Raw genomic sequence first — 72,089 nt, 5'->3', positions numbered from 1 at the left:
TTCACTAGAATTCCCTCAGCTCATCAAAGCCACATCAGACTAGTATTCAAGTAACAAGCTGTAAGTATAGTAGTCTCTTTGACTTTTCTAAAACTCAAAATATCATTGGTGTGGATCAGCACTCCTTGTAATCAGTTACTATTTTGCTTTGGCCCTTTTTTTGCTCTGAATCAGTTCTTCTGACCAAGATCTCTTGATACTGCCCTGCAGGTTGTGCACTTTACATGTCCATAGACATTTGGGATTGAGAATACTGTTGCAAGTTTAAATTTGACCTTTACTTTCTTATTAGTATTTTTTAAATGATATCTGTATGTAGAGTTAGATCTTAACACCAATTATTAGTTTCAAATGATAAGGTAAATCAAGACTTGTGGCTAGCATTTTACTTTAATTTCCTCTTTAGACAGTAATTAGATACTTTTTAAAAATATATATCAACTTGACAGTTGAAACGGGAACACAGTAGGGAAGATGTTGACACACAGAGGTTTTTGCATATGCACTAACCTGGTGGAACATTTTCAGCATATTTGGGCTTGTTTTTAGTGTGTTCTCAGAAACTGTTTAATAAACCTATGATTTGAATTGGACTGGCCTAAAGAGAATACTTGTTTGAAGCATTCCTCTCTGTGGAAATGTCTTTTAAGAATCTCCCTTCCAGGGGTGCCTTAATGGCTCAGTGACTTAAGCCTGTGCCTTTGACTCAGATCATTATCTCAGGGTCCTAGGATCAAGTCCCACATTGAGCTCTCTGCTCAGCAGGGAGTCTGCTTCGCCCTCTGTCTGCCTCTCTGCCTACTTGTGATCTCTCTCTCTCTGTCAAATAAATAAATAAATAAATAAATAAATAAATAAATAAATAAATAAATATCTCCCTTCCATAGATCCATCTAGCTGCATTACAGAAGTCCTTAAAGAAGGGCATACATGTCAATTCTGACATAAAGGCATGAAAAGACGTGGAGTCAGACAGAGATTGGCACGCTAAGCAAGAACAGGAAAACAGGCTGAGACTCTGGACAAAATATGATTATTGTGACATAATTAATCCAATTAATTCCCTCAGCCAAATTTCACTGAACATATGATATGCAGAGGTACTATGGAAGAGGGAGATGAATGATTAGTACATGAAAGTTTCAATCTTGGGATACCTGGTTAAGTGTCTGCTCTCAGCTCAGATCATGATCCCAGGGTCCTGGGATGGAGTCTTCATCAGGATCCTTGCTCAGTGGGGACTCTGCTTCTCCCTCTGTCTGCCCCCTCCCCTGCTTGTGTTCTCTCTCTCTCTCTCTGACAAATAAATAAATAAAATCTTTAAAAAAATAAAGTTTCAATCAGAGTCAGTGTCATATTGTTGTTAAGCACACCAACTCTAGAGTCAGGTCACTCAATTTCAAACCCATGTAAGGTTATACCTATGTATAACATTGGAAACTTTACTTAAACTATCCGTGTTTCAGTTTTCTTGACTATAAAGTGGAAATCACAAAAGTAATTATCTCATGAGGTTGTTGTGAGGGATAGGTTACATAATCCATGTAAAGTACTAAGCTCAATGTCTGCTTAGTAGCTTTCAATAAAGATAGCTACTTTTATTATTATTATTAGTAGTATATTACTATTATTATAGCATTAACAATAATTAGGAAACAACATAGTAGAGAAATTAAGAGCATGAGTGCTAGAGCCAGAATGGTTTTGAATTTTAGATCTACCATTTACCACTATGTGATACTGGAAAAGTAAAATACCTCTTTGTATTTGTTTCCATCTTATCTAGTCATCACAAGAACTAGATGGATTGATGCATTGAAAGTGCTTTATAGAATGTTTTGCCCATGAAATGCCCTTGCTAATTGTTAGCTATTATTATTATAGGGTTCTATGAGGGGCTATTCCAAGAACAAAGGAGCTGACAGGTGCCATTTCCATCATAGTAAACTTGCTATACCATACCCTGTCCCCTCCAACTGAACCTGCCTCAGTCACCATGTTGTGGGTTCCTTCCCCCAGAAGACAGGGTCAAATCTTGGCAAAATGTATCTCCCAACCTCATATGGAGGACACACACACACATTATCAAAATTGTACGGTTCCAACTCTCACATGATTCCTGATGCAGTCCAGCCAGTCTTAGACCCCATAGTGGCTATGCATTCCCTGTAGGAGTGGGCCTGTTCTCAAAGCTTATGGTACCACACTCCTACCCATTCAGGCTTTGCAGAGAAGACCAGGATGAAACAGTCTTGGTCACAGCTGTGTGTCCCCTGTAAAAGAGGACTGGTGCCACTTTATTAAAAGTGCATTCCCCAATCACTGCTTTCAAGAGCAAGAAACATCAATGACTTTCCTAAGACACAGAAAGAAACACAGAGAGTTAGTCAAAATGAAGAGACAGAGTAATATGTCTCAAATGAAAGGACAAGAATATACCACAACAAAGGACCTAGGAAAAACAAAAATATATAATATGCCTGATAAAGAGTTTAAAGTAATCATCATAAACATACTCACTGGACTTGAGAAAACAGTAGAGGACATGAGTGAGACTCAACACAGAAATAATAAAGAAAAAATCAGAGATGAACAGAGTAATTGAAATTAGAAATACACTTGATGGAATAAATAGAAGGGTAGAGGAAGCAAAGAGACAAATTAATGTTCTGGAATGGAAAGTAATAAAGCTGAACAAGTAAGAAGAAAAGAATTATGCAAAATGAGAATATACTTAGGGAATTCAGTGACTTCATTAAGCATAATCACATTTACATTATAGGAATGCCAGAAGAAGATAAAAAAGAAAAGGGGAAGAAAATTTATTTGAAGAAATAATAGCAGAAAACTTCTCTAATCTGGGGAGAAAACAGATCCAGTAGGCACAGAGTGCCTCAAAAACCAACACAAGGAGGTCCATACCCAGATATATAGTAATTAAAATGGCAAAAAGTTCTGATGAAAAATTTAAAAAACAGTAAGAGAAAAGAAGACAGTTCCATACAAAAGAAACACCATAATGCTTTCAGATTTTTTAGCAAAAAACGTGCAGTCCAGAAGGCAGTGAAATGATACATTCAAAGTGCTGAAAAGGAAAAATCTGCAGCCAAAAATACTATATCCAGCAAGGCTATCATTCAGAATAGAAGAAGAGATAAATTTTGTCAGACAAATAAAAACTCAAAATGGTCATGACTACTAAACCAGCCCAAAAAGAAATGTTAAAGGAAACTCTTTGGGTGGAAAAGAAACACCATAAGAGTATGAAAAGTAAAACAAAAAACAAGCAAGCAAACAAAAAACAACCCAAAAAACCCACAACAAAGCAGTAAAAATAAATATATCTGTAAAAATCAGTCAAGGGACTCACAGAATAAAATGATGCAAAATATGACAGCATATCCCTAAAACATGGGAAGGAGAAGAGTAAAGAATGGGTTCAAACTTAAGAAATCATCAACTTCATATAGACTGCTATATGCAGAAGGTGTTTCATACAAACCTAATGGTAACCACAAATCAAAAACCAAAATAGATATGCAAAGAATAAAGAGAAAGGAATCAAGTATTACCACCAAAAAAAGCCCAAAAAGTCATGAAAGAGATCAAGAGAAAAAGGGATCAGAGGAAAACAACAAAATAAGGAATAAAATAGAAATAAATACACATTTATCAATAATAAACATGAATATAAATGGACAAAATACTCCTATCAAAATATGTAGGTTGATAAAGCAGATAAAAACACAAAACCCATCTAATGTTTCCTATAGGAGACTCATTTCAGACATAAAACCCTGCAGATAGATAGCCATGTATCATATGAAAGGATGTTAAAAGAAAACTGGGATAGTAAAACTTAAATCAGAAAAAATAGAATTTAAAACAAAGAATGTAACAAGAAACCAAGAAGGATGTTATATAATATAATAATAAGGGGGGCAATCCAATAAGAAGATATAACAATTGTAAATATTTATTTATCCATCATGGGAACACTCACATAAAACAGTTAACAAACATGAAGTAACTAATTGATAATAGTGCAATAACAGTAGGAGATTCTAACACTCCATTTACATCAATGGACAGATCATCCAAAGAGAAAATCATCAAGAAAACAATGGTTTTGAATGATACCCTAAACCAGATGGATTTAAGAGATATATTCAGAACATTCCTTCCTAAAACAACAGAATACACATTCTCCTCAAATTCTTATGGAACATTCTCCAGAATACATCACACATTAGGCCACAAAACAATTCTAAACAAATTTAAAAAGATCAAAGTTATACCATGCATCTTTTTTTTTTCTTTTTAAAGATTTTATTTATTTATCTGACAGGCAGAGATCACAAGTAGGCAAAGAGGCAGGAGGGGGGGGGAGGATGGTTGGAAACAGGCTCTCCCCTGAGCAAAGAGTCTGATGCAGGGCTTGATCCCAGGACCCTGGGATCATGACCTGAGCCAAAGGCAGAGGCTTTAACCCACTGAGCCACCCAGGTGGCCCCCATGCATTTTTTCTACCCGCAATATTATGAAACTAGAAATCAACCACAAGCAAAAATATAGAAAGAACACAAATACATGGAGATTAAATAACATGGTACCAAACAATGAATCGATAATCCAAGAAATCAAAGGAGAAATTAAAAAAAAATTACATGGCAAGAAATTAAAATGAAAATACAACAGTTCAAACCTTTGGGATGTAGCAAAAGCAGTTCTAACAGGAAAGTTCATAGCAATACAGGCTTACCTGAAGGAAAAAGGACAATTTCAAATAAAAATCCTAACTTTATAATTAAAGGAGCTAGAACAAGAAAGTAAAAGCCAAAACCACCAGAAGGAAAAATAATAATAAAGATTAGAGCAGAAATAAATGATATACAGAAACTAAAACAAACAAAACAGATCAATGAAACCAGGAGCTAGTTCTTTGAAAAGATCAGCACAATTGATAAACCTCTAGCTAATCTCATAAAGAGAGAGAGAGAGGACTTGAATAAGCAATATCAAAAGTGAAAAAGGAGAAATAACAACCAACACTGTATAAATACAAATTGTATGAGAATATTATGAAAAATCATATGCCAGAAAATTGGACAACCCAGAAGGAATGGATAAATTCCTAGAAATATGTAACCCACCAAAATTGAAACAGGAAGAATTACAAAATTTGAACAGGCTGGAAAACCAGACAAAGACACCATAAAAAAAAAAAAAAAAGAAACAAAGGTCAATGTCTCTGATAAACATAGATGCAAAAATTCTCAACAAAACACTAGCAAATTGAATCCAACAATATATTAAAATAATCGTGCACCACTACCAAGTAGGGCTTTTTCCCCAGGATGCAAGGGACTAGACATACTAGCCACAGATATTAGATAGCAAAATAATAAATTTAATAAATAAATAAATGCCTCTGAATCAGTAAGGAAGAAATAATATTTTCATTATTTATGCATGGCATGATACTGTATATAAAATAATCCTAAAGATGCCACCAAAAAACTACCAGAACTGATAAATCAATTCAGTAAAGTCACAAAATACAAAATCAATGTACAAAAGTCTGTTGAATTTCTATACACCAATAATGAAACATCTAAAAGAAAGATTAAAATAATTCAATTTACAATTACACTAAAACAATTAAATATCCAGAAATAAACTTAACCAAACAAGTGAAAGACCTGTACTCTGGACATGAGAAGTCACTGACGAATGAAATTCAGGGTGATCTAAAGAAATGGAAAGAAAAACATGGGTCAGAAAAACAATTACTATTAAAATGTCTATACTACCCAAAGTATTCTACAGATTAAATGCAATTCCTTTTAATATGCCAGCAGCATTTTTCACAGTACTAGAACAAATAATCTTAAAATTTATATGGAACCACAAGAGATCCTCAAGAGCCAAAGAGATCCTGAAAAACCCTGATATGAGGAAGTGGTGATGCAACTTGGGGGCTTAAGTGGGTAGAAGAAGAATCAATGAAACAAGATGGAATTGGGAGGGAGACAAACCATAAGTGACTCTTAATCTCACAAAACAAACTGAGGGTTGCTGGGGGGAGGGGGGTTGGGAGAAGGGGGTGGGATTATGGACATTGGGGAGGGTATGTGCTTTGGTGAATGCTGTGAAGTGTGTACCTGGTGATTCACAGACCTGTGCCCCTGGGGATAAAATATATGTTTATAAAAAATAAAAAATTAAAAAAATAAACATAAATATTTAAAAAAAAAAGAAAGACAAAACTGGAAGTACCACAATTCCTGACTTCAGGTTATATTATAAACTGTAATAATCAAAACAGACTGATAACTGTTACAAACATAGACACATAGATCAATAAAACAGAATAGAAAACCCAGGAATAAACCCATGATTATATGACCAATTAATCTTTAACAAAGTAGGAAATAAAATGAAAGGGGAAGAAGAGAATCTGTTCATCAGGTGGTACAGGGAAAACTGGACAGCTACAATGCAGAAAAACAAAAATGGCTCACTTTCTTACACCACACACAAAAATAAACTCAATATGAATTAAAGACTTAAATGTGAGGCCTGAAACAATAAAAATCCTAGAAGTAAGCACAGACAGTAATTTTTCTGACACCAGCTGTAGCAACATTTTTTTATACGTCTCCTGAGGCAAAATAAATAAAAGCAAACATTAACTATTGGGACTACATCAAAGTAAAAAGCTTCCGCATAGCATAGAAAACAGTCAATAAAACTAAAAAGCAACCTACGGAAAGGGAGAAATTATTTGCAAATGGTATATCTGATAAAGGGTTAGTATGCACAATATATAATGGACTGATACTACTCAACATCAAATAATCCAAATAACCCAATTAAAAATGGGGAATAGAGATGAACAGACATTTTTTCAAAGAAGATATCCAGACGACCAACAGACACATCAAAAGTTGTTCATCACTCATGATCAGAAAAATAAAAAATCAAAATTACAATGAGATATCTCATGCCTGTCAGAACGGCTAAAATCAGAAACAAGAAACAGTGACTTCTGGTGACAACATGGAGAAAGTTGAACCCTTGTCCACTCTTGGTGGGAATGCAAACTGGTATAGCCACTGTGGAAAACAGTTTGGAGGTTTCTTACAAAGTTAAAAATGCAACTACCCTGTGATCCAGCATTTACACTACTGAATATTTACCCAAAAAAGTCAAAAACATAATTCAAAGTGATACATGCACCCCATGTTTAATGCAGCATTATTATAGTAACTAAATTATGGATGTGGCTCAAATGTCCACTGATGGATGGATGCATAAAAAATTGTGAATACACACACACACACACACACATACATACATATATAATTATTCAGCCATAAAAAATAATGCAATCTTGCCATTTGTAGTGACATGAATGGTGCTAGACAATATAATGCAATACAATGCTAAGAAAAATAAGTCAGCCAGAGAAAGACAGATACCCTATGATTTCACTCAGATGTAGAATTTAAGAAAGAAATTAAACACGAAGGGGGGAAAAGGGAGAGAGGGAGGGATACAGAGAAAGAGAGAGAAAGAAACCAAGAAACAAATTCTTAGCTATAGTGAACAAACTGAAACTATCAGAAAGGTGGTGGAAGAAGGGATAGGTGAAATAAGTGATGGGATTTGGAGAACATTTAACATGGTGAGCACTGAGTAATGTGAAGAATTGTTGAATCACTATATTGTACACCTGAAACTATTATAACACTATTAACTGTACTGGAATTAAAATTTAAAACTTAATAAAAATGTTAATTAAACAAACATTTATTAACAGTAATGTCTAAGACATTATACTGGAAGCATTGGTACATTTCTTATCATAAAGGAGTTTACAGTCTATTAGTTTAGCTACTATGAATGAGATTTTAGGAGTCAGACAGACACAGATGTTAGGGACTTGGGAAATATTTATCTGAGAAATTTCCCTGTTTCATGATATATTATGGATCTTTTTAAGAAAGGCATATCACTATGTTCCCTTGACAGAAATACTGGGTGTTTCCCTGTCATCTGTGTTTTTTGTTTTGTTTTGTTTTGTTTTACATTGTAGCACCAGTTATTGGACTGAGGCTTGGGAATCACTGGTTTCTCCAACTCCACTCCTTATTTATAATATTCCTGTTAAGTGCTCTCTTGCCTATATTTGAAAACTTCTAGTGACAGAATCTCATCCTTTGTGAGAAAACTGGGTTTCTTTTTAACACAAAATATTTTAAAAAGTTGTTCCATATGCTGATCTGCAATGTAGTTCCTCTTAATTTCTATTCACTGGTCACAATTCATCATTATAGAAAAATGATGCATAATTGAAATTGAAATAATTGTCCTTTAGAACTTATAACCTATTACTTTTCTGATTTGGCTATGCATACGTAGCTTCTCCTACTGTTACTTGTTTTGCATTTATTTCAGATCCTTCTTGTTCTTGGTCTATTTCCACTGATTAAGCTCTAATTTGCCTAGTATCCCTTTTAAAACTTGACTTCCATAATTCACTGTGACACTTTGACCAGTGAAAATTCCAGTATGGCTGTACTTGGAGACTAGACTTATATTAATACAAACCATTTGTAGCAGATTTTTTGTTTTGTTTTGTTTTGTTTTGTTTTGTAGGAGTCACATCACCCTGTTAGCTTCCAGGCCTTTTTATTTTTTTTTAAACAAATGCTGTTTATAAACCAAGGTGACACTCATCATTCTTTCTCATATGATATTTAAGCACTAAGAGAAGGACTTCAAATTTATTTCTATTATGTTTCATTTTATTCATTTTTTGTCTAGTTTCCAATCTATAGTAATAAACTTTTGGTATTGTAATTCAGTCTTTCAATATATTTCCTTGTTTTTTATACTCCTTTAACCTGAAATATTGATAACAGTTTCCTAAATTAGATAAGGAGAAGTATCATATGAGACTAAGAGAAGGAGTGAAATATAGTTAAATTATGTATCTGGATACTGACATTGATATTTATTATCTCCATTGCCTTTGGGAATTTATTTAACTGTATAATCTCAGGTTATTTATATGTAAAATGAAGACAATAATAAATGTACTTTTTGGTGTTATTATGTGCATGACATGTAATAATGTTTATAAATAATTTAACATGATACCTGAAAAAATCATTCATTAATTCAGACATTCTTCTAAACCTAAGAGATGTTATACTATTAAACATGGCAGATAAAGACATTTCATAGAAAACTTATAGCAGTCAAGTGACATCATGAGTGTCAGTGTCATTAGTGCCTTGAGAGCATGAAGGAGAGGAGGGGAAGAAGTTGTCAGAGAGATAGACAGGGACTAAATCATTCAGGGCATTTTATGCTATGGTAAGATTTTGGATTTTAAGTGAAATGGGAAGACATTAGATGGTTTATATTTTTGTTTAAAGATCACTGTGATTGGGGCACCTTAAGTGTCTGCCTTCAGGTCAGGTCATGATCTCATGGTCCTGAGATCAAGCCCCACATCAGGCTCTCTGCTCAGTGGGGAGCCTGCTTCTTTATCCCTTTGCTTGCCACTCCACCTGCTTATGCTTTCTTTCTGTGTCAAGTAAGTAAATAAAATCTTAAAAAAAAAAATCACTGTGATTGTTGTGTGGAGAATGATGTAGATATAGCAAGAGTGGAAATAGAAAGGCCAGTTAGGATGGAAGTTCAGCAAAAAGTCAAAAGGCCATGATTGCTAGTGCAATAGTGGTAGCAATGTAAATTAAGGGAGTTTGTAAATTTAGATTATGTTTTGGAATTAGGTTTGACTGAATTCACTAATGGATTAGTATCAGAGAATTAAAAAAACATGAATGGATGGTTCTTTTCAAGTGTTCAATTAATTTAGGGAAGCATTATTATCTATATCTTCATGCAAATAACCAAAATATATGATATATGGCACCAAAACTTTTTATTTTTTTATTTTATTTATTTTATTGTTTTGTTTTCGTTTTTGGGTTTTTTTGAGACTTTTTAAACATATTGATAACCATCCTTAATCAACAGTTGTTAAGATGAAGCATTTTATTCTCCTTTGAGGGGCTTTAATTATTACAAACTAATGCAGTTCCCTAGTAACACTCTCTGGTATCATAGAGCACTGTGAGTCTTCTAGACCAGAGTCTATAAATGCAGATCTGAGGGCCACTGTGGGTCCAAGATAAGGTTATCAGCAGTCTACGGTAGTAAGAAATTTTTTTAATTAATAAGGAATTTATATATAGAGATAATTAAATTCTTACATCTTGAATATAGGTTGACACATTCTATTCTAAGAACTTTATATGTTAATTCCTATGTTCCTCATAACAAAGATATTGCCTTCTCTTAGAGATGGAGAACCCAAAGGAATTGACAGGTTAGGTAACTTACCCAATACACACAAAATATATAATGTGGTTCTAACTTTGCTATGTGTCCTTTCTTAGAGCAGTTTACTTATTCTGTGTTTAAGTGTTTTGTACTATATTTTTAAATGTACTTTACTTTTTGAAATGGTTATAGTAGTACATGATAAATATATGCTAACATTCTAAAGGTATTTGAAATCCAAAAATCTGGAAACAACTCCTTTAAAAATGTATTCCAGTCTAGAACCTCCCTGAGATTTGAGGCTGAGGTCTTAAGTGCTCCTTAGCATTAAGAAGCTTTAAAATTTTGATTTGCAAATGTCTTCTCCCATTCAGTAGGTGCCTTTTCATTTTGTTGACAATTTTCTTCATTATGCAGAAGTTTTTAGTTTAATGTGTTACCATTTGTCTATTTCTTTTCCGTTGCTCTTGTGCTTGGAGTCAGATCAAAAACAAAACAAAATGAAACAAGACAAAAATAAAAAACAAAAACAAAGACAAAAAAATACATCGCAAAGACTGATATCAAAGACTTTATCATCTGTTTTCTTCTAGATGTTTTATGGTTTCAGGTCTTACATTCAAGTCGTTAATCCATTTTGTGTATGTTGTATGATAGTAGTCCAATTTCATTCTTTTGCTTGTAGCTGCCCAGTTTTCCCAACATCATTTATTGAAGAAACTGTCCTTTCCACATTGTATGTTATTGTCTTCTTTATCGTTAAATAATTGACCATATATACATGGGCACTTTTCTGGACTCTCTATTCTATTGTATTGATCTATGTGTCTCTTTTTATGCCAGAACCATACTGAGTTGATTATTATAGCTTTGTAGTATAATTTGAAATCCAGGAGTGTGATACATCCTAATGTATTCTCCATTTTTTTCAATATTATTTTGGTTATTCAGGGTTTTTTGTAGTTCCATATAATTTTTATAATTATTTGCTTTAGTTTTATGAAAAAAAATTCCATTGGTATTGTGGTAGAAATTGTAGTGAATCTGTATATCAATTTGTGTAGTATGCACATTTTAAAATATTAATTCTTCCAATCCAAGACCATGAAATATCTTTCCATTTGTTTATGTCATCTTTAATTTCTTTTATCACTGTCCTATAGTGTTCAGTGACAAGTCTTTCAACATCTTGGTTAAATTTAACCCTAGGTATTTTATTCTTTTTGATGTGATTATAAATTGGATTGTATTCATAATTTCTCTTTCTGATAGTTATTTATTAGTGTATAAAAGCACAACAAACTTTAATAAATTAATTTTGCATCCTACAACTGATAGAATTCAATTAAAAAAACTGAATTGATTTCTTAGTTCTAACAGTTGTTTGGGGTGAGTCTTTAGGGTTATCTGTATTTAGTGTCATGTCATCTGCAAATAGTGACAGTTTTACAACTTCCTTTCCAATTTGGGTGCATTTAATCTCTTTCTTGCCTAATTACAGTGGCTAATGCTTCCAAAATATATAAAGAACTCATAAAACTCAATAACATGAAAAAAAATTTAAAAATGAACGTAAGATCTAAATGGCATTTTTTTTTCTAAGAAGATATGGCCAGCAGGCATATGAAAAGATGCTCAACATCATTAATCATGAGAGAAATGCAAATCAAAATCACAGTGAGCTATCACTTTACACCTATCAGAATGGCTATTATCAAAAAGACATGAAATAACAAGTGTGGTGAGGATATGGAGAAAAGGAAGCCCTAGTGCACTGTTGGTAGGATTGTAAATTGGTGCAGCCTCCATGAAAAATGGTATGGAGGTTTCTCAGAAAATTAAAAATAGAAATACAATATGATCCAACAGTTTTAATACTGGGTATCTATCTGAAGAAATTGAAAACACTAATTCAAAAAAATATATTCACTGAAAGATTATTTATTATAGCCAAGATATAGAAGCAACCTAAGCATCCACTGATGGATAATAAGTACACACACACACACACACACACACACACACACACAGAGGAATAGTACTAAGCCATAAAAACACAAGATTTTGCAAATTAACCACTTATGACATGGATGGATCTTGAGAGTATTATGCAAAGTTAGATAATGAAATGTTGCATATTTCATTTATATGTGAAATATAAAAAGAAAACAAAAGAAACAAAAATAACAAAACAACATTTAGATTCATAGATAAAGTAAATAAATTGGTGACTTCCAGAAGGGAAGGGGTTTGAGAGGCAAAATAGGTAAATGGAATGAAGAAGTACAAACTTTCAGTTATAAAATAGATAAGTCACAGGGATATAATGTACAGCATAAGAGGTACAGTCAATATTTCTAAGGTGATAGATGATAACTAAATTTATTATGTTTACAAATTCACAAAATATGCAAATGTCAAATCACTATGTTGCATACCTGAAACTAATTTATACATTAATAAAATCTTTTTAAAACACACAGCTGCTTCTTTGAGTTTTCTCATGGTTTACTCATGGAATTAGAGACATATTAATATTCTTTTTTGAATGACACATTTTCATGTAAATTTCTATTTCAATTTTTGTTTTAATTTCAAGTGAACTGACACTTAACTTTGAGCTTAGTTTTATCATTTGTAACTTGAGCCAGTTGCCACAGTGGTCATTCAAAAGATTTGGGGAGTGAGTGAACATGGAAAGGGCCTTTCCCAGTTACCACAGCACTGGATTAGCAACAGCAACAGAGTGAAGCATTCTTATGCCAATCTTCTGGTTGGCAGCATGGTTAATGATGAAGCTTTAGAATGAAAGTTTGGTTCAGAGCTGATGGCCAAGAAAGAATTCTTTTTATTTATTTTCTATTTATTTTTATTTTTATTTTTTTGTTTCTTTTCAGTGTTCCAGAATTCATTGTTTATGCACCACACCCAATGCTCCATGCAATACACGCCCTACACAATACCCACAACCAGACTCAACCAATCTCCCAACTCCAGCCCCTCCAAAACCCTAAGCTATTTCCTCAGAGTCCACAGTCTCTCATGGTTCATCTCCCCCTCCAATTTCCCCCAACTCCCTTCTCCTCTCTATCTTCCCATGTATCCATGTTATTCCTTATGCTCCATAAATAAGCAAAACCATATGATAATTGACTCTCTCTGCTTGACTCATTTCACTCAGCATTATCTTTTCCAGTCCCATCCATGTTGATACAAAAATTGGGTATTCATCCTTTCTGGTGGAGGCATAGTACTCCATATTATATATGGACCACATCTTTTTTACCCATTCTTCTGTTGAAGGGCATCTTGTTTTTTTCCACAGTTTGGTGACTGTGGCCATTGCTGCTCTGAACATTGGGGTACAGATGGCCCGTCATTTCACTACATCTGTATCTTTGGGGTAAATACCCAGTAGTGCAATTGCAGGGTCATAAGGAAGCACTATTTTTAGTTTCTTAAGGAACCTCCATGCTGTTTTCCAAAGTGGCTGCACCAACTTGCATTAACACCAACAGTTTAAGAGGGTTCCCCTTTCTCCACATCCTCTCCAACACACGTTGTTTACTGTATTGTTAATTTTGGTCATTCTAACTGGTGTAAGGTGGTATCTCAATGTGGTTTTGATTTGAATATCCCTGACGACTAGTGATGATGAACATTTTTTCATGTGTCTGATAGCCATTTGCATGTTTTCATTGGAGAAGTGTCTGTTCAAGTCTTCTGCCCATTTTTTGACATGATTATCTGTTTTGTGTGTGTTGACTTTGAGGAGTTCTTTATAGATTTTGTATATCAACCTTTTGTCTGTACTGTCATTTGCAAATATCTTCTGCCATTCTGGGGGTTGCCTCTTTGTTTTGTTGACTGTTTCCCTTGCTATGCAGAAGCTTTTGATCTTGATGAAGTCCTAAAAATTCATTTTCACTTTTGTTTCCTTTACCTTTGGAAACATATCTTAAAAGAAGTTGCTGTGGCCAATGTTAAGAGGTTATTGCCTATGTTCTCCTCTAGGATTTTAGGATTTTGAAGGATTCCTGCCTCACGTGGAGGTCTTTTTTTTTTTTTAAGATTTTATTTATTTATTTGACAGAGAGAAATCACAAGTAGACGGAGACGCAGGCAGAGAGAGAGAGAGAGGGAAGAAGGCTCCCTGTTGAGCAGAGAGCCTGATGCGGGACTCAGTCCAGGACCCTGAGATCATGACCTGAGCCGAAGGCAGTGGCTTAACCCACTGAGCCACCCAGGCTCCCACGTGGAGGTCTTTTAACCATTTCAAGTTTATCTATGTGTATGGTGTAAGAGAATGGTCAATTATCATTCTTCTACACATATCTGTCCAATTTTCCCAGCACCATTTATTGAAGAGACTGTCTTTTTTCCACTGTATATTTTTTTCCTGCTTTGTCAAAGATTAGTTGACCATAAAGTTGTGGGTCCATATCTGGGCTCTCTACTCTGTTCCACTGGTCTATGTGTCTATTCCTGTGCCAGTACCATGCCATCTTGGTGATCACAGCTTTGTAGTAAAGCTTGAAGTCCGGCAACGTGATGCCCCCAGTTTTATTTTTCGTTTTCAACATTTCCTTAGCAATTCAGGGTCTCTTCTGATTCCATACAAATTTTAGAATTGTTCGCTCCAGCTCTTTGAAAAATGCTGGTGGAATTTTGATCAGATTGGCATTGAAAGTATAGATTGCTCTAGGCAGTATGAACATTTTAACAATGTTTTTTCTTTCAATTCATGAGCATGGAATTGTCTTCCATCTTTTTGTGTCTTCTTCAATTTCTTTCATGAGTTTTCTGTAGTTCCTCGAGTACAGATCCTTTACCTCTCTGGTTATGTTTATTCCCACGTATCTTATGGTTCTTTTTGCTATAGTAAATGGAATTGATTCTTTAATTTTCCTTTCTGTATTTTCATTGTTAGTGTCTAAGAAAGCAACTGATTTCTGTTCATTGAATTTGTATCCTGTCACATTACTGAACCATCTTATTGCACCAGATAGGTCTTAAGAAGGAATTCTTAAGAATTCTTAGGATGTCTCTGGTGCAAAAAGGTGATTTATTAAAGTGTTGGACAGGACCCATGGGCAGGAAGAGATGTTGCCCTGGGGATATGAAAGGTGGCAGGGTTGAGGAGGTAAAGAAAAAGGAGGTTTCAATAGAACTTTCATATGCTAAAGGTGATCTTCAAGATATAGAAGGCATTGAGGCCTTGCCATTGTCATGGTCATTTTTCCCTCTAGGAAGGTATTAACACTAAGATAGGTGGGAGATTCCTAAAGAATGTCACATATGTCCCACCCAGGAGTGGGGGTGGAAGAAGCCTGATTTTGCTTTGTCCTCAGGGAGTATTCTGTTCCCTCACCAGTTAAGATTACAATATTTCCCTACCTGCAACCCTGCAAATGTAGTAGAGCTGTAGAGATATCTGGTTTTCTTTTAATCATGAAGTCTTCCTTAGTATAAGATATGGTTTATGAAGTTTGGTGCATTCTAGGCACCCACCTTATTTCAATGCATGGTAGAATCGAGGGTATGATGGAATGGAAGTGTGCATCTGTCTTTTATATTATGGTAATATATTGCTATCTTCCCTTCCTAATGGAGTAGCTGCTGCTGTATGTACCACAGGATAATGGCTATTTTATACAGCAATTTCCATCTTCAGTGTGCATTACAAATACTAACAGACTGATTCTCAGGAGAGAAGTGTTACATATACCTGGAGCAAATATGCAACCCTTGTATTTTCCAGTGAATTAGGTAGGTTCATGAAATACAATTAATGGATCATCAGTATTAGTTGTAGCTATAGTAAACGAAATGATCTCCTAGTACTTGAGTTAACAAATGATGATTACTGGTTCAGATAACACTGTATTATCAGAGCCCTGAAAGAGAGACATTTGCAAATCAATCTTCTGCTTCCTGGTCTCAGAGGATTTTCTTTAATAATGGTTGACATTTCTTCACAGCCTCTAAATGGGTGCAGCTGGCATGGTGCAAGATTCTCAAGCGTGGTGGATTGTTAGACTTTATTCCATCTGTCAATGATTCCTGTGAGGATGTATTTTACTATGGAAATATTTTTTGATAAAACCTGCAGTGAAATTTTGCTCTTACCCTTACATCATGTCCAGGTCTCACCATCCATCCCCTGTCTCACTGTCCACTCCACCTTCCACTTCCATCACACCCTCTCAGCCCAAACACACACACTCATACCACACCAAGAGTTTCAGGATCTGAAAGAAGTGCCATGTGCTAAGGTGAGTGCTGTGAATTGTGTAAAACCAATGAATCACAGACCTGTACCCTTGGAACAAACAATACATTATATGTTAATAATAAAAATTTAAAAAGAAATAAAGTGCCAAGTAGAATAGTCTTTCACCTTATCCTGAATATCTTCATGGGTATTTTCTAAATGCCCCCATTGCTATAAAGAACAATTCTTAATTGCAGTGTCTTTTTCACCTTATTGCTCTGAGGTAGGAAGGGGCTATTGTTCTGGAATCTAAGAGAAGGTTAAAAAAAGTTCAAAGTGAGAATAAATCTCAAAAACATCATTACATAAAATCTAAATTCACCCAACTGCTTTGTTGATGCTGACGACAAGCCAAAAATTTATTTAGATTATTGTACTTGAAGCACTTCATCTGACTCACTTTTCTGATTAGCAAATATTTCATTTCCTAGTAATGTGTCATACTATATGGGAAAAGAATCCTAAAAATGACTTCCTTTTGACCTTAAATCTCTTTATCTCTTTAAGAAAATTTCATAGTTTAAGTAACTTAATTCAGAATATAGTATGTAGTATGTAATGTTCAGTTGTATGTATAGTAACGCCATCTAAAATGTGCTTTTATTTTTTATTATTGTTTCCCATTTATAAATCCTCCCTTTGTTCTTGAAAGCAATAAGATTAACTTACAGAAATTTTTAAAAAATGATGCAAAATATAATCTTTCATAATATAAAATAAAACAAAATAAGAACAAAACTTTCTGAATTATAGATATTATTTTTGCTTATAAACAATATGAAAGTTAATTAAAAACAGAATTTATAAGAATTTCATATAACATACTAAAATAGCCTTTCCTATAGAAGAATGGATGAGAGTATAAGACCAATAGAGCAATGACTTTATAGAAGCTGGAGAAAAAGAAAAAAAACACATTCAACACCCCACAAAACAAGCCCTAATTTTTTTGTTTGTCAATACTTTCAAGACTTATTCTCTAAATCATCTTTGATTTAGCAATAAGTTCAAAATAAGTAGTTTCAGATTTGGCATCCAGATGTGGACAACTACTTTGTAAGTAGACTTGGCTTTCAGGTCCCAATTTGGATTAAAGCACATTATCTGGTATGTGACTTTTTGGGTGAGAGCACAATGCTGATATAATAAAGATAAAACAGTTGGGTAAGCTGAAAACACAGAAAGAAATGTTGGAACCCTGATGAAGGGGAGCTTGTCTGAAATTCTTTCATTTCCTTTCATCACAAATACAAACCAACTGGTACTATATCATGTGGTGTTTCCAAATATTATTTATAAGCCAAATATTTGATCAGCTTTCTTTACATCTACAGAGAGATATCCTAGAGAAAGCAAGCCTGGAGACAACAATAGAATAATTGTCGTGCCCAACAAACTAAAATTTTTACATCCAAATTCATAGAGATTGAATTCTGCAGATTTCAGAAAGACTTCAAGAGAATTGACACTACTGTGTGAGAGCTCATTACAATGTTTACAATTGGACTAGATAAATAGTTTTAGGAAAGACAAAAGACATTTTTTTTTTTTTTGTCTATGAACTAATCTTGCTTCAATTTGTTGATTTTGTAGCTATATAAAAGCAACAAGTGCAGCAATACCTCTGTGCATGTGCTACCATTTTATAATATGAAGTTTGCTTATGCATATATCTGAGTAATATTGTAGCTTAAGAAGAGTGGGGGTTTGCAGACAGGGGCTTTGCAAGCAAATTTAAGTACCTGTGGGAGATAAGATGCCATTTATTAATTTAATCTAATCTTAAGCAGTCACTCAAAACTTCACTAATGTGGAACCCACTCATTCAGAGTTTCTAATTCCAGCACATAATATATTCAGATGATTCAATTAGATATATTGTTTTGCAATGAACCAATGGAATGTTATATCAAAAACTAATGAGGTACTGTATGGTGACTTATATAACATAATAAAATAATAACAATAATAATAATAATAAATTTTAAAAATAATTTTTTGGTCTATTTGCCTATAAAGGTTGTGTCAAAGGTGAAAATTCCTGATGTATTACAGCAGAACCTCTACTTGACTAATTTTGTGTTTATCTTCCTGTACGTTTTTCAAAGCATTAGGTCTATATAGCTTTATGTAAAGTCCATGTAATACGCATTTCTAACCAATTTCACTAACTGCAAGTTATTTATTGACTATGTTTGGTGATTCCATAACTGTCAGGTTCTAACAAAATGCAAAAAGAAGCACAGTACTGATAAGACAAATGTAAAAACACATAAAACTAATGAAGTGGTACATTCTGTGGTACAGAGCTACTATTTTTAAAAAGCAAAAGAGATGCAAAAAAGAATGAAGTAAATATTGGACTGGATATTCTCAAATCTTTTCATGAAGGTGCTGGGGCATAAAATCAATCTTCAAGAGTAAGTTTGGCTTAGATAAGCAGAACTGAGCAGGGAAAACATTCCGGTTAATGGAAATCACATAAGAAAGTACATGGAAGGTAAAATACATACAGGTAGGTAATAATTTGTTAGAGAAGGATCACATTATTTGGGACCTAGAAATCATGTCAGAAATTTTGTATTTGGAAGGCAGCTATGCTCACCACTATACCACCAACGCCTGCTGAAATTTTGTATTTGAATTAGAAGGTAAAAGGAGACTACTATAGGATTTTTCTTTTTACTATGAAGTATGTCATTCATGAAAAGAGAGTATATACAAAGCATTGTGTGGTTTCAAAAAGATAATATTAAAAGAACAAAGAAAAAACGAATCTAAAAGACAGACTCTTAAATACTGAGAACAAATTGATGATTGCCATAGGGGAGTAAGGTATTGAGGTTGGCCAACAGACACATGAAAAAAATGCTCCACATCACTTGGCATCAGGGAAATACAAATCAAAACCACAATAAGATACCACCTCACAATGGTCAGAATGGCTAAAATGAACAACTCAGGAAACAAGTGTTGGTGAGGATGCAGAGAAAGGAGAACACTCTTACATTGTTGGTGGGAATGCAGACTGGTGTAGCCACTCTGGAAAACTGTATGAAGTTCCTTCAAAAAGTTAAAACTAGACCTACCCTATGACCAAGCATTTATACTAATAATTATTTATCCAAAGTGTAAAAACATAGTGATTTAAAGGGACACATGCACCTCAGTGTTTATAGCAACAATGTTCACAACAGCCAAAATATGGAAAGAGCCAAGATATCCATCAAGGGTGGTATATGTATACAATGGAATATTACTCAGATATCAAAAAGAAATTAATCTTGCCATTTACAACAACATGGATGGAACTAAAGCATATTATGCTAAGTAGAATAAGTCCATCAGAGAAAGACAAATACCATATGATTTCACTCATATGTGGAATTCAAGAAACAAAACAGATAAACATAGCAGAAGGAAAGGAAAAATAAAACAAGATGAAAATTGACAAGGAGGAAAGCCACAAGAGACAATGAAATCTAGGAAACTAACTGAGGGTAGCTGGAGGGGAACAGGTTAGGAAGATAGGGTAACTGGGTGATGGGTATTAAAAAAGGCATTTGATATAATGAGCACTGGGTGTTATTTGCAACTGATGAACCATTAAATTCTGCCTCTGAGACTATTAAAAAAAAAACCCCAAGCACCTCAATTTTCCTACACTCAATTGAAGAAACAAGAATATTAGTATTTTAGTACCCCCTTGTATTTACTTCCAATCACGTAATACGACCTCCACTGCAGAGGTAACTACAATCTTAAGTTTTGTGTTATATACTGATTCTGTTGGTTTTCTTTAATATTTTAGTACATATGTATGCAATTTTAAACACTATATTGTTCACTTTTGCTTGGCTTTAGAATTGATATGAATATTATGATGCTATATATAACTTTCTGTCTCTTTTTTTCTTTTCCTGTATCCATGGTTAATTAACGGACTGGCAGACTGGCATATAGCAGTCTGAGTATAAGAGTATTAAGAGTATTTCTTTTTCCTGTCAACTTCTTATGGACTATTAGGTTTTATTCAGTTTTTGCTGTCATGAACATTGCTGTTATGAGCTTTCTTGTATGAGCTTTTTTGGTAGTACATCTTGACAGAAAAGCTTAGAATTATTGGGTCATAAAATATTCATATGTTCAGTTTTTCTAGATATTGTCAAACTTTTTATTCATCAGAAATTTATTTTTCCCATAGCAGAGTATGGCTTCATGTTCTTTGAAGCATCTTCATATTCTTGTCAACACTTGATATTGCCAGATTGTTTAATTTTGGCAACTTAGTGAATATAAATTTTATTTAATAATTATTAATTATAGGACACAGATTATTAATGATGTTAAGGATATTTTATATATTAATAGGCTAATTATATTCTATTCTCTCTGAAATGTCTAGTTATATTTTCTTTGTATTTTTCAAGTAGGTTATATGTGATGTGTTATATAAATTATAGGTAATCCAAATATTTTCATAGATTATTACTTGTGTTTTAACTCTAATGTGTCTTAGATGAGCAAGTTTGTTTTTGTTTTAACTAATTTAACTTATCAATCTACTCCTTTATTGTTGCACATTCTGAGTAAGAAGTCCTTTTTTATCCCAAGGTTGTAAAGATAGTCTCCTACTTTCCTTCAGTATGATGCTTTCTGAAATGGAAATGGGCAACTCCAAGTAACAGTGAGTTTAGAGTCACTAGAGATATATAAGGATAGGAATATTAAGGAAGAGATTTATGGACTAGGTGAATATTTGGATTAGATTACCCCTAAAACATTTGTCTATCCCAAGAGGTTTTGATGTGGAAATATAGGTGAAAATAAATCCTGAAGCAATTTTGAATTTAAAGAACATACCCTCCCTGGGACAACTGGGTGGCTCAGTTAGTTAAGTAGCCAACTCTTGGTTTTGGCCCAGGTCATGATCTCAGAGTCCTGGGATTGAGCCCCAAGTTAGGCTCCATGCTTAGTCAGGAGTCTGCTTGAGGATTCTCTCCTCCTTTCCCTTTGTCCCTTTCCCTGCTCATGCTCTCACTATTTTACTCCCTCTCTTAAATAAACAAATGAATCTTTAAAAAAAAGGACATTCCCCCCATATATGCTTAACTGTTTTATATTATCAGATCCTTTACATACCTTACCATGATCTCAAAAGTTATCCTTTTTCAAGAAGAAAGTATGATGGATAATTTTATGTGTCAACTTGATTTGATCAAATTGTGCCCCATTATTTGGTTACACATTCTGAGTAGGTCTGCAAGAAAGTTTCTGGGTGAGATTAACATTTAAATCATAAGACTGAATAAAGCATTTTCCTTCCTCAATGTGAGTAAGCCTCATCTAACCAACTGAAGTCCTAGACAAAACAAAGAGGCAGAATAAAGGAAAATTTGTTCTATCTGCCTAATGGGTTTTGAGATGAGACATTGTTCTTCTCCTGACTTTAAACCTAGACTGGAGCTTACACTATTTGCTTTCTTGGTTTTCAGTCCTTTGGATTCAGATGGGAACTAAACCCTCAGCTCTCCTGGATCTCCAGATTGCTGACTATACGTGTTAGTACATCTCAGCATGTATAATTACATGAGCCAATTCTTTATAATAAATCTCCTTATATTTAATATACAGTTACATATATAAATATTTTATATATTTATGCATAAGAGATTGATAAGTTCAATTATATGAAAACACAAAAAAACATTTATCTAAGACACATTAGAGTTAAAACACAATTAATAATTTGAAAATGTTTGCATATATGTATGTGTATATGTATATCTATATATTCTATTTGTTCTATTTTCCTAGAGAACTCTAATGCAGAAATTCTATAAATACCTTAGAGTTGTAGATGCTGTTATCAGGTAGAATGAGCAATCCTATATACTGGTGTTGCAGTATCTATACCATTCAGGGATACTGTGTAGAAGGAACAGAAAACCTAGATTTTAATCCTGGTTTTACTATTCACTTTCTTTATTAACTTTCATTTATTTCTTTTTTATATATAAAATAGGGATAGTAATATCATAACTGGTTTTATGCAGATAAAATAGTTTAGCATAATGTCTAGTAAATTATAGGGCTCAGAAAGAAATGGTTGAATCATTTTTCCCCCATCACCTATGTGGCCCATCCTCCCATCATTTTCCCCAATGGTAACCACCAGTTCTCTATATTTAAGAGTCTAGGGATTTTTTTTTTGTTGTTTTGTTTTTGTTTTTGTTTTTTTCTTATTTGTCTCTTTGTTTCTTTGTCTGTTACTTTTCTTTCTCAAATTCCACATACAGGTGAAATGTTGTGGTATTTATCTTTCTCTGACTGGTTTATTTCACTTACCATTATATTCCCTAGATCCATCTATGCTCTTTCATATGGAAATATTTCATTCTTTTTCGTGGCTAAGTGATATTCATATATATATATATACATATATATACATATATATATATATATACCACTTCATCTTTATCTATTCATCTTTTGATGGACACTTGCTTCACTTCCATAACTTGACTATTGTAAATAATACTTCAATAAATATGGGGGTGTATGTATTTTCTCAAATTAGTGTAAATACACAGAAATGAAATTACTGGACCATATGGTAATTCTGTTTCCAATTTTTGGAAGAACTTCCATACTCTTTTCTATAGTGGTTGTCCAGTTTGCACTTCTTCCAACAAAGCAGAAGCATTCCTTTTACTCCACATTCCCACCAATACTTGTCTCTTGTGTTTTTGATCTTCGCCATTCTGACATGCATGAAGTGGTATCTCAATGTGGTTTGATTTGCATTTCTCTAATAATTAGTGATACTGAGAATCTTTTCATGTGTCTGTTGGCTACCTCTACGCTTTCTTTGGAGAGATGACTATTTATGTCTTCTGCCCATTTTGTTATTTATTTATTTATTTATTTATTTATTTATGTTATTGAGTTGTGTAAGTTCTTTATATTCATTTTTCCCCAAAAGGAACATTTTTAACTTGATGTATATTTCAGAATTCATGGTTCTAAAAGATATATAAGATATATCTTATAAGATATACAAAACATTCTGGGACACCTGAGTGTCTCATCAGGTTAAGCCTCTGCCTTTGGCTCAGGTCATGATTTCAGGGTCCTGGGATTGAGCCCTGAATTGCGCTCTCTGCTCAGCAGGGAGCCTGCTTCCCCCTCTCTCTCTGCAAGCCTCTCTGCCTACTTGTGATCTCTCTATCTGTGTCAAATAGATAAATTAAAGACAAACAAACAAAAAGCACGTCATCCAATAAAAATAGAATACATATATTCCTCATGTACACACAGAAGAATCCTCTGGTTAAATCACATGAAAAGAGAGATGACAAATATTACAAATTTAAGATGACTGAAATCATACCAAGCATATATTCCAACCACAGTGGTAAAAAAGCAAAGACGAACAATAAAATGAGGTGGAAAACCTACAATGTAAATATTAAATATTTAATATGTAAATATTAAGTAATTCGCTACTGTACAAGCAATGGGACAAATACAAAATCAAATGGCAAATCCAGTATGTCTCAAAATATAAAAGAAAACACAATATTCCAAAACCTATCGAATGCAACAAAAGCAGATGTTACAGTGAAATTTATGCTATAAATGTTTGTATTAGGAAGTGAAGTTCAAATAAACAGCTTAATATTACACCACAAGGAACTAGAAAATGAAGAAGATATAGCGTAAATTTAATAAAGTAGAAAAATAAGACATAAAAATTAGAAACAAATAAAATGGAGACTAAAATAAATGACAACAGGGGCGCTTGGGTGGCTCAGTGGGTTAAGCTGCTGCCTTCAGCTCAGGTCATGATCTCAGAGTCCTGGGATCATGTCCCGCATTGGGCTCTCTGCTCAGCAGAGAGCCTGCCTCCCTCTCTCTCTCTCTGCCTACCTCTCCATCTACTTGTGATTTCTCTCTGTCAAATAAATAAATAAAATCTTTAAAAAAATAAATAAAATAAAATAAAATAAATGACAACATAACATTGAAGGTAATGACCATTTAAAAAAAATGGCAGTGCTAAAAAACAACATTAAGAAAGAAGAGAGAAGACTCAATAAGCAAATCAAGAAAGAGAAAACAATACAGCAAATAATCACAAAAAAACATAACATGATGACATTACTATAAACAATTATATACTTACAAAATAGATAACTTAGGAAAAAATAGACAATTTTAGAAATGCACAGGTTATCAACATTGAATCATGAAACTTGAATTCAGAAAGTAAGAAATCTTCTTAGACCAAAAACAAGAATGAAAATTGAGTTAGGAATAAAAAAATCTCCCAATCTTTGTTGTGTCCCACAGATTTTGAACCGTTGTATTTTCATTATCATTTGTTTCCAAGATTTTATTCACTTCCTCTTTATTTCCCAGTTGACCCATTCATTCTTTAGAAGGATGCTGTTTAGTCTCCATGTATTTGGCTTCTTTCCAAACTTCCTTTTGTGGTTGAGTTCTAGCTTTAGAGCATTGTGGTCTGAAAATATGCAGGGAATGATCCCAATCTTTTGATACCAGTTGAGTCCTGATTTAGGACCGAGGATGTGATTTATTCTGGAGAATGTTCCATGTGCACTAGAGAAGAATGTGTATTCTGTTGCTTTAGGATGAAATGTTCTGAATATATCTGTGATGTCCATCTGGTCCAGTGTGTCATTTAAGGCCTTTATTCCTTGCTGATCTTTTGCTTGGATGATCTGTCCGTTTCAGTGAGGGGAGTGTTAAAGTCCCCTACTATTATTGTATTATTGTTGATGTATTTCTTTTATTTTGTTATTAATTGGTTTATATAGTTGGCCACTCCCACGTTGGGGGCATAGATATTTAAAATTGTTAAATCTCATTATTGGACAGACCCTTTGAGTATGATATAGTGTCCTTCCTCATCTCTTATTATAGTCTTTGGCTTAAAATCTAATTGAGCTGATATAAGGATTGCCACTCCTGCTTTCTTCTGATGTCCATTAGCATGGTAAATTCTTTTCTACCCCCTCACTTTAAATCTGGAGGTCTCATGGATTAAAATGAGTTTCTTGGAGGCAACATATAGATGGGTTTTCTTTTTTTATCCATTCTGATACCCTGTGTCTTTTGACAGGGGCATTTAGCCCATTAACATTCAGGGTAACTATTGAGAGATATGAATTTAGGGCCATTGTTTGCCTGTAAGGTGACTGTTACTGTATATGGTCTCTGTTCCTTTCTGATCTACCACTTGTAGGCTCTCTCTTTGCTTAGAGGACCCCTTTCAATATTTCCTGTAGAGCTGGTTTGGTGTTTGCAAATTCTTTCAGTTTTTGTTTGTCCTGGAAGCTTTTAATCTCTCCTTCTATTTTCAATGATAGCCTAGCTGGATATAGCATTCTTGGCTGCATGTTTTTCTCGTTTAGTGCTCTGAAAATATCATGCCAGCTCTTTCTGGCCTGCCAGGTCTCCGTGGATAAGTCAGCTGCCAATCAAATAATTTTACCATTGTATGATACAGACTTCTTTTCCCGGGCTGCTTTCATGATTTTCTCTTTGTCACTGAGACTTGTAAATTTTACTATTAGGTGACGGGGTGTGGGCCTATTCTTATTGATTTTGAGGAACATTCTCTGAACCTCCTGAATTTTGATGCTCGTTCCCTTTGCCATATTGGGGAAATTCTCCCCAATAATTCTCTCCAGTATACCTTCTGCTCCCCTCTCTCCTCCTTCTTCTTCTGGAATCCCAATTATTCTAATGTTGTTTTGTCTTATGGTGTCACTTATCTCTCGATTTCTCCCCTCGTGGTCCAGTAGCTGTTTGTCCCTCTTTTGCTCAGCTTTTTTATTCTCTGTCATTTGGTCTTCTATATCACTAATTCTTTCTTCTGCCTCATTTATCCTAGCAGTGAGAGCCTCCATTTTTTATTGCACCTCATTAATAGCTTTTTTGATTTCAACTTGGTTAGATTTTAGTTCTTTGATTTCTCCAGAAAGGGCTTTTATATCTCTGAAGAGGTTTTCTCTAATATCTTCCATGCCTTTTTCGAGCCCGTCTAGAACCTTGAGAATTGTCATTCTGAACTCTAGATCTGACATATTACCAATGTCTGTATTCATTAGGTCCCTATCCTTCGGTACTGCCTCTTGTTCCTTTTTTGTGTGTTGAATTTTTCCGTCTTGTCATTTTGTCCAGATAAGAGTATATGAAGCAGCAAGTAAAATACTACAAGGATGTCAACAACCCCAGGAAAATATGCTTTAACCAAATTAGAAGAGATCCCAAATCGTGAGGGGGGAGAAAGGGGATAAAAAGAGGTTCAAAAAGGAAGAAAGAAAAAAAAAAAGAAAAAAGAAAAAAAAAGAAAAGTATTAAAAAAGAAAACAAATAAAGAAAAATATAAAAACGAAAAAAATCTATATTAGATAAAGTAGTTAAAAAACGTTAAAAAATAAAAAGGTAAAAGTTAAAAAAAAAAATTTTACCAGAAGGCGAGAATTTAAAAAAAAAAAAATGAAAAAGAAAAAAAATTAAATTAACTGCAAGACTAAAAAAAATCACAGGGAAAAAGCCATGAGTTCCGTGCTTTGCTTTCTCCTCCTCTGGAATTCTGCTGTTCTCCTTGGTATTGGAACCGCACTCCTTGGTAGGTGAACTTGGTCTCGGCTGGATTTCTTGTTGATCTTCTGGGGGAGGGGCCTGGTGTAGTGATTCTCAAGTGCCTTTGCTCCAGGCGGAATTGTACTGCCCTTACCAGGGGCCGGGGTGAGTAATCGCTCTGGTTTGCTTTCAGGAGCTTTTGTTCCCTGAGCGCTTTCCGTAGAGTTCCAGAGGATGGGAATACAAATGGCAGCCTCCTGGTTTCCGGCCCGGAGGAGCCGAGAGCCCAGGGCCACACTCCTCAGTGCACCCTCAGAGAACAGCGCCCAGTTACTCCCGTCTGCCTGACCTCCGGCCGCGCTCCGAGCTCACTGAGCCTGAGACTGGTTCAAAGTAACACCGAGCTGTGAGCTTACTATCTGCTCTGTCTCTGTAGCCGGCTTTCCCGTTCTAATACCCGCAAGCTCTGCGACACTCAGACACCCCCGATCCTTCTGTGACCCTGCGGGACCTGAGGCCATGCTGACCCCGCGTGGGCTTCGCCCCGGTTTAGCCTCTGGAGCAATGTCCCTCAGCGGAACAGACTTTTAAAAGTCCTGATTTTGTGCGCCGTTGCTCCCCCGCTTGCAGGGAGCCGGCCCCTCCCCCCGGGGTCTATCTTCCCATCGCTTTGTATTCACTTCTCCTCCAGTCCTACCTTTCAGAAAGTGGTTGTTTTTCTGTTTCCAGAATTGCTGTTCTTCTTCTCTTTGATCTGCCGATGGATTTTCAGGTGTTTTCAATCTTTAGATAAGCTATCTAGCTGAAGCAGTCTCAGCCTGCTACTTCTCCGCCATCTTGACTCCTCCTCCCAGCCATTTGTATATCTTGATTGGAGAAGTGTCTGTTCATATCTTCTGCCCATGTTTTTGATATGTTTGCCTGTTTCGTGTGTGTTGAGTTTGAATCGCTAAGGAAATGTTGAAAAACAAAAATAAAACTGGGGGCATCACATTACCTGATTTCAGGCTTTATTACAAAGCTGTGATGACCACGACAGCATGGTACTGGCATAAAAACAGACACATAGACCAGTGGAACAGAGTAGAGAGCCCAGATATGGACCCTCAACTCTATGGTCAATTAATCTTCGACAAAACAGGAAAAAATATACAGTGGAAAAAGACAGTTGCTCAAGGATTTTTTAATTCAGAATCCCATTGCTCAGCAGACTATCCTTTTAAGAGTCAGTGGGCACAGGTACACTTTGTTTAGGCAGAGTAAATTAAGTCCATTTCTAAGCTCCTGAACCAGTGAAATGTTCCCAGTAGATTGCCACAGAGTCCTTTAGCTATAGCCTGTGTAATTGTGATACATCAAAAAAATTCTCTACTGGAACACCGGGACTCACTTCAAAATACATGCAGGCACAGGTGCTGATGTGAGACTTGAAGGACTGGATGGAGTTTAAGTGAAATTGTTTAAGTGAAAGGAAAATGTTTCTCTAAAAGTTGGAGTCATCCAAAGTTGGGAGAGTTTCAAAGGAAGCTCAAAGAGTGAAGAATAAAGAATAACAGAGTTAATTAGTAGGGCTATTACCACTAGAAGCTTCAGGCAGGCAGAAACCCCAGTTAAACAGACTCACATACATAACTCACCAGCTCTTACCAGCTACATAGGCAAACTGCCAGACTTTGCAAAAGAGATGGTTGGCTTCCTAAGTCACACCTCTTAAAACTCAGTAATAGAGGAAAATGAGGAGGCACAGTGGCAGCTGAGATAGCTAAACTACTAAAGCAATGGCCCCCAGGAGAGTCAGTTAGGCAGAGCAGGAAGCAAACAGCAGTTAAATCGTTCTACAGTGGGGGGTTTGTGCCACACAATGTAATGCACTTATAATTGTACATATTTTTATAAATTTTCAATTAAGCAATTGGATTCTTTTCTTCCTAATTCGGTATTCAAGTGCTAGTTTCTCCTCTGGAAATTCTTCTGCCATATGACCGTCTGTAGAGGGCATGACTATAAGATTCACCTGCAGGTAGACAAGGCTGTTGTAAACAGGCTTATGATTCTAGGCATGCCGTTGTAGGAGATTACCCTGAGATTCATTTACAGCTTTACTCAGATTTATTTTTCTTGCGAAGGTGTGGTCTGCTTCCTGCCCTCAGGGCCTTCTTGTGACTGGACTGTAGGACAGGCTCCTTTGAACAGGCCTGCACTTGCTTTCCTGTCACTAATAGCAGGACTGAATCCCCTCATTCTCTAAAAGTCTTCTAGAAGGAGAAATGTTTGGTCCTCTCTCCTCCTCCCCTCAACACACACTATCCTTCCTTCTTTATCCAAGCTTCCTATACAGAATCTTTTTCTCATTACTCTTTTTCAACCTCTAGTCCCACATCCTTAATGAAGCCTTCAGCTCATATAGATGTCTCCCTCTCTTGAGCAGCTATTGCACTTAGGAAAGTAATGTGCCATAGTGAAGGGAAAAAAAAAGTTTAGAGTCAACAAGCTTATACTTGAACACCTGAATTTACCACCCAGAATTTACCACCCAGGTAACTTTGGAAAAGCCATTTCTTTGCTCTAAGGCTCAGTTCCCTCATCTGTAAAGTGAACATAACCATAATCCCTACTTCATAAAGATTTAAAAGTATTAAATAACAAAAATAATAACAATCAACACTTATATTTGACTTAAAATATGCCAAAATCTTTTATAAGTCTGTTGCATGTATTAATTCACTTGCTTCTGAGGCACAGAGAGATTAAGTTCACATAGCTGATGAGTGGAGAGAAGAATTAAATCTAGGGAGTCCATGAACTTAACCTCTACATTGTAATGATATGCTATATGTACAGTATTTAATAAGGAGTCTAGCAAATAATGTGTGATCAAGAGGGATGAACTTTTGTTGACCATAAGAAAAAGTATAATACACACCACAAAAGAATATAGAACTTGGAGCAGGGGGAGAAATCCCAGATATGTCACTTACTACCGGTGTGACTACATCAGAATTACTCTACTGCTCTGAACTTCAGTTTACTCATCAGTAAGTTGGAAATAATGATAGCATAACAATCTTATGATTGTTATGAGGAATCAATGGCACAGTAAATACTCCTCAAATGCTAGTTGACTTCCTCATTGTTTGCATCCATCATTTAACACTTACCTACACTGTCTCATATTGCTGGTTTTTTCATCTGTGGATCCGGTCTCACCCAGTTTATGATAAGATAAAGCTCATCATAAGGTCTAAGACTATACCCTAAACTTCTTGATAGCCCTTTAGCATAATGCTGTGCCAATACAAAGTTCTCAATCAGATTTTTAACTTCCATTGAGTGTGCCTGATCAGTCACTATGGTGGGTGTTCAAATGTATTATCTCCTTCAAGTCTCCTAACTGTTCTTTGTTTGTTGTTGGATTTTATGCTTCCTGGCATATAATTCTACTAAGAAATAGAACATGTCCTGTTCTTTGGGACTAATTTCAATGGCTGAGGAAAATTTTAGAACTTCCCAAGTCCTTTTGTTGGTTGGTAGAAATGAAACTTCCCTGATCCTCCTTTCTGAATATTCTTGACTTGGTGATATTTTCCAAACAATTGTCAGTGTTTGTGAAGGTGGGAACCAGGTTCTTCCTCGAGACTCAGCTGTATGAATCACCTTGAGATTCTTTTTCCTGGGACCTTTACCTTCGGTTTTTTTCCTCATTCTTTTGTTTTATTCATCATATTCAAACCTCAGAGGACATGGAAGGCAGGGCTGTGTAACGATACTGACTCTTAGCATATATGGGGCCAAAGAGGACAAATCACAAATTACATGTAAAGAAATTAACCCTAGAGCTTTATTTGAATCGGCTGAAGAATCATAGTGCAGACATGTTGAACCACGTATTTGTGTACTCATTATTTTCATAATTGTGGCTTCATAATTGCTTTCGATAAAAAGTAGGGAGATGAAAATTCAACACTGAAACATAAATAACCAACAAACTCTGACCATATGGGAAATGCACTGTACTCAGGATTTACTTTCCCAGACAAAAGAGTGACAATAAGTGGCTTTGCTGCTACTGAATTCAAAGAAACTGAATTCAGCTTTTTCTGTAGTTCAGATTTCCAACAAATATTTTATAGTCTAAATGCAGCAGAGATTTTTGCTGAACAAATGGTTGTGTATTATGAATGGGGTATAAATTAATGATATTCTGTTTTTTCTGAACCTAAAAGTAACTTCTCACCATGTCTCCCTCTGCACTGCAGTTGGATTTCCATGTATGAAATGTGCTGCTTTGAAACAATGCCATGAAAACCAGCATCTATTTGAGTGGTGTGCAATCACAAATGTGTGGAGGAGTGCAGTAATGCAATATGGGGCTTTAATTGAGTTTAGGTTAAGACCACAATTTAGGAATATGAACTTCTATTAGTTACATTAAGGCTAATCTATTGGATGTAGCAGTTAGAGGTTGGAGAGATTAGAAGCCACATTGAATAGGACCTGCTTGAAGAGCTACATACAGTTGCTGTTTTTTATTCCCTTGGCTCTGAATAAAGATATTAAGTACCCATCTCCAGAACATCTGACAACTCAATAATCTAAAAGGACCATTTCCAATTACTGAAACAGCCACCATTATTGGGTACCTGTGACTCAAAAGACTCTGTTATACATTTTGCTTGTCTTGTTGCATTTAATCCTTAAAGCAGTCTTGCAAGTAGACATCATGACCTTTCCTTTATAGATTTGGCAACTGACAGGGAGGTTAAGTCACTTATTTATGCTCACGTCAAATTGTACAGGAAGGATTAGACCAGTTCTGTGTGAATGCAAAATCTATGTATGCCCTTTCCAATGTCAAGTGCTGCCTCTCGGCTACGTAAGAGGTTGAGAAGGGAAGTGACAACTTTCAGCAGTATTACTGACCTATTGACTAAAAGAAGATTACGCACCATCTCAAGAATCCCTTCCTCTAGGATTTGGTGGTGAAAGGACAACATAATGATTACCAACAGGAGCTTAGCACTGGAAAGACCCAGAAAAACCCCACTTCTAACACTGCTAGTTGTGGGATCCTGGTTTTCTCACTTGTAAAATGAGGGTAATAATGTCAGTAAATACTTCATAAAACTATAGGGTGAACTAAAAGAGATCATACATGTAAATTATCTGGCATAGTGTTTGGCATATACTAAGTGTTCAATGAATCTTCATTATCATTGTAACAGTATTATTTAATATTTTCATGTACAGAGAAATTCTCTATCCTCCATTTAGAGGTAAGCCTGACTTGGCATTCTAGCAAAAATGCAACTACCCCCTAGCACCCACAAGCTTTGGTCCAACTATAAGACACAAGGTGGGGGAGGAGTCAAGATGGCAGAGAAGTAGCAGGCTGAGACTACTTCAGCTAGCCGGAGATCAGCTAGATAGCTTATCTAAAGATTGAAAACACCTGAAAATCATAGGCAGATCGAAGAGAAGAACAGTAATTCTAGAAACATAAAAACAACCACTTTCTGAAAGGTAGGACCGGCAAAGAAGTGAATCCAAAGTGACGGGAAGATAGACACCGGGGGGAGGGGCCGGCTCCCGGTAAGAGGCAGAGCAACAGAGCACAAAATCAAGACTTTTAAAAGTCTGTTCCACTGAGGGACATCGCTCCAGAGGCTAAACTGGGGTGAAGCCCACGCAGGGTCAGCGTGGCCTCAGGTGCCACAGGTTCACAGAAGGATCGGGGGTGTCTGAGTGTCGCAGAGCTTGCGGGTATTGGAACAGGAAAGCCGGCTACAGAGACAGAGCAGACAGTAAGCTCACAGCTCGGTGTTACTTTGAACCGGTCGCAGGCTCGGTGAGCTCGGAGCGCGGCCGGAGGTCAGGCAGACGGGAGTAACTGGGCGCTGTTCTCTGAGGGCGCACTGAGGAGTTGGGCCCTGGAGTCTCCGCTCCTCCAGGCCGGAGACCAGGAGGCTGCCATTTCTATTCCCATCCTCCGGAACTCTACGGAAAGCGCTCAGAGAACAAAATCTCCTGAAAGCAAACCAGAGCAGATTACTCACCCCGATCCCTGGTAAGGGCGGTGCAATTCTGCCTGGGGCAAAGACACTTGAGAATCACTACACCAGGCCCCTCCACCAGAAGATCAACAAGAAATCCAGCCGAGACCAAGTTCACCTACCAAGGAGTGCGGTTTCAACACCAAGGAGAGCAGCAGAATTCCAGAGGAGGAGTAAGCAAAGCACGGAACTCAAGGCTTTCTCCCTGTGATTTTTTTTTAGTCTTGCAGTTAATTTAATTTTATTCTTTTTCATTTTTTTTTTTTTTCGCCTTCTGGTAATTTTTTTTTTAACTTTTACCTTTTTCTTTTTCTTTTTTTTTTAATTTTTTTTATTTGACAGAGAGAAATCACAGTAGATGGAGAGGGAGGCAGAGAGAGAGAGGGGGAAGCAGGCTCCCTGCTGAGAAGAGAGCCCAATGCGGGACTCTATCCCAGGACCCTGAGATCATAACCTGAGCTGAAGGCAGCGGCTTAACCCACTGAGCCACCCAGGCGCCCCCCACCTTTTTCTTTTTTAACGTTTTTTAACTAGTTTATCTAATATAGATATTTTTTCTTTTTTATATTTTTCTTTATTTGTTTTCTTTTTTTTTTAATTCTATTTTTTCCTTTTTTCTTTTTTTTCTTTCTTCCTTTTTGAACCTCATTTTATCCCCTTCCTCCCCCCTCACAATTTGGAATCTCTTCTAATTTGGTTAAAGCATATTTTCCTGGGGTTGTTGCCACCCTTTAGTATTTTCCTTGCTCTTTCATATACTCTTATCTGGACAAAATGACAAGACGGAAAAATTCAACACACAAAAAAAAAAAGAACAAGAGGCAGTACCGAAGGCTAGGGACCTAATCAATACAGACATTGGTAATATGTCAGATCTAGAGTTCAGAATGACAATTCTCAAGGTTCTAGACGGGCTCGAAAAAGGCATGGAAGATATTAGAGAAAACCCTTCAGAGATATAAAAGCCCTTTCTGGAGAAATCAAAGAACTAAAATCTAACCAAGTTGAAATCAAAAAAGCTATTAATGAGGTGCAATAAAAAAATGGAGGCTCTCACTGCTAGGATAAATGAGGCAGAAGAAAGAATTAGTGATATAGAAGACCAAATGACAGAGAATAAAAAAGCTGAGCAAAAGAGGGACAAACAGCTACTGGACCACGAGGGGAGAATTCGAGAGATAAGTGACACCATAAGACGAAACAACATTAGAATAATTGGGATTCCAGAAGAAGAAGGAGGAGAGAGGGGAGCAGAAGGTATACTGGAGAGAATTATTGGGGAGAATTTCCCCAATATGGCAAAGGGAACGAGCATCAAAATTCAGGAGGTTCAGAGAATGCTCCAAAATCAATAAGAATAGGCCCACACCCCGTCACCTAATAGTAAAATTTACAAGTCTCAGTGACAAAGAGAAAATCATGAAAGCAGCCCGGGAAAAGAAGTCTGTATCATACAATGGTAAAATTATTTGATTGGCAGCTGACTTATCCACGGAGACCTGGCAGGCCAGAAAGAGCTGGCATGATATTTTCAGAGCACTAAACGAGAAAAACATGCAGCCAAGAATGCTATATCCAGCTAGGCTATCATTGAAAATAGAAGGAGAGATTAAAAGCTTCCAGGAAAAAAAAAAAAAACAAAAAATTGAAAGAATTTGCAAACACCAAACCAGCTCTACAGGAAATATTGAAAGGGGTCCTCTAAGCAAAGAGAGAGCCTACAAGTTGTAGATCAGAAAGGAACAGAGACCATATACAGTAACAGTCACCTTACAGGCAATACAATGGCCCTAAATTCATATCTCTCAATAGTTACCCTGAATGTTAATGGGCTAAATGCCCCTGTCAAAAGACACAGGGTATCAGAATGGATAAAAAAACAAAACCCATCTATATGTTGCCTCCAAGAAACTCATTTTAAGCCCGAAGACACCTCCAGACTTAAAGTGAGGGGGTGGAAAAGAATTTACCATGCTAATGGACATCAGAAGAAAGCCGGAGTGGCAATCCTTATATCAGCTCAATTAGATTTTAAGCCAAAGACTATAATAAGAGATGAGGAAGGACACTAGATCATACTCAAAGGGTCTGTCCAACAAGAAGATTTAACAATTTTAAATATCTATGCCCCCAACGTGGGAGCAGCCAACTATATAAACCAATTAATAACAAAATCAAAGAAACACATCAAAAATAATACAATAATAGTAGGGGACTTTAACACTCCCCTCACTGAAATGGACAGATCATCCAAGCAAAAGATCAGCAAGGAAATAAAGGCCTTAAATGACACAATGGACCAGATGGACATCACAGATATATTCAGAACATTTCATCCCAAAGCAACAGAATACACATTCTTCTCTAGTGCACATGGAACATTCTCCAGAATAGATCACATCCTCGGTTCTAAATCAGGACTCAACCGGTATCAAAAGATTGAGATCATTCCCTGCATATTTTCAGACCACAATGCTCTAAAGCTAGAACTCAACCACAAAAGGAAGTTTGAAAAGAAGCCAAATATATGGAGACTAAACAGCATCCTTCTAAAGAACGAATGGGTCAACCGGGAAATTAAAGAAGAATTGAAAAAAATCTTGGAAACAAATGATAATGAAAATACAATGGTTCAAAATCTGTGGGATACAACAAAGCCAGTCCTGAGAGGAAAATATATAGCGTTACAAGCCTTTCTCAAGAAGCAAGAAAGCTCTCAGGTACACAACCTAAACCTACACCTAAAGGAGCTGGAGAAAGAACAAGAAAGAAACCCTAAACCTAGCAGGAGAAGAGAAATGCTAAGGATCAGAGGAGAAATCAATGAAATAGAAACGAAAAAAACAATAGAACAAATCAACAAAAGTAGGAGCTGGTTCTTTGAAAGAATTAATAAAATTGATAAGCCCCTGGCCAGAATTATCAAAAAGAAAAGAGAAAGGACCCAAATAAATAAAATCATGAATGAAAGAGGAGAGATCATAACTAACACCAAAGAAATACAAACTATTATATGAACATACAATGAGCAACTCTACGCCAATAAATTTGACAATCCGTAAGAAATGGATGCATTCCTAGAAACATATAAACAACCACAACTGAACCAGGAAGAAATAGAAAGCCTGAACAGACCCAGAACCAGTAAGGAGATTGAAACAGTCATTAAAAATCTCCAAACAAACAAAAGCCCAGGGCCAGACGGCTTCCCAGGGGAATTCTACCAAACATTTAAAGAAGAACTAATTCCTATTCTCCTGAAACTGTTCCAAAAAATAGAAATGGAAGGAAAACTTCCAAACTCATTTTATGAGGCCAGCATCACCTTGATCCCAAAACCAGACAAGGATCCCATCAAGAAAGAGAGCTATAGACCAATATCCTTGATGAACACAGATGCGAAAATTCTCACCGAAATACTAGCCAATAGGATTCAACAGTACATTAAAAGGATTATTCACCACAACCAAGTGGAATTTATTCCAGGGCTGCAAGGTTGGTTCAACATTCGCAAATCAGTCAATGTGATACAACACATCAATAAAAGAAAGAACAAGAACCATATGATCCTCTCAATAGATGCTGAAAAAGCATTTGACAAATACAGCATCCCTTCCTGATCAAAACCCTTCATAGTGTAGGGATAGAGGGCACACACCTCAATATAATCAAAGCCATCTATGAAAAACCCACTGCAAATATCATTCTCAATGGAGAAAAACTGAAAGCTTTTCCGCTAAGGTCAGGAACACGGCAGGGATGTCCATTATTACCACTGCTATTCAACATAGTATTAGAGGTCCTAGCCTCAGCAATAAGACAACAAAAGGAAATTAAAGGCATCCAAATCGGCAAAGAAGAAGTCAAATGATCACTCTTCGCAGATGATATGATACTATATGTGGAAAACCCAAAAGACTCCACTCCAAAACTGCTAGAACTTATACAGGAATTCAGTAAAGTGTCAGGATATAAAATCAATGCACAGAAATTAGTTGCATTTCTCTACACCAACAACAAGACAGAAGAAAGAGAAATTAAGGAGTCATTCCCATTTAAAATTGCACCCAAAACCATAAGATAACTAGGTATAAACCTAACCAAACAGGCACAGAATCTAACTCAGAAACTTATAAAGTACTCAAAGTACTCATGAAAGAAATTGAGGAAGACACAAAGAAATGGAAAAATGTTCCATGCTCCTGGATTGGAAGAATAAATATTGTGAAAATGTCTATGCTACCTAAAGCAATCTACTCATTTATGCAATTCCTATCAAAGTACCATCCATCTTTTTCAAAGAAATGGAACAAATAATCCTAAAATTTATATGGAACCAGAGAAGACATGGAATAGCCAAAGGGATATTGAAAAAGAAAGCCAACGTTGGTGGCATCACAATTCCGGACTTCAAGCTCTATTACAAAGCTGTCATCATCACGACAGCATGGTACTGGCACAAAAACAGACACATAGATCAATGGAACAAAATAGAGAGCCCAGAAATAGACCCTCAACTCTATGGTCAACTAATCTTCATCAAAGCAGGAAGAAATGTCCAATGGAAAAAACCCAGCCTCTTCAATAAATGGTGCTGGGAAAACTGGACAGCCACATGCAGAAAAATGAAATTGGACCATTTCTTTACACCACACACAAAAATAGACTCAAAATGGATGAAGGCCCTCAATGTGTGAAAGGAATCCATCAGAATCATTGAGGAGAACACAGGCAGCAACCTCTTCGACCTCAGCCACAGCAACACCTTCCTAGGTACAACACCAAAGACAAGGGAAGTAAGGGCAAAAATGAACTATTGGGATTTCATCAAGATCAAAAGCTTTTGCACAGCAAAGGAAACAGTTAACAAAGTCAAAAGACATCTGAAAGAATGGGAGAAGATATTTGCAAACGACATATCAGATAAAGGACTAGTGTCCAGAATCTTAAAGAACTTAGCAAACTCAACACCCAAAGAACAAATAATCCAATCAAGAAATGGGCAGAGGACATGAACAGACATTTCTGCAAAGAAGACATCCAGATGGCCAACAGACACATGAAAATGTGCTCCATATCACTCAGCATCAGGGAAATACAAATCAAAACCACAATGAGATATCACCTCACACCAGTCAGAATGGCTAAAATCAACAAGTCAGGAAATGACAGATGCTGGCGAGGATTCAGAGAAAGGGGAACCCTCCTACACTGTTGGTGGGAATGCAAGCTGGTGCAGCCACTCTGGAAAACAGCATGGAGGTTCCTCAAAATTTTGAAAATAGAACTGCCCTATGACCCAGCAATTGCACTATTGGGTATTTACCCTAAAGATACAAACATAGTGATCCAAAGGGGCACGTGCACCCGTATGTTTATAGCAGCAATATCCACAATAGCCAAACTATGGAAAGAACCTAGATGTCCATCAACAGATGAATGGATCAAGAAGAGGTGGTATATATACACAATGGAATACTATGCAGCCATCAAAATAAATGAAATCTTGCCATTTGCGACAACATGGATGGAACTAGAGCGTATCATGCTTAGCGAAATATGTCAAGCAGAGAAAGACAACTATCATATGATCTCCCTGATATGAGGAAGTGGTGATGCAACATGGGGGCTTAAGTGGGCAGGAGAAGAATAAATGAAACAAGATGGGATTGGGATGGAGACAAACCATAAGTGACTCTTAATCTCACAAAACAAACTGAGGGTTGCTGCGGGGAGGGGGGTTTGGGAGAAAGGGGTAGGATTATGGACATTGGGGAGGGTATGTGCTTTGGTGAGTGCTGTGAAGTGTGTAAACCTGGTGATTCACAGACCTGTACCCCTGGGGATAAAAATATATGTTTATAAAAAATAAAACATTAAAAAAAATTTAAAAAATCAAAAAATCTCCCAGCACAGAAAAGCCCAAGACCACATGGTTTCATTGTTAAATTCTACAAAACACTTAAAAACGTAATGATAATATTTATCAAACTCTTACAAATAATGGAATAGAGGGAAAACATTTGAAACTATTCTAGGAGGCATGCTTACCCCTGATACCAAAGCAGGATAAAAACAACACAAGGACAAAGAAGTCTAGTTTGTCAGATATAAATACTGCTCCTCAAGTTTTCTTTCAGCCTATATATGCCTGGTAAATATTTATCCACCACTTCACATCAATCTGCAGGCGTCTACATCTAAAACAGTCTCTTGTAGGCAGCATATAAATGGAACTTTTTTTTTTAATCCTTTCTGACATTCTTTGTCTTTTGATTGAGTATATAGTTCATTTACATTCAAAATAATAGTTGATAGATATGTATTTATTGCCATTTTATTAGTTGTTTTTTCATTGTTTTCCAAAAAAAACAAGAGCCCAGGACCTGATGGGGATTCCCTGGGGAATTCTACCAAATTTCAAAGAAGAAATAATACCTATTCTCCTGAAGTTGTTTCAAAAAATTGAAGCAGAAGGAAATGTTCCAGACTCTTTTTATGAAGCCAGCATTACCCTTATCCCCAAACCAGGCAAAGACCACACCAAAAAGGAGAATTTCAGACCAATATCCCTGATGAAAATATATGCTAAGATTCTCAACAAGATCCTAGCTAATAGGATAGCTTCCCTCAGATAGCACATTAAAAAGATTTTCCACCATGAACAGGTGGGATTCATCCCTGGGTTGCAAGGATGGTTCAACATTTGCAAATCAATCAATGTGATAGAACAAATCAATAAGAGATGAGAGAACCACATGCATAGAGTATTATTGCCTGCAGGCTGTATTTTTCCCATTCATCACTTTGACTATATCATGCCACTCCCTTCTTGTTTGCATGTTTCTGTGCAGAAATCTCCAGCCAGGCATATGGGGTTTCCCTTGTAAGTTAAGGATTTCTTTTGTCTTGCTGTTTTTATTTATTTATTTTTCTTTACCACATATTTTGCAAATTTAATTATAACTTTCTATGGATTTTTAAAAATTTTGTTGGGAGTTTTCTGTGCCTTTTGGATTTGCATTTCTGTTTCATTCTCCAGTTTAGGGAAGTTTTTCAGTTATTATTCCCTCAAATAAATTTTATGCTTCCTTTTCTTCTGAATCTCCTATAAAACAAATTTTTTACATTTGATGAAGTCACTGAGTTCCCTAGGTTTATTTTTGTGTTGTGTAATTCTTCTTTCTCTATTTTGTCAGATTTATCATTTTCCATTATTTTGTCTTCTGGGTCACAAATTCATCCCTCTGTTTCTTCTGTGCTATGGTTCATTGCATCAAGCCTGTTTCCAACCCCATTAATATCCTTAATCTCTGAATGATTCCTTTTTAACTCTTTTATCTCTGAGGGTAAGTTCTCACTGATGTCTTCTATTGTTTTCTGAAGCCCTGAGATTATTCTTATGATTGTTGCTTTAAATTCTCCATCAGACATGTTACTTATATCTGTTTTACTTAGATCTCTGACCATGGTCTTATCTTATTTTTTCATATGGGATAAATTCCTTCATCTTGGCATTTTGTTTAAGTCCTTGCCTTCTCTATGTTATGACAGCTAGCTATGTCTGCTGTTCCTGAAAGTAATGGCCTTATGAAGAAGAGGTTATATAATTCCCATGGTCATTATGCTTCAGTGAGTCTCTCTGTTATGCACTATGTGTGTTCTGCTCTTGTGTTTTGGCTCTTCTGTCCTTCAGGCCAGTCTACTGCAGAGCCCCTCCTTGCCTGTTGTGGGCAGTGTTTGTTTCTGGCCTGAATGTGGCAAATATTAACCAGGTGTGCTCTGATCTACTTGTGAAATGAGACCTGATACCTCTACCACCAGAACTGAGGCCCTGTAGAATTCTCTGGTAGATTTGGTGTGGGCAGGTGTCTGTGCTGGTCTTCTGGGGAAGGGGCCTACTGCACTGGGACTGAACCAAGTTTGACTGAGAAGGACAGTCCCACCAGAGCACAGGAGTGTGGACCTTTGTATAAGTTGGGCAGCCAGTTCCCACACTGAGTTGCTTCCCTCAAATGGCTCTGTGTCTATCCTGAACGGGCGAGGGGGGAGGATGGTGCCAACCAGCTCCTTTGTTCTAGAGAAGTGTCTCTGTGAATACTGCTTCTCAGAGGAGTGAAATAGCAAATAACTTCCCCTTGTGTGCCCCAGGTGTTTTTCAGATTGCTGTTTCCATGCTGTGTACCACCTCCTCCCACCCTTCCACCCTCCACCCTGTTGTTTACCTGCCTTCTTTCCAGGAACATTTTAGTGCCTTTCTGTCTCTATCTCAGCCAAGCCTGCTGATATGTAAAACTCCAGGTTTTAGAGATGTGTGGACAGGGGCTTATGCTGGTTTTTCTGGGGGAGGAGCCCACTGTGATGAGACTGAGGTAAGCTTGACTGAGAAGGGCAGTCCCACCAGAGCACAGGGAAGTTTTGTTTGGTGTAAGTAAGTTAGGCAGCCAGTGTAGGTGCTATAAGAAGGGAAGGAAAACAGAATGGGAAGTATCAGAGAGGGACAAAAGTAATGAGAGACTATTAACCATAGGAAACAAACTGAGAGTTACTGGAGGGGAGGTGGGTGTGGAGAATGAGGTAATTGGGTGATGAGCATTAAGGAGGGCACATGATATGATGAACACTGGGTGTTATATGCAACTGATGAATTGTTGAACTCCACATCTGATACTAATGATGTACTGTATGTTGGATAATTGAATTTAATTAAAAATAAAGGTTGAATCTTGAACAACTTAGGTTACACAAAATCCATAATTTTTGTGGACTCTGACTCTGGAATAAAATAGAAGTGAGCTTAAATCACAGTTATGCTTCTTACCTATTTTATCTTAGGTAACTTATATAAACATTCTTAGCCTCAGTTTTCCTGTTAACAAAGTGGGAATAATAACATTTTCTGTATCAAGTTACTATGAAGAATAAATGAGATAATGTACATAATATTCTTAGTAATGTTAGGTGCTCCAGAAATGTTGGTTGTTATTATTTTAATAGGTACATTGCCTACATAACATTAAAAGGTATCTAATTAATAATTTTAGGTCTATACTTTATATATTTATATATATAATATTATATATATATGTGTGTGTATATATATACACATATATATATGTACATATATATGTATATATATGTATATATATATATATACACATATATATATATATAAAGAGTTACCACTTGGTATATATATATGTATATATATGTATATATATATATATACACACACATATATATATAAAGAGTTACCACTTGGTAACTCTTGTCAAAAGAAAAGATAAAATAGAGGATCTATAGCTCATAGAAAATAAAGGGTGCTCTGGAAACATGTATTTTTGTCTTAGAATCCAACCAGACATGCATATTTTCCATCTTTTCCCTTGTGTCTGCTTCTGTCTCTGCTTCTAACAATGCAGCAACCTGAGAGGAGAAGGAGATTGATAATTCAAGGTGCCTGCATGCAGTGAAAGAAATTAAAGAAATTAGGGCCAGGGTGACAGAAGCAAGAAGCATGAAGAGGATGCAGATAGGCTATGAAGAGCTCTGAGACCTCCTGACTTCTTCAGCATATGTCCTTTGGGAACACATATAATTTCAAAGCAATCCTTTCAGAATTTTTACAGTGAATCATTTTTATTCTTACCACTGAATATTTCCTAGGATACAAACTAAAGATATGTAGGAGAGGTACAAGAAAAAAATGAGAAATGTAATGAAGTTTATACATTAACCCTTTCTATATCTTAGCTTATTAAAAGTGCCTCCACATGCAATTGGCTGAAGAGCCTATGCAATGGAGGAAGGTCAGGGAATGACAACATATGCAGTGGAAAGAAATCTGCCAGCATTCAAGAAATGAAGCAAACATAAAAGGGCTCTGTCAATCAATGTTTCTAAAATTTCTTTTTCAATTTAACAGCCACCACCGACCAACAAAATACTCCTGAGTCCATTTGAGAAGATGAGCTATAAATCCTGTCTCTTCTTCACTTGATGACAAAAGGAACTCTAGTCAAAGAAATATGACTGCAGCTTGAATAAAAACATGACCAGAGATAAGATTCTTCTAAAAAAGGAAAATCATTAGCAGAAAACAAGAAAGCAAAAAAGAAAGAAATGGACAAATTAATTAAAAAATAATATAATCAAAACTTAACAACTTCTCAATTTTCTTTTAAGACAGAAAGTGTGTGAGGCAAAGTACTCATTATCCTGCTCCTAGCTAGTAATTCACAAAGAACAGAAACTGGAAATGGGGTGGTGCTGCCTAGAGAATTATAAGTCAGAGATGGGCCCATTAGTTAGCACCACTTACTGTTTACATAATGGGGAGTGATTTGAAAGATTCCCAGTATGTTTTAGAAACCCTTCCACAGCCCACATACTAAATGCACAATTGGCCACAGTGGACTACTTTTTTTCATTCTAATATGCTTTGCATTTGAGACAGTCAAACTGGGAATTCTGACTGGCAAGTGTCACTCCAGAAAGAAAAGTGCATCAATCTTCAAATAAAAAAGGGAAAAGCATGACATTTTTAAAATGGCAAATACTTAAATACAATTGAGAACAGCTTGTTTTCTTTTCCTTCAGTGAGTGGAAAAACCAAATTGAACTAGTTTTTCAGAGACAAATTGTACAAAACCCTGTATTTGGGTTTTTCCCTCTCAATAATCTTTCTTCCCCTTAAATTTAGAAAACACTACACACACAAAAAAATAAACAATAAACAGTTTTCAAAAAGTAATGCTTATTTAGTTTAGTGATCATCTACAATATGCCAGTTATTGGGCTACATGATGATGATGGTGATGGTGGTGGTGGTGATGGTGATGATGATGGTGTATGTGTGTGTGTACCTTGTTTTATACTCACAATACACCTTGAGGTAGATGCCATAGTTATCCTGTTTTTACAAATAAGGATCCTGAACTGAAGATAATTTATTTAACATCCTCCAAATCATACAGTAAGGAAATGGGATAATTTTAATTTGAAACTGGATCTAGCTGACTTAAAAACTCAGTTTTAAATTGCATCTGCCTCTCTACTCTGGCTACTGTAGACATTAATTCTTGCACCTAATTGTCCATTGAAAACAGCTTGTCAACATACGTATGGTTAAAAGATTTCATACTTTAAAAAAAAAAAAAAGGTGCACTTAGGTGACTCAGATGGTTAAGCATCTGACATCAGCTTGTGTCATGATCCGAGTCCTGGGATGGAACCCTATATTGGGATCCTGGCTTGGTAGGGAGTCTGCTTCCCCCTCTCCCTCTCTCCCTGCTCATGTTTTCTCTCTCTGTATCTCTCTGTATCAAATAAATAAATAAAATCCTTTAAAAATGTTTAAAAATTAAAAATAAATACAAGATTTTATACTTCCATAGCATGCTTACTAATGGAAAGGGCTACCTTCCTTTTCCTCCTTTCTGTCAGTTTATTTGTGTTTCTCACATAATTTTTTTCAGTAATCCAGTCAGAAGTTATACCAATGGGGAGCTTTCTATTGAGAACCAGAAAGGGTTTTATCTACTCACCAATTATTTTTCAAATCAACTGACACAAATCCAGCGCTCTCAGTTACTATTATGGAAGCACAGGAATAAAGATGATAACTGTCTCCATGTACCTCCATTAATCATGAATTGAGTAGCCTGCTTCCTTAATAATCTAATCTTCCTGCAGAGGAGCCCATATATATGGAGAAATATCATCTTATTATATCTTATCTTCTGCCTGGCATATAATTTTTCCATATGTGTCATTCTTATCTTATGTGCAAGAATATTAGCAATTTCAGTGTGCCTGGGTGGTATAGTCAATTAAGCTTTCAGCTTAGGTCATGATCTCAGGGCCTTGATCTCTGTTTTATGAGATTAAGTCCCCCATAAGCCTCCATGCTCAGCATGGATTCTGCTTAAGGATTTTTCTCCCTCTGTCCCGCCCTCATGCTCTCTCTCTCTCTCTCTCTCTCTCTCTTTAAAATAAAGAAATAAATCTTTAAAAAAAACCCACAAATATTTGAGAGCTTGAGATATTCTTTAAAATTCCTTTGTATTCTCCCTCTCCTAACTGGTGGCATACTGTTGCATGAGGACTTGACTTGGTTGATTAAGAGATTGATAGAGAACAAACCGAGTATTAATGGAGGGAGGTGGGTAGGAGATGGGCTAGATGATGTTGGATATTAAGAAGAGTAATTTGGGGGCGCCTGGGTGGCTCAGTGGGTTAAGCCGCTGCCTTCGGCTCAGGTCATGATCCCAGGGTCCTGGGATCGAGCCCCACATCGGGCTCTCTGCTCAGCAGGGAGCCTGCTTCCTCCTCTCTCTCTGCCTGCCTCTCTGCCTGCTTGTGATCTCTCTCTGTCAAATAAATAAATAAAATCTTAAAAAAAAAAAAAAAAAAGAAGAGTAATTTGTTGGGCACCTGGGTGGCTCAGTGGGTTAAGCCTCTGATTTCAGCTCAGGTCATGATCTCAGAGTCCTGAGATTGAGGCCCGCATTGGGCTCTCTGTTCAGCAGGGAGCCTGATTTTCCCTCTATCTCTGTCTGCCTCTCTGTCTACTTGTGACCTCTCTCTCTCTGTCAAATAAACAAATAAAAACTTTAAAAAAATAAGAAGGGTAATTTGTGATGAGCACTGACTGTTGTATGTAAGTGATAAATCACTGAAATCTACTCCTAAAACCAATATTGCATTGTATATTAAATAAATAGTACTTAAATAATTTTTTTAAATCCCAAATTTAGTGATTTCAATCAAAAACCATTTGTTTGGGGTGCCTGGGTGGTTCAGTGGGGTAAGCCTCTACCTTCAGTTCAGGTCATGATCTCAGGGTCCTGGGATCAAGCCCGGCATGGGGCTCTCTGCTCAGCAGGGAGCCTGCTTCTGCTCTCTCTCTCTGCTCTGCCTTTCTGCCTACTTGTAATCTCTCTCTCTCTCTGTCAAATAAATAAATAAAATATTTTAAAAAATTGTTCAGTTCATGAGTCTCTCTGTGGGTAGGTTGGGTTGGGAAGCTGGGCAGTTCCTCTGACTTCTCAAACATGTGTATGCAACCAGCTGTCTGTTAACAAAGCATTTCCACTTTTGGTGGGTGGTTGAATGTTGGGTCTGGAAGTGGGGGTACAGTGGGTATAACTACTGTATGTGTTTATCATTATCTAGTACACAGACCTGGCAGGATTCTAAAAGAGTAAAAGTGTGCAAGATTTTTTGAAGTCTAAGACCAAAACTACCTCAATATTGTTTCTGTCATATTCTATTGGCTAACAAAAGCCAAAAGGACAGCAAAAGAACCAGAAGTGTCTGATATACATCTTGATAAGGAAAGCTGAAAATTTGCAATCTCCCAGAAAAGGTTCAAGATTATTGAGTACTTATTTATGCATAGAACTTTTATTTTTAAAGATATTATGTATTTATGTATGTATTTATTTATTCATTCATTTCTTTATTTTTGTTTATTTAAATTCAATTGGCCAAGGTATAGCACATCAACAGTTTTTGATATAATGTTCAATGATTCATCAGTTCAGTATAACACAGTATAACACTCACTGATCATCATATCATGTGCCCTCCTTAATGACCGTCACCCAGTTATCCCATCCCCTCACCCACCTCACCCACTCACTGATCATCATATCATGTGCCCTCCTTAATGACCGTCACCCAGTTATCCCATCCCCTCACCCCCTCACCCACCCACTTCTCTGACTTCTTCCCATTTGTTTCATCCCATAACCTAACTGTCAATTGTACTATTCCTTGTGTTCCACATAAGTGTGAAACCATATGATAATGGTGTTTCTCTGTTGACTTATTTCATGTAGTGTAATACCCTCTAATTCTATCCATGTTGCTGTAAATGGTAGATACTAATCCTTTCTGAGACCTGAGTAATATTCCATTGTATATATGAACCACATCTTCTTTATTCATTTATCTGTTGAAGAGCATCTGAGCTCTTGGCTACCATCTTTCATTATCATGGACATGGCTGATATGAACATTAGTGGACATGTGCACCTTCTTATCACTACATCTGTATCCTTTGGATAAATGCCTGTTGTGCAATTGCTAGGTTGGAGGGTAGCTCTATTTTTAATGTCCAGAGGAACCTCCATACTGTTTTCCGGAGTGGCTATTCCCTTTCTCCACATCCTTGCCAACATTTGTTGTTCCCTCCCTTGTTAATTTTAGCCATTCTGCCTTGAGTAACCTGGTATCTCATTGTGGTTTTGATTTGTATTTCACTGATGACAAGAGATGTGGGGAATTTTTTAATGTGTCTGTTGGCTATTTGTATGTCTTCTTTGGAGAAGTGTTTGTTTTCATGTCTTCTTCTCATTTTTGACTGGATTACTTGTTTTTCAGTGTTGAGTTTGAGAAGTTCTTTACAGATCTTGGATACCAGCCCGTTATCTGTAATGTCATTTACAAATATATTCTCCCATTCCATAGGTTGCCTTTTAGTTTTGCTGAATGGTTCCTTTGCTGTGAAGAAGATATTTATCTATCTCTCTATTTTTAAGTTTTACTTATTTATTTGAGGAATAAAGAGAAAGAGAGAGAAAGGATGAGCTAGGGGAGTGGCAGGTGGAGAGGGAGAAGAAGATTCTCCACCATCAGTGAGCCCGATGTGAGGCTCAGTCCCAGGATCCTTGAATCATGACCTGAGGCAAAGGCAGATACTTAACCAATTGAACCACCCAAGAGCCCCAGAAACTTCTTATTTTGATGACGTCAAAAAAGTTCATTTTTGTTTTAGTTTCCATTGCTTTTAGAAATGTGTCTTGCAAAAATTTGCTTTGTCGATGGTAAAAGAAGTTGATAGCTGTGTCCTCCTCTACAATTTTGACAGTTTCCTGACTCACATTTTGATCTTTCATTCATTTTGAGTTATGGTGTAAGAGAATGGTCTAGTTTCATTCTTCCACATGTGTCTGTTCAGTTTTTCCAGGATGATTTGTTGAAGAGACTGTTTTTGTTTTTGTTTTTTCCATTGCATATTCTTTCCTGCTTGTTAAACATTAGTTGACCATAAAGGTGAGGACCCATTTCTGGGGTATCTATCATCTTCAATTGATCTGTGTCTCTAGTTTTGAGTCATCATCATGCTGTCTCAATGATCACAGCTTCACAATAGAGCTTGAACTCAGACATCCTGATGGCCCCAGCTTCGGTTTTCCTTTTCAACATTCCCCTGGCATTTCAGGGTCTCTTCTGTTTCCGTAAAAATTTCAGGGTTGTTTGTTCCACCTCTGTGAAAAATTGAGATACTATTTTGATAGGGAATGCACTGAGAGTGTTGATTGCTCTAGGCAGCATAGACATTTTCACAATGTTTATTCTTCTAAACCATGAGCATGGATTGCTTTTTCATCTCTTTGTGCCTCACAATTTTTTCATAAGTGTCCTGTATTTTCTAGAATACAGACCTTTTACCTCTTTGGTTAGGGTTATTCCTAGGAATCTTATGGGGTTTACTGCAATTGTAAATTGGATCAATTCCTTAATTTATCTTTCTGTAGTCACTCTGTTAGTGTATAGAGATGCAACTGATTTCTATGCATTGATTTTATATCCTACTACATTGCTGAATTGCTGTATGAGTTCTAGCAATTTTGGAGTGGAGTCTTTTGGGTTTTCCACATAAAGTATCATATCATCTGTGAAGAGAGTGAGTTTAGGGCACCTGGTTGGCTCAGTGGGTTAAGCCTCTGCCTTCAGCTCAGGTCATGATCTCAGGGTCCTGGAATCAAGCCCTGCATCAGAGTCTCTGCTCAGCAAGGAGCCTGCTTCCTCCTTTCTCTCTGCCTGCTGTTCTGCATTCTCGTGATCTCTCTTTCTGTTAAATAAATAAATTAAATCTTTAAAAAAGAGAGAGAGAGAGAGCTTGCATCTTCTTTGCCAACTTGAATACATTTTGTTTCGTTTTGTTGTCTGATTGCTGAGGCTAGGAATTCTGGTACTACGTTGAACAAAAGTGGTGAGAGTGAGCATCTCTGTCATGTTCCTGACCTTAGGGGAAAAACTTTTAGTTTTTCCCTATTAAGAATAATGTTCTCTGTGGGCTTTGTCGATGACTTTTATGATATTGAGCTATGTGCCCTGTATTCCTACATTTCGAAGAGTTTTAATAAAAAAAAAAAAAAAGATGCTGTATTTTGTCAAGTGTTTTTCCTGCATCAATTGAGAGGATCCTATGGTTCCTGTCTCTTCTTTTGTTAATGTGATCTATCACGATGATTCATTTTTGAATGTTGAACCACTGTTGCATCCCAGGAATAAATCCAACCTGGCTGTGTTGGATAATTCTTTTAATGTACCATGGGATCCTATTGGCTAGGATCTTGTTGAGTATTTTGTCATCCATGTTCATCAGGGACATTGGTCTGTAATTCTCCTTTTTGATGGGACATTTGTCCGTTTTGGGGATCAGGATAGTGCTCTCCTCACTGAATGAGTTTGGAAGTTTTCCTTCCGTTTCTATTTTTTGAAACAGCTTCCATAGAATAGGTATGCTTTCTTCTTTAAATGTTTGGTAGAATTCCACTGGGAAGCTACCTGGCCCTGGGCTCTTGTTTTCAGGGAGGCTTTTAATTACTGCTTCAATTTCCTTGCTGGTTATGAGTCTGTTCAGATTGTCTATTTCTTCCAGTTTCAGTCTTGGTAGTTTATAAGTTTCCAGAAATGCATTCATTTCTTCCAGATTGCCTAATTTGTTGGTGTATGGCTTCTGGTAATACGTTCCAATAATTGTCTCTATTTCCTCTGTATTGGCTGTGATTTCTCCTCTTTCATTCATGATTTTATTAACTTGGGTCCTTTCTCTTTTCTTTTGGGTAAGTCTGACCAGAGGTTTATTGATCTTAATAATTCTTACAAAGAACCAGCTTCTAGTTTTGTTGATCTGTTCCACTGTGTGTGTGTGTGTGTGTATACATAATGTATGTATATATATATACATATGTATACATATATATATGTATACATATGTATATATATAAAATGGCATATTACTCAGTCATTAGAAAGTATGAATGCAGGACAACTGGGTGGCTCAGTGGGTTAAGCCTCTGCTTTCAGCTCAGGTCATGATCTCAGGGTCCTGGGATTGAACCCCGCATCAAGCTCTCTGCTCAGCAGGGAGCCTGCTTCCTCCTCTCTTTCTGTCTGCCTCTATGCCTACTTGTGATCTCTCTCTGTCCTGTCAAATAAATAAAGAAAATCTTTGAAAAAAAGAAAGAATGAAGACTTACCATCTATATTGATGTGGACGTAAGTGGAGGGTATTATGCTAAGTGAAATAAGTCAACTGGGGAAAGACAATTATGTGGTTTCACTTATATGTGGAATATAAGAAACAGAACAGAGGGGCGCCTGGGTGGCTCAGTGGGTTAAAGCCTCTGCCTTCGGCTCAGGTCACGATCCCAGAGTCCTGGGATGGAGCCCCGCATTGGGCTCTTTGCTCAGCAGGGAGCCTGCTTCCTCCCTTCTCTCTCTGTCTGCCTCTCTGCCTACTTGTAATCTCTGTCTGTCAAATAAAATAAATAAAATCTTAAAAAAAAAAAAGAAACAGAACAGAAAACAGGGGAAGCGAAGGAAAACAGAATGAAAATAAATCAGAGAGTTAGACAAATCATGAGAGACTCTTAACTATAGACAAACAAAACAAAACAAAACTGAGGGTCCTGGAGAGGAGGTAGGTGGGAAGATGGGTTAATTGTGTGATGGGCATTAAGGAGGGGACATGATGTAATGAGCATCGGGTTTTATGTGCAACTGATGAGTCATTGCACTCTACATCTGAAACTAATGATATGTACTATATGTTGGTTAATTGAATTTAAATAAATAAACAAACAAATAAATAAATAAAAATAAAAATTATCCCAAAGCCTTCTCTTTTATACTCGCTTTTGAATACAAGGATAATGACCAATTTCATTACATGTTTCAAACCAATGCACTATTATTCCTAGGGCTTTTTTTTTTTTCAATTTCTTAGTGGTCTTTATATTAGAATCTTATGTAACAGAGGTTGCCAATATGATCATGCATCCTTGTCCATACTGATAAAATAGAGTTTTATGAGTCAGTATAGATGAATCTCACAAATAGTCAATTTGAAAAGCATTGTATAAGGAAGCACAAAGGATAATGACATTTATATAAAATTGTAAACTCTATACATTGCAATGTATATAATTCTATATATTTTTTGGCAAGATAAGCATGTAATCAATATTTTAGGAAACACACCAAATACAGAATAATGGTTATTTAATAAGGGTAATGCACTAAGGGAAATGTCATTGGCAATTACAACAGGAAAATTTACCTATTAAAATTGCTGCAACTGGGAGTTATCATATCAACCAAGTAATCAAATTTAGTATCATGAATAATAGTAAAAACTAACATTGCATATATCCTGACATAATACAATACAAAGAACACAGCATCACTTATTTTTTAACAAAATTAGTTAACCTGATCCAAATCCAGCCTTTATATCTCCCTTCCAGAGTAGAGTAGGGGATAGAGGACAATGTTAAACAACACACAGAGGAAAAAATCAGATCTAGAATGAGGGTATTGTATCTGACAACTGGTTTGATGTTTTCAAATTATCACTGTTATGAAATAAAGATAATAGTATTACTCTACATTTAAAATTAAAGACTTACAATGCATTAACCTTGATTGGACTTTAGTTTAAAAAAGCTGTTATACAATTCATTTATACAGAGATATACAGCTCAAGCAAGTATGCCATTTTTTAAGCAAAGGATAATTGACACATTAAACACCATTCTTTTTATTTAACTTCTCCATATATTTGAAAATTTTCATAATAAAATTTGGGAAAGGATGGATTATTCATTGAGTAAATGTAGTTAAGATAACTGATTATCCATTTAGGGAAAACAAAAGTAGATTCTTAAACTTTACACAACATTTAGAAGAAAATACAGAAGAATATATTCATGACTTGAGTTAGGGGAGAATTTCTTATACTTATTGCATAAAGCTTACCACAAGAGGGGAAAAGTGTATAAACTGACTATATTAAAATTAAAAATGCTCTGATGCATCAAAAGACAATTATCATACCCTGAATTACTTAGAAAACAAAGCATGTGACAAAAGTTTATATGTAAGTAGTTTGTCTATATGATCTTAGGGGGCATGAGTGAGAGACAGGGAAAACAAAGCAGAAAATGTAAAACAACCAAGACAAGGATGCATTATAAAGTTGGCAACCTCTATAGGTCACTGGTTACTTTATCTCACAGGACCATCTGATTACCCATATGAAGCATATCTCAGAACTCTGTTTAGGGAGAGTTAGAGGATGGAATTTATCCATTAAGCTCCATTCTGATGATCAAAGTTTTGCCTAACAGATCATTTACTTTTTCATATTTCCAGGTTGTATCTGCATGAAACCTGCATGGGTTCTTGCAGAGTCTCATGGTCACTGCTGCAATAGAGAAACCAGAAGGATAAAATAGAGGATGGAAACCAGAGGTATACAATTTGGGCCTGAATTAAAGTGCTATCAAATGTCTTTTACATAAAACTGGTCAGATCTGGCACAATAATTGTATCCACAGCAGTGGCAAGCATAAGAAACTGGTGAGGCCAAGATGAATTATGTATGAGGTATTTGATATAGTCTACACCTTGCACCCAAACACAAAATATGGGATAGTGGTAATTTCTAGAGAAAGAGGTAGGGGAAATGAATTCAGGAGAGTAGAAAGGTATGTAGGAGTCTTCAACTGTATATGTAATATTTTATTTTTTCAACTGAATATGTAATATTTTATTTCTTTAAAATCACATGTGAGACAGACCTGTACCCCTGGGGATAAAAATATATGTTTATTAAAAAATAAAAAATTTAAAAAAATCACATGTGAGAAAAATAAAATGTTTAGATTTGAGAAAGCTGGGTGGTACATAGATGAGTGTTCATGCTGTTTTCAAAATTATTCTCTATCACATTAAATATGAAATATTCCAATATAAAACTTCAAAAAGAGAGTCTATACTGTTTGAAGAGGTAAGTAACTTATATAAATCTATTGTCTTTCAAATCATCGTGGCTCAACATAACTTTGTTCTTGTCATTCCTTCAACCTTATCTGGAAAAATAACTATTGGGCTGATATTCTTGTATGCAAGTTAAGACTACTGGGATTTTAAAACCTTTGTGGTAAGTTTAAGATATCATTTTTGAGGGGAATGCCTTCTTTATCAACATTGCATGACATATTATCCCACTTCTTACGTGTGTTTGTTCCCCAAAGGTAAGAGCTTTCTCTTACCTTTCTAAGAAAAAATACTTATGAAGTTGTGTTTCTTTACTTTTTATCATTTGTAGCACATTAGAGTGTATATTTGTTTTTTGTTGGTTTTCCAAAATTAGAGTATCGATTTTAGGATAGCAGACTGTTGTTAACCACTGCATGGTTAGTATCTAGAAGAGTGCTTGGCATATTTTAAGTATTGGAAAAAAATACTTCATGAATGAATGAAAGAAAGAAAGGAAAATAAGCAAATGGCTCTTTGAAGTCATTTACTCAGCTGCCGGTTTTATTAAAGTCCCTTGTTATTTTTCACATAAAAGAAAGTGGAGATAGAGAGACAAAAAATAGGTGTTAAAAAAATAGAAATCATGTCTTTGTATTTGGATATAAAAAAACACATAAATCCATGTTTGCCTATGTGTATATATTTATTTAAAGTGTGTGTGTGTGTGTAAACCATATACACACATTTTCTTTTTCAATCAGAAAGACGTGAACTTTTTTCTGTTCTGAAGAAGAAGAAAAAAACTTAACAATAGATATTTGTATTGTAACTGCTTTGTTACTTGAAATTTAAATGCTCTTTCTAGAAATGCAGCAGCTTTTCAAATCTTACCTCAGTAAAATGCACCTTATAAATTAAAATAGAATCTATTTAAACAGCTAGACTTTGTCTTAGCAGGAGTTTCAAATTATTTAATTAATATATTAATAATAGTTACAATAACTTGTAGAGAAACATTCCTGTACTTAAAAACAATCTTAATATTTTATAGGTTCTTCTTTCTATTCAATTTATTTTATATTACTTAACTTATTATTATATTAATAATACCTGAAAATATTCTTATTATTTAAGATTTAAGCAGTGTAGAAACTTTAAGAAGAGCACAACCCAAGCATATTTCCTTGCATAATCAAGATCATGCTATACATATTGCTTTGAAACATTATTATTTAACACTATGACTTATATATTGTTACATTACAATATAAATATTTTAGGGGAGGCACGTTTCAAAAGGTCTCATGTTTCTGTGAACAGAGGCACTAACTGCCATTTTGTTCTCATTTTTTCCCAAGAAAATTTGTAAAGAGCCTTGAAAGATAATAACAATGTCTCTCCAGAGCAAAAGGCAGTTTATTTGTTTGTTTTTCACTGTTTGGTATGATAAAGATAATGTGTCCCTCGGAACTTTTCAAGCAGGTTTCCTTGCAACTCATTTTAAAATATTCTGGTTCCTAACCTTGCACTTTTTCAGGCATGACACAAACCCACTATATGCATGGCATCCACCTGCACTGCTCTGTGTTGTTCCTGTGGGACTTGGGGTCAAGGGCAACAGACACAAACAGGAAGTTCATCCTGTTTACTACATTGTGAGTTATCAAGAACTTTGTCTCTGACCCTGAAGTCTCATGTCTTTTGCCAGTATCCATGAAACTATAGTGGGGTAACTTCTTAGATGGCAAGTAGTAAGATCTCAGACCTTCAAATGTTTTTGACAGCTTTTGATGATAGAGATAGGACACTGATAGAGGAATGGCTTTTTGGAAGAGAAAGGATGAGGTTCTTGCAAGTCAAGTTTGGGATGTGAAATGATTATCTAAGATGCAATAGTCCATGTTGCTGCACAGATGACAGAGACAAATAGTAAAATACCATCACTATCCTGCTTGTTACTGAGTGTTTAGAGACACAGAAATAAGTGGTAATATTGAACGAAACCACAAAATGATATTTTTATTGTCCCTACTCTCCTCCAGGAGGGAGGAAGAATGGATTTTATCACTACAGTGGAGCAAAAAACCCAGACCCCAGCTGAAAAGCAATGTGGATATAGCAACTGAGTCAGGAGATCTCCAAAGGTGAAATAAATGATGTCAACAATGAAGTACAGAGTTTTGGGTGGATCTAAAACATACAAAAACATACGTTCATTTAGTTAAGCCATAAGTACCCTCCCACTTCTCAAAACTGAGTGTCTTCTATACTTACACGCAGCCATTCCTTTCCTCCATATCCTGTTTCCTCCTTCTCCTTTAACTGTAGCCATAGTTTCTTCAGGTGCAAAGATAATTCAGCATGGAGCTTGACCTCAAGAAGGACCAAAGGCTATATGCATCCAAGTAACTTGCCAGGGATCTTTATAAAGGAGAAAGATTAAAACTTTGATGTCTCCATTGAATACAGGAACCCAACACAACATCCTTCCTGATCAGGGTATTGGGGGAAAAGGGGTTCAGATTTAACTGATGGCTTTTTGATTGGGTTTACAATAGGAAAACAAAGCTAACATGGCTTTATGTGTAGGGTCCTTTTGGTTAGTTTAATGTTACTCTTGCCTCTACATTTACATGTATAATAGATTGATGTTACATGCTTGTACTTCCTTTCCTCTTTTATCAGAGATTATCCCAACTAGAATAAAAGCCACACACTACACATAGAGTAGTGTTAGTACATTTAAGGCCCATAGACTTATTGACACCTTTGAGCTGTAAGTCTCTATGACTCATGATTTTTCCAATCAGACCATCTGAGAAAGGGCAGCAGTATCCATGTGGAGATACCATTGGGGTTTTGGATTCATCTCTTCTTTTGAAAAACAGCTAATAAGTTGCTATTGGGCTTTTGTCAAAACTTAATACTTGATCCAAGGAGATCCTGTGACTCTCCAGTCTGATAGTTTTTATTTTCCACCCATTTGGGTGGATCAAGTCAGACTTGATGACTAATATGGTAAGGAAACCTCAACAAGACTCACTTTTTAAATTATTTCCATTTAGTTTGTTCAATAATGCAGCCAGTCTGGTCCCAGTAGATTCTTGCTTTTACATTTAAATAGTGGCAGCTCTCCTTTTGGGAGATAATTTATTGCTCATCTGAAACAATAGGATCCACTGGACATGGTACCTGTTAAACCTCAACTCCACCTATATAGAATTTAAAATGGATAGGGTTACCCCATTCAGAAGGTAAAACTAAAGTCTGTTCTCGTGCCTCTGGCCAATAGTCTTCTGGATGAAACTTGCTATATTTTTACTATTGCCAATAGCCTAGGTGTTGAGTTGTCACTTAGAAAATTAGAGACTGACAGATTAAAGACTTCCTTCTGTGGAGCTGCAAGCTATAGAAACAAGTGAAGACTACTGAACAAACTGTGACAGTCATTCATGTGATGCTGTGGAAGGGTCCATTCTCTCATGAGACTAAAATTAAGCTGCTGTTTAAGTCTGTATTGATCACATTGCCAGCAATGCGGCCTGAATCTGCCATCATGCTGTAGAAGGTAACACATCCACCATCAAAGGCTGGGTATGAAATCAAAGAATCTATTTTTTTGTTGTGGAAACTACCGCTGCATGCCAAACTTGTGATCCCTGCCAAAAGTCAACCTGGTTGTTTCATGGTGGGAGACTCCACATATCACAAGTCACATTTCCCTGCCCACTCATAGTAGAATGCCTATATGAACTTTTGAACCTTTCTCAAAGCCAAGTGTATTACCTCATGTCTGTTTACACTTTCTCAAATTATAGAGTTTCTGCTCCACTTTGATTAGATGATTCTAGTCATGCCATCATAGCCCTTCAGATTAATGTGTGTCATACATTCAGCTTTCTGGATCATTTTAAGTCTGACAATAATGTACTATTTTTATCACAAAAAGTGATTCAACAATGAACTGATGGATGTTTCATGCTTCTTACCATCCACAGATATCTGTTACTGTTGACTTCCTCAAAAACCATCTCAAAAAGATTTTTCAATCTTATCTACTTCTGATCTGCCCATTTTAGTAAGGCCGTTTTGTCACTAAAATCACCTTTTCCTACAAAGAGATCATTTCTTCTCAACAGATTTCTGGAAAATAATCAGGACAAAGGGGTAGGGAATCATTATAATGCTCTGTATTGAAAATTCAGGATTCTTTTCTGACCATTCCTGAATATGGTATGCCATTCTTTCCTCCAAAAATAGACCTATGCTGACATAATTGATGCACACTCCAGGTGACAGCCTAGACAAAAGAGGATTCAAATGTAATTCTGATTAAATTTTATAAAAATATCCTTTTCCCTGTTGAATCTGACTATTCCATGTGAAAGGTCTGGGTGTGAATAGGAGATAATTTTTGAAAAGGTAAAGTATGATTACAGGAATAGAATATACTGATATTGTAAAGATGGAGAAGAAGAATGCCTTACATGCTAAAAGATAAGAGAGACCGAGAAATATTGTGTTTTTTTTTTTTTTTTAAGTCTTTCAGAACCACCACTGGATTCTTTGTCATGAATGAAAATGCCCTTGTGCTGCTCTTCCAAACTTTTGCTAGAAGATTAAATTTAACTGATTAGTGCTTTTCTGCAGGACAGACCATTCTTAGACATGTTGTTCTTTTTAAATGTATTCATTTATATGCCAAAAAACTGTAATCATTTACATATCTGTCAGTACTTTATGAGAGTACCTCTTTACTTATAGATGAAAAATACTATGATGTTTTAATTTTAATTTCCTTATTATTGGTGGGAATGATTTCCTTGTCATGTTTATTGACTTTATATTTGTTTGTTGCATGTATTATATAACTTTGTTTATATTTCTTTTATAGTCTTTTCATGTATGTGACAAATTTTCCATCAGGTAGTTTTATTTTTATTGAATTATATAAATTCTTTATATATGGACTTTAATTCCTTTTGTTATACATTATTAAAATACACATTCTAATTATATAATTGGTTGTGCTGATGGTGTTTAAGCCATAAAGAAATTTTAAAATTCTATAGTTCAATTAGTCAGTCTTTTCCTTTATGGTTTATAGATTTATAGATTTATTTCCTTGTTTCAAAATGCTTTTGTTACTAAGTTTATTCTTCTTTATACGTCTTAATTTCTTCTAATAACTCTAAATTTTTAAAACTATTGTTTCTTGCAACAGACCATAGTCACATATCTTCTGTAAATATGTACCATGTGAGAAGTTAATTTTATAATTATTATATACTCAAAATTATATTATTTCTAATCTGTTAAATACCATCTGCTCCTTCTCTACTTTCAGGTAATAGTCCCTATTTAAAGGTAGAGATATGACATCCTTTATGAATTTATACAACACCCTTTCATCAGAACAATGACAATGTTTTCTCTTTCACTGAGATATACCAAAATTGATTACTTTGCAACAATTTTTAGGTGAGCATCATATAATCCATGGAAGTGAATATTCTTACCGAAGGTCATAAAAAGTAATCTTGCACAAGGCTAAAACCCATAGTCCCAGTTATATTTGTGTCTGGTGTATGTGTGTGTTTTTTCACTGAGCTATGTTGACTCTTAATTGAGGCCAAAAAGAAAAATGTTTGTTAAAAAATGTGTGAAAATTATAGAAGAAAGATTTTAATCAAAATTACATATTTAATATCTCCACTTCCATTACCCAGCTGGAATCTGAATTCTTCCTCATTCTACCGTTTTGGATGAGAACAGCTGCTTGTGATGACATAGGCAGACTTTTCCAGCCTTGTGCTTCAAGCAGCAGTTTATGCCTTTCTCTTTGAAATTATCTGGAACCATTTTAAGCATTTTCCTATTTCCCATAGACACGTGCAATACCAGGATAAGGAATACAACATCTGTCCTCAAGACTGTGTAAATTTTTACAATGTTTCTTGATTATTTGAGGATCAGCAAATTAAGAAGGTAAGAAGAGAAGTTTGTAGTTCTATTAGATCAATATTTAAATAAACAGATGAAAAGTGGTCAATGTTTACGGTGTAGAGGGGAAATAGAGCACTTGGGGAGTAATAGGGGTATTTCACATCAAAGATGGTTCCACATTGAGAAGGGAAATACCAGTTATCTAAAGGATTTAACCTGGTGGGCAATAGACACCATGGAGAGAGTAATCTTGTGGTAGGTTGATCAAAGAATGTGATACATTTTAGATTTTCTTGCTGCACTAATTCTTCCGAAGATCTTTTCTGCCTACTTTGCCTCCTAAAACCCCATTCTAAAGCAATCCTCTCCTGTTCTCCAAGCTTACCATTGTTCCCACCTGTCCCAACTCAGACGAGCTTATTCATATTCTCTATTGTTGATGTTCTTATAATGCATGGAAAGGCAAAGAGCTCTGAAAATTTCCTTAAGTAAAATTAATTTGTTGAAAACAGATAATAAAAAATAAGGAAGGACAGGGAAATAATATTAGAAGGGATATTTTAGTGATGCCAGAGAATAAAAATGTACATCTATCACAGAATATAGGAAGTAATTCCATCTGAAGACTGGAAGAGTAAAAAACCTTCCAAAACATGTGCACATATGCATACGTACACACACACACACACACACACACACACACACACACATCCACATGGGAAAAATATTGCCAAGCCAATGGGAAGAAAAACATGTGTTGGGATAGGGAAAAAAGTTGCCAAGTTGGTGGGAAGAAAACTAATGTGTTGCAATAGTAGAAATCTAGATTTAATAATTTACTCCCATATAAGATATAATTATTCTTAAAAATAATAATGTAAATACCCTTGTTAATAATGGAAAAATGTCTGCATACAGCAGGCCTAAGCCACATTATGAAATAGATGATGTCATTTTCACTTTCTTATTTCACTTCTAAGTGCTGATTAGAAGAGCATTTCTAAAACTTAGGAGTATCCTTTGTCTTATTTTTTTTCTTTTAATTTTTTAAAATTTTTAATAAACATATAATATATTTTTAGCCCCAGAAGTAAAGGTCTGTGAATTGCCAGGTTTACACACTTTACAGCACTCACTGTAGCACATACCCTCCCCAATGTCCATAAACCCATCACCCTCTGCCAACCCCCTCCCCCCAGCAATCCTCAGTTTGTTTTGTGAGATTAAGAGTCTCTTATGGTTTGTCTCCCTCCTGATCCCATCTTGTTTCATTTATTCTTTCATTACCCCCAAAACCACTCATGTTGCATCTCCACTTCCTCATATCAGGGAGATCATATAATAGTTGCCTTTCTCCGATTGACTTATTTTACTAAATATAATACCCTCTAGTTTCATCCACATCGTCGCAAATGGCAAGATTTCATTTCTTTTGATGGTTGCATAGTATTCCATTATATATATATACTACCTCTTCGTTATCCACTCATCTGTGGATGGACATCTAGGTTCTTTCCATAGTTTGGCTATTGTTGACATTGCTGCTATAAACATTTGGGTATATGTGCCCCTTTGGATCAATGGATTTGTATCTTTAGGGTAAATACCCAGTAGTGCAAATGCTGGGTCATAGGGTAGCTCTATTTTCAACTTTTTGAGGAGCTTCCATGCTGTTTTCCAGATTGGCTGCACCAGCTTGCATCCCCACAAACAGTGTAGGAGGGTTTCCCTTTCTCCACATCCTCGCCAGCATCTGTCATTCCTGACTTGATAATTTTAGCCATATCTCATTGTGGTTTTGATTTCATTTCCCTGGTGCCGAGTGATGTGGAGCATTTTTTCATGTGTCTATTGGCTATGTGGATGTCTTCTCTGCAGAAATGTCTGTTCATGTCCTCTGACCATTTCTTGATTGGATTATTTGTTCTTTGGGGATTGAGTTTGCTAAGCTCTTTATAGATTTTGGACACTAGCCCTTTATCTGATATGTCATTTTCAAATATCTTCTCGCATTCTCTCAGTTGTCTTTGGGTTTTCTTAACTGTTTTCTTTGCTGTGCAAGAGCTTTTGATCTTGATGAAATCCCAATAGTTCATTTTTGCCCTTGCTTCCCTTGCCTTTGATGATGTTCCTAGGAAGAAGTTGCTGTGGCTGAGGTTGAAGAAGTTGTTGCCTATGTTCTCCTCAAGGATTTTGATGGATTTCTTTCTCACATTGAGGTCCTTCATCCATTTTGAATCTATTTTCATGTGTGATGTAAGGAAATGGTCCAATTTCATTTTTCTGCATGTGGCTGTCCAATTTTCCCAACACCATTTGTTGAAGAGGCTGTCTTTTTTCCATTGGATATTCTTTCCTGCTTTGTTGAAGATTAGTTGACCACAGTGTTGAGGGTCTATTTCTCGGCTCTCTATTCTGTTCCATTGATCTATGTGTCTGTTTTTGTGCCAATACCATACTGTCTTGATGATGACAACTTTGTAATAGAGCTTGAGGTCCAGAATTGTGATGCCACCAACTTTGGCTTTCTTTTTCAATATTCCTTTGGCTATTCGAGGACTTTTCTGGTTCCATATAAATTTTAGGATGATTTGTTCCATTTCTTTGAAAAAAAATGGATGGGATTTTGATAGGGATTGCAGTAAACATGTAGATTGCTTTAGGTAGCATAGACATTTTCACAATATTTGTTCTTCCAACCCAGGAGCATGGAACATTTTTCCATTTCTTTGTGTCTTCCTCAATTTCTTTCATTAGTACTTTATAGTTTTCTGAGTATAGATTCTTGGCCTCTTTGGTTAGGTTTATTCCTAGGTATCTTATGGATTTGGGTGCAATTGTAAATGGGATTGACTCCTTAATTTCTCTTTTTTCTGTCTTGTTGTTCATGTAAAGAAATGTAACTGATTTCTGTGCATTGATTTTATATCCTGACACTTTCCTGAATTCCTGTACAAGTTCTAGCAGTTTTGGAGTCGAGTCTTTTGGGTTTTCCACATATAGTATCATATCATCTGCGAAGAGTGATAGTTCAATTTCTTCTTGCCAATTTGGATGCCTTTCATTTCTTTCTGTTGTCTCATTGCTGAGGCTAGAACTTCTGGTACTATGTTGAATAACAGTGGTGATAATGGACATCCCTGCCATGTCCCTGACCTTTGGGAAAAGCTCTCAATTTTTCTTCATTGAGAATGATATTTGCAGTCTGTTTTATATAGATGGCTATGGTGATATTGAGGTATGTGCCCTCTATCCCTGCACTTTGAAGAGTTTTGATCAGGAAGGGGTGCTGTATTTTGTCAAATGCTTTTTCAGCATCTATTGAGAGGATGATATGGTTCTCGTTCTTTCTTTTATTAAAGTATTGTATCACATTGGTTGATTTGCAGATGTTGAAACAACCTTACAGCTCTGGAATAAATCCCACTTGGTCGTGGTGAATAATCCTTTTAATGGACTGTTGAATTCTATTGGCTAATTTTGGTGAGAATTTTTGCATCTGTGTTCATCAAGGATATTGGTCTGTAATTGTCTTTTTCGATGGGATCCTTGTCTGGTTTTGAGATTAAGGTGATGCTGGCCTCATAAAATGAGGTTGGAAATTTTCCTTCCATTTCTATTTTTTTGGAACAGTTTTGGGAGAATAGGAATTAATTCTCTTTTATATGTTTGGTAGATTTCCCCTGGGAAGTCTTCTGGCCCTGGGCTTTTGTTTATTTGGAAATTTTTGATGACTGTTTCACTCTCCTTACTGTTTATGGGTCTGTTCAGGTTTTCTCTTTCTTCCTGGTTCAGTTCTGGTAGTTTATATGTCTCTAGGAATGCATCCATTTTTTTCCAGATTGTCAAATTTGTTGACATAGAGTTACTCATTGTATGTTATTTATTTATTTATTTATTTATTTTTGGTGTTGGATGTGATCTCTCCTCTTTCATTTAAGATTTTATTTATTTGGGTCCTTTATCTTTTCTTTTTGAAAAGTCTGTCCAGGGGTTTATCAATCTTATTAATTCTTTCGAAGAACCAGCTTTTAGTTTTTATGATTTGTTCTATTGTTTTTTTGGTTTCTATTTCATTGATATCTGCTCTGATCTTTATGATTTCTCTTCTTCTGCTGGGTTTAGGCTATCTTTGCTGTCCTTTCTACAGCTCCCTTACATGTAGAGTTATGTTGTGTATTTTAAACCTTTCCTGTATCTTGAGAAAGGCTTGTACCGCTATCTATTTTCCTATCAGGACTGCCTTTGCTAAGTCCCACAGATTTTGAACCATTGTGTTTTCATTATCATTTGTTTCATGAGTGTTTTAAATTCTTCTTTAATTTCCTGGTTGACCCATTCATTCTTTAGAAGGATGCTGTTTAATCTCCATGTATTTGGGTTCTTTCCAAATTTCCTAATGTGATTGAGTTCTAGCTTCAGAGCATTGTGGTCTGAAAATATGCAGGGAATGATCCCAATCTTTTGATACCAGTTGAGACCTGATTTAGGACCCAGGATGTGATCTATTCTGGAGAATATTCCATGTGTACTAGAGAAGAATGTGTGTTCTGTTGCTTTGTGATGTAATGTTCTGAATACATCTGTGATGTCCCTCTGGTCAAGTGTATCATTTAAGTCCTTCATTTCCTTGTGGATCTTTTGCTTTGATGATCTGTCCATTTCAGTGAGGGGGTGTTAAAGTTCCCTACTATTATTGTATTATTATCAATGTGTTTTTTTTATTTTGTTATTAATTGGTTTATATAGTTGGCTGCTTCCACGTTAGGGGCATAGATATTTAAAATTGTTATATTTTCTTGTTGGATAGACCCTTTGAGTATGAGATAGTGTCCTTCCTCATCTCTTATTATAGTCTTGGCTTAAAATATAATTTATCTTATATAAGGATTGCCACGCCAGCTTTCTTTTGTTTTTCATTAGCATGGTAAATTGTTTTCTACCCTCTCATTTTAAATCTGGAGGTGTCTTTGGGTGTAAAATGAGTTTCTTGTAGGCAGCATAGTGATTTTTTTTTTAATCTATTCTGATACTGTGTGTCTTCGATTGGGGCACTTAGCCCATTTACATTCTGGGTAACTATTGAGAGATACGAATTTAGTGCCATTGTATTGCCTTTAATGTGCCTGTTACTGTGTATTTTCTCTGTTCCTTTCTGATCTACTACTTTTAGTGTCTCTCTTTGCTTAGAGGACCCTTTCAATAATTCCTGTAGAGCTGGTTAGGTCTTTGCAAATTCTTTCAGTTCCTGTTTGTCATGGAAGCTTTTAATGTCTCCTTCTATTATCAATGATAGTTTAGCTGGATTTAGTATTCTTGGCTGCATGTTTTTCATCTTTAGTGCTCTCAATATATCATACCAGCTCTTTCTGGCCTGCCAGGTCTCTGTGGGTAAGTCTGCTGCCAATCTAATATTTTTACCATTGTATGTTACAGACTTCTTGTCTTGGGCTACTTTCAGGATTTTAAGACTTTGTAAAATTTAAGACTTGTAAATTTTAAGACTTGTAAATTTTACTATTAGGTGATGGGGTGTGGACATATTCTTTTTGATTTTGAGGGGGGTTCTCTGCACCTCTTAGATTTTGATGCTTGTTCCCTTTGCCATAATAGGGAATTTCTCTCCAATAATTCTCTCCAGTATACCTTCTGCTCCCCTCTCTCTTTCTTCTTCTTCTGGAATCCTAATTTTTCTAATGTTGTTTCATTTTCTGGTTTCACCTATCTCTCGAATTCTCCCCTCGTGGTCCAGTATTTGTCTCTTTTTTGCTCAGCTTCTTTATTCGCTGTCATTTGGTTTTCTATATCACTAATTCTTTCTTCTGCCTCATTTATCCTAGCAGTAAGAGCCTCCATTTTTTATTGCACCTCATTAATAGCTTTTTTGATTTCAACTTGGTTAGATTTTAGTTCTTTTATTTCTCCAGAAAGGGCTTTTATCTCTCTGGAGAGGGTTTCTTTAATATCTTCCATCATTTTTTGAGCCCGCCTAGAACCTTGAGAATTGTCATTTGAACTCCAGATCTGACACATTACCAATGTCTGTATTGATTACAACCCTGATCTTCTGTACGGCCTATTGTTTTTTGTTGTTGTTGTTTGTTTGTTTGTTTGTTTGTTTTTACTTTTCTTTTCTGTCGTGAGTTTTTCTGCCTTGTCATTTTGTCCGGGTAAGAATATATGAAGGAGCAAATAAAATACTAAAATGGTAGCAAAGACCCAAGGAAAATATGCTTTAACCAAATCAGAAGAGACTCTAAATCAGTGTGGAGGGAAGAAAGGGGGTAAAAAGAAGTAATGAAAAAAATTAAAAAAAGAACACAAATAAATATATAAAACAGATATATATATATATATATTAGACTGGTGACTAGAACAGCGTCACCAACTTAATTTTGGGAGTATTTTGGTCTCTTAGAAGAAACTACCTCCCAAAATTTTAAAGAATGAAAACATATATCAGGGTAAACACAATAAAAGATGGAACATTACTATAAAGATAAAAAAAATTATATTTCTGAGAAAGGAATTGAAAGTTAGTTGGGAGAATAAAAAATAAGAAAATGGAGAGAATTTTCTCGGGCTGGAGACTAGAACAAGCCTGGCTCTAGATTTAGGGTATAATTTGATATTTTAGAAAAAGTTGAACCCCAAATTTTTAGAAGAAAAAACCCTATGTGTGTACAAAAAATTAGTTAGATAAAGTGAAGATAAAATATGACTATAATAATGAAGGTTTAAAAAAGAATTATTTTTGAATTTTTTATCTTTTATAAACATATATTTTTATCCCCAGGGGTACAGGTCTGTGAATCACCAGGTTTACACACTTCACAGCACTCACCAAAGCACATACCCTCCCCAATGTCCATAAGCCCACCCCCCTTCTCCCAACCCCCCACCCCCCAGCAACCCTCAGTTTGATTTGTGAGATTAAGAGTCACTTATGGTTTGTCTCCCTCCCAATCCCATCTTGTTTCATTGATTCTTCTCCTACCCACTTAAGCCTCCATGTTGCATCACCACTTCCTCATATCAGGGAGAGAATATGATAGTTGTCTTTGTCTGCTTGACTTATTTCGCTAGGCATGATATGCTATAGTTCCATCCAAGTTGTCGCAAATGGCAAGAATTCATTTCTTTTGATGGCTGCATAGTATTCCATTGTGTATATATACCACCTCTTCTCTATGCATCTGTTGATGGACATCTAGGTTCTTTCAATAGTTTGGCTATTGTGGACATTGCTGCTATAAACACTCGGGTGCACGTGCCCCTTTGGATCACTACGTTTGTGTCATTAGGGTAAATAACCAGTAGTGCAATTGCTGGGTCATACAGCAGCTCTATTTTCAACATTTTGCGGAACCTCCATGCTGTTTTCCAGAGTGGTTGCACCAGATTGCATTCCCACCAACAGTGTAGGAGGGTTCCTCTTTCTCCACATCCTCGCTAGAATCTGTCATTTCCTGACTTGTTGATTTTAGCCATTCTGACTGGTGTGAGGTGATATCTCATGTTGGTTTTGATTTGTATTTCCCTGATGCCGAGTGATATGGAGCACTTTTTCATGTATCTGTTGGCCATCTGGATGTCTTCTTTGCAGAAATGTCTGTTCATGTCCTCTGCCCATTTCTTGATTGGATTATTTGTTCTTTGGGTGTTGAGTATGCTAAGTTCTTTATAGATTTTGGACACTAGCCCTTTATCTGATATGTTGTTTGCAAATATCTTCTCCCATTCTGTCAGTAGTCTTTTGATTTTGTTAACTGTTTCCTTTGCTGTGCAAAAGCTTTTGATCTTGATGAAATCCCAATAGTTCATTTTTGCCCTTGCTTCCCTTGCATTTGGAGATGTTCCTAGGAAGATGTTGCTGCGGCTGAGGTCGAAGACGTTGCTGCCTGTGTTCTCTTCAAGGATTTTGATGGATTCCTTTCACACATTGAGGTCCTTCATCCATTTTGAGTCTATTTTCGTGTGTGGTGTAAAGAAATGGTTCAATTTCATTTCTCTGCATGTGGCTGTCTAATTTTCCCAACATAATTTGTTGAAGAGGCTGTTTTTTTTTTTTTTTTTTTCCATTGGACATGCTTTCCTGCTTTGTCGAAGATTAGTTGACCATAGAGTTGAGGGTCTATTTCTGGGGTCTCTATTCTGTTCAATTGATCTATGTGTCTGTTTTTGTGCCAGTACTATGCTGTCTTGAAGATGACAGCTTTGTAATAGAGCTTGAAGTCTGGAATTGTGATGCCACCAACGTTGGCTTTCTTTTTCAATATCTTTTTGGCTATTTGAGGGCTTTTCTGGTTCCATATAAATTTTAGAATTATTTGTTCCATTTCTTTGAAAAAGATGGACGGTACTTTGATAGGAATTGCATTAAATGTGTAGATTGCTTTAGATAGCATAGACATTTTGACAATAATTATTCTTCCATTCAGGAGCATGGAACATTTTTCCATTTCTTTGTGTCTTCCTCAATTTCTTTCATGAGTACTTTATAGTTTTCTGAGTATAGATTCTGTGCCTCTTTGGTTAGGTTTATTCCTAGGTATCTTATGGTTTGGGGTGCAATTGTAAATGGGATTGTCTCCATAATTTCTCTTTTTTCTGACTTGTTGTTGGTGTAGAGAAATGCAACTGGTTTCTGTGCATTGATTTTATATCCTGACACTTTACTGAATTCCTGTATAAGTTCTAGCAGTTTTGGAGTGGAGTCTTTTGGGTTTTCCACATATAGTATCATATCATCTGCAAAGAGTGATAACTTGACTTCTTCTTTGCCAATTTGGATGCCTTTAATTTCCTTTTGTTGTCTGATAGCTGAGGCTAGGACTTCTAGTACTATGTTGAAGAGCAGTGGTGATAATGGACATCCCTGCCGTGTTCCTGACCTTAGCGGAAAAGCTTTCAGTTTTTCTCCATTGAGAATGATATTTGCGGTGGGTTTTCCATAGATGGCTTTGATGATATTGAGGTATGTGCCTTCTATCCCTACACTTTGAAGAGTTTTGATCCGGAAAGGATGCTGTACTTTGTCAAATGTTTTTTCAGCATCTATTGAGATTATCATCTGGTTCTTGTTATTTCTTTTATTGATGTGTTATATCACAATGACTCATTTGCAGATGTTGAACCAAACTTGCAGCCCCAGAATAAATCCCACTTGGTTGTGGTGAATAATCCTTTTAATGTACTGTTGAATCCTATTGGCTAGTATTTTGGTGAGAAATTTCGCATCTGTGTTCATCAAGGATATTGGTCTATAGCTCTCTTTTTTGATGGAATCCTTGTGTGGTTTTGGGATCCAGGTGATGCTGGCCTCATAAAATGAGTTTGGACGTTTTCCTTCCATTTCTATTTTTTGGAACAGTTTCAGGAGAATTGGAATTATTTCTTCTTTAAATGTTTGGTAGAATTCCCCCGAGAAGCCGTCTGGAACTGGGCTTTTGTTTGTTTGGAAATTTTTAATGACTGTTTCAATCTCCTTACTGGTTATGGGTCTGTTCAAGCTTTCTTTTTCTTCTTGGTTCGGAAGTGGTAGTTTATATGTTTCTAGTAATGCATTCATTTCTTCCAGATGGTCAAATTTGTTGGCATAGAGCTGCTTATAGTATGTTCTTATAATTGTTTTTATTTCTTTGGTGTTAGTTGTGATCTCTCCTCTTTCATTCATATTTTTATTTATTGGGGTTCTTTCTCTTTTCTTTTTGATAAGTCTGGCCAGAGGCTTATCAATTTTATTAATTCTTTCAAAGAAACAGCTCCTAGTTTCATTGATTTGCTCTATTGTTTTTTGGTTTCTATTTCATTGATTTCTGCTTTGATCTTTATGATTCCTCTTCTCCTCCTGGTCTTAGGGTTTCTTTCTTGTTCTTTCTCCAGCTTATTTAGGTGTAGGGTTAGGTTGTGTACCTGAGACCTTTCTTGTTTCTTGAGAAAGGCTTGTACCGCTATATATTTTCCTCTCAGGACTGCCTTTGTTGTATCCCACACATTTTGAACCATTGTATTTTCATTATCATTTGTTTCCATGATAATTTTCAATTCTTCTTTAATTTCCCGGTTGACCCATTCATTCTTTAGAAGGATGTTGTTTAGTCTCCATGTATTTGGCTTCTTTCCAAACTTCCTCTTGTGGTTGAGTTCTAGCTTCAGAGCATTGTGGTCTGAAAATATGCAGGGAATGATCCCAATCTTTTGATACCAGTTGAGTCCTGATTTAGGGGAAGGATGTGATTTATTCTGGAGAATGTTACATGTGCACTAGAGAAGAATGTGTGTTCAGTTGCTTTGGGATGTAATGTTCTGAATATATCTGTGTGTCCATCTGGTCCAGCGTGTCATTTAAGGCCTTTATTTCCTTGCTGATCTTTTGCTTGCTTGATCTGTCCATTTCAGTCAGTGGAGTGTTAAACTCCCCTACTATTATTGTATTATTGTTGATGTGTTTCTTTGATTTTGTTATTAATTTGTTTATATAGTTGGCTGCTCCCACGTTGGGGGCATAGATATTTAAAACTGTTAGATCTTCTTGTTGGACAGACCCCTTGAGTACGATATAGTGTCCTTCCTCATCTCTTATTATAGTCTTTGGCTTAAAATCTAATTGATCTGATATAAGGATTGCCACTCCTGCTTTCTTCTGATGTCCATTTGCATGGTAAATTCTTTTCCACCCCCTCACTTTAAATCTGGAGGTGTCTTTGGGCTTAAAATGACTTTCTTGTAGGCAACATAGAGATTTTTTTTTTTTATCCATTCTGATACCCTGTGTCTTTTGACAGGGGCATTTAGCCCACTAACATTCAGGGTAACTATTGAGAGATATGAATTTAGTGCCATTGTATTGCCTGTAAGGTGACTGTTATTGTATTTGATCTCTGTTCCTTTCTGAAGTACCACTTGTAGGCTCTCTCTTTGCTTAAAGGACCCCTTTCAATATTTCCTGTAGAGATAGTTTGATGTTTGCAAATTCTTTCAGTTTTTGTTTGTCCTGGAAGCTTTTAATCTCTCCTTCTATTTTCAATGATAGCCTAGCTGGATAATAATTTTCTTCGCTGCATGTTTTTCTCGTTTAGTGCTCTGAAAATGTCATGCCAACTCTTTCTGGCCTGCCAGGTCTCTGTGGATAAGTCAGCTGCCAATCTAATATTTTTACCATTGTATGTTATAGACTTCTTTTCCCGGGCTGCTTTCAGGATTTTCTCTTTGTCACTGAGACTTGTAAATTTTACTCTTAGGTGACAGGGTGTGGGCCTATTCTTATTGATTTTCAGGAGCGTTCTCTGAACCTCCTGAAATTTGATGCTTGTTCTCTTTGCCATATTGGGGAAATTCTCCCCCGTAATTTTCTCCAGTATACCTCCTGCTCCCCTCTCTCTTTCTTCTTCTTCTGGAATCCCAATTATTCTAATGTTGTTTCATCATATGGTGTCACTTATCTCTCAAATTCTCCCCTACTGTCCCAGTAGCTGTTTGTCCCTCTTTTGCTCAGCTTCTTTATTCTCTGTCATTTGGTCTTCTATATCACTAATTCTTTCTTCTGCCTCATTTATCCTAGCAGTGAGAGCCTCCATTTTTGATTGCACCTCATTAATAGCTTTTTTGATTTCAACTTGGTTAGATTTTAGTTCTTTTATTTCTCCAGAAAGGGCTTTTATATCTCTCAAGAGGGTTTCTTTATTATCTTCCATGCCTTTTTCGAGCCCGGCTGGAACCTTGAGAATTGTCATTCTGAACTCTAGATGTGATATATTACCAATGTCTGTATTGTTTAGGTCCCTGGCCTTGGTACTGCCTCTTGTTCTTTTTTTTTTTTTTTTTTTTTTTTTTGGTGAATTTTTCTGCCTTGTCATTTTTTCCAGATAAGAGAATATGAAGGAGCAAGTAAAATACTACAAGGATGTCAACAACCCCAGGAAAATATGCTTTAACCAAATTAGAAGAGACCCCAAATCGTGAGGGGGGGAAAGGGGATAAAAGAGGTTCAAAAAGAACGAAAGAAAAAAAGGAAGAAAAAGAAAAGAAAAGAATTAAAAAAAAAAAAGAAAATGAATATAGAAATATATTAAAAAGACAAAAAACATATATATATTAGATAAACTAGTTAAAAAAACGTTAAAAAAGATAGGTAAAAGTTAAAAAAAATTAGCAGAAGAAGGGAAAAAAAAGAAAAAGAAAAACATTAAATTATCTGCAAGAATAAAAAAAAATCACAGGGAGTAAGCCATGAGTTCTGTGCTTTGCTTTCTCCTCCTCTGGAATTATGCTGCTCTCCTTGGTATTGAAACCGCACTCCTTGGTAGGTGAACTTGGTCTTGGCTGGGTTTCTTGTAGATCTTCTGGGGGAGGGGCCTGGTGTAGTGATTCTCATGTGTCTTTGCCCCAGGAGGAATTGCACCGCCCTTACCAGGGGCTGAATTATCTGCTTGGGTTTGCTTTCAGGATCTTTTGTTCCCTGAACGATTTCCATAGAGTTCCAAAGTATGGGAATACAAATGGCTGCCTCCTGGTCTCTGGCCCAGAGGAGCCGAGAGCCCGGGGCCCCACTCCTCAGTGTGTCCTCAGAGAAGAGCACCCAGTTACTCCCGTCTGCCTGACCTCTGGCTGCGCTCCAAGCTCACCGAGCCTGCGACCGGTTCAAGGTAACCCTGAGCTGTGATCTTACTGTCAGCTCTGTCTCTGTAGCCAGCTTTCCTGTTCCAATACCCACAAGCTCTGCGACACTCAGACACCCCTGATCCTTCTGTGACCCTGCGGTACCTGAGGCCATGCTG

The sequence above is a fragment of the Mustela lutreola genome, chromosome X (assembly GCF_030435805.1).
Source record: "Mustela lutreola isolate mMusLut2 chromosome X, mMusLut2.pri, whole genome shotgun sequence".
Lineage (NCBI taxonomy): Eukaryota > Metazoa > Chordata > Mammalia > Carnivora > Mustelidae > Mustela > Mustela lutreola.
The sequence above is the reverse complement of the archived record's forward strand: the minus strand, read 5'-3'. Positions refer to the sequence as shown.